General features: G+C 36.7%; 2 protein-coding genes and 1 long non-coding RNA gene across 4 annotated transcripts; all 3 read left to right on the forward strand.

Moving 5' to 3' along the window:
- Positions 1 to 10,028: 10,028 nt before the first annotated feature.
- On the forward strand, positions 10,029 to 12,401 carry LOC126700647 (hypothetical protein At1g04090-like). The gene is made up of 2 exons (XM_050398859.1): positions 10,029 to 10,215; positions 10,864 to 12,401. Exons 1-2 carry the CDS (start codon positions 10,029 to 10,031, stop codon positions 12,399 to 12,401), a joined length of 1,725 nt encoding a protein of 574 aa, XP_050254816.1.
- An 18,899-nt stretch (positions 12,402 to 31,300) lies between these two features.
- Positions 31,301 to 36,322, forward strand: LOC126698948 (benzyl alcohol O-benzoyltransferase-like). 2 transcript variants are annotated; one of them, XM_050396467.1, is made up of 3 exons: positions 31,301 to 31,674; positions 32,020 to 32,522; positions 35,277 to 36,322. In XM_050396467.1, exons 2-3 carry the CDS (start codon positions 32,067 to 32,069, stop codon positions 36,204 to 36,206), a joined length of 1,386 nt encoding a protein of 461 aa, XP_050252424.1. In that variant the 5' UTR covers positions 31,301 to 31,674; positions 32,020 to 32,066; the 3' UTR covers positions 36,207 to 36,322. The 2 variants fall into 2 exon arrangements, with proteins under 2 accessions (XP_050252424.1, XP_050252425.1); XM_050396468.1 differs by lacking the exon at positions 31,301 to 31,674 and adding an exon at positions 31,717 to 31,872.
- A 1,300-nt stretch (positions 36,323 to 37,622) lies between these two features.
- On the forward strand, positions 37,623 to 37,917 carry LOC126699716 (uncharacterized). The gene is made up of 2 exons (XR_007646870.1): positions 37,623 to 37,725; positions 37,887 to 37,917. It is a non-coding gene; the product is annotated as an uncharacterized LOC126699716 (long non-coding RNA).
- Positions 37,918 to 60,948: the final 23,031 nt, after the last annotated feature.

A 60,948-nucleotide genomic window follows, 5' to 3' on the forward strand; every position in this document is an offset into this window, starting at 1 on the left:
TTCCACGTCGACCTCCATCTCAAAGGCTATCAAAAGGATGTTGTCACCCGCCATACTAACCTCAAAATTGCGTTTTGTCCGCCAAATCGGTCTAAACGTCCTGGCTACTGCCTCAACGTTGACCATTCTCCTGGTGAAGAACTTTGCTGCAAGGACATGCTCTTGTAACTTCTTGTTCTTAGATAGATCACATTTCTTGCCTTCCGCTTCAGACAGAGATAGTTTCTTCCATCTCAGAACAAGATCCTCCATCCCTCGCCAGAGATGTCTTCCACTACTCTCCGAAGACAAAAAAACCCACCTAGTAATATAGATTACTAGAGGGGACCGCCACCCTTACAAAAAGGGACACCTATGCTACAGGGAGTAGAGAGGACACGACCTCCCACCTCACTGAGATTGGAATCGTGTTTTAAATTGCAAGTGTTTTTTTTTTTTGGGTAGTGAAACATAAAATGTTTTGCAGTTAAGTCTTATATACGGTGATAATATGTACGAAACCGTAAATTGTTTTATTTTATGGTATACTAGTCGCTAACTCGTGCGATGCACGGGATAGTTAATCTTGGAACACACTTGTAGTTTTTGATACTATCTCAATCCCTCAACAATCTTTACCCTTCTAGCAAAAACTATATATATATATATATATATATATATTTCTTATCCTCAAACCAAACCTATTTAGCGCATCTTCTTTTTACTTGCTCCAAAATTCCAAACAAACTCAACTAAACAGTTTGATGAATAAATATATTACAATCTATAATATAAGCCAATAAATAAACTTTGAAACCAATATGAACAAAATCCACGTCAAACAAAACCATTTCGATCATTAAGAATATGACTCACTAAAGTCATGAAAAACACAGGATTCATTACCAAAAAAAAAAAGAAAAAACATCTTTAGTCTTTATAGATTTTGCCTAAGTACCCAGATACGATGACACATACTCACACAAAAAGAGACATAAACACGGACAATTAAAGAAAAAATAAGAAAAACAAAAGAGATGTAAACACGGACAATTAAAGAAAAAATATAGGAAAAAAAAGTTAGGAATAGAAATATAAGATAAAGATGGGTTACCCTCAAAAAGAATAATCCATGGATATTCATTGAAATCTTCTAGATAATTTCTGATAATAGAAAAAATAAAACCCAAAAGTTATGATGTTAAAACTTCCAAAAGGCCAAAAAAAAAAAAATTTTAAAAAAATCAGAAGATTCAAAGCTTCAAAAGTATTGTAATAAAACAATATATATATATATAAATAATTACGCAATAGAGAAATACAATAGAAAGAAGGGAATCCATGATTATAGCTTTTCCACTTATGTATTGGACTCCTCTCCTTCTTTGATCAATGCATCAAGGTTAGGGTTATTTGATTTGTTCAATAAAAATTTGAAGATTTAATTAAAAGATTCAGGCCCAGCAATTAAATAAACAAAACAACAATTGACAAACTTATAAGAAAAAGCAACAAATCTATAATTTTTATTGAACAAATCAAATAACCCTAACCTTGATGCATTGACCGAAGAAGGAGAGGAGTCCAATACATAAGTGGAATATGTGAATTGTGAAGCATGAGCCGCCCTCAAACAAAATCTTGAAGAAAAATAAGTTTTAAGGAGAAAATTGTGTTGCGGCAAAAATAAGTTTTTGGGGTTTAGGTTTTCTACGCAAGCAATTCTTAAATAGGAGAGAGTAGAAGCGGTGGGAGAGTGTCCTTATTTGGCTAGAAGTCTAATTTTCATTGGAAAAGGAAAACAGTGGTGAGGTGGAAATTTTAATTTAATTTAAATATTGTGTTGACGTGGAAAATTGTGGGAGCTTCAAAAGTTTCGGTTTTATATATATATATAGATGAGCATATTAAACCAAGCTATGACCATTTATACTTTGATAATTACAAAATAGATGCATGACAATCAATTCGTTTAGGAATGTTTTATGTATGAGAATCAATAGTTATAGGAATGTTCCTCCCCAAAATGTAGACTAGTATCTTTCTCTTCTACACAATTTAAACTATCTTCTCAAAAAAAAAAAAATTAACTAAGTGCAAAATAAATAAATATAATTACCTAGTAGATCATAATTAATGAGCAATAGATCATAAATTATAAAAAAAATAAAAAATATATCATTAAAAAAAAAATCGTTTTCATGAGAAAAGTGTTTATACATGTACTTCATCTTTTGAACATGGATATGGAAGGAAATAGAAATAATACCATTACTAGATGCTCAAAAAAACAGTTGCATGTGTGCATTTGTTAGGGTCCACTGCAACTTGATCGATCAAAACAATGCAAATTTTTTGTGTGTTTATCAATTTCTTTTTAATCTATAAATGCTTTGGAATTTTTTTTTTTAATAAGAAAATGCTTTGGACTTACTTTGCTCTTTTTATTTATTTATATCTTATGGATTGTTCTTGTCACGGTGGGACTAATATTTTGATGGTGAATAATTATAAAAATGAGGGCTACTCAAATACCAATTCTCGTTTATAATGAGGGAGGAATATTCAGACCCCGATTTATATCTATATCTATATATATATATATATATATATATATATATATATAAAAGTTAAAGTGTAGGTTTTTTTTTTTTTTTTTTTTTTTTTTTTTTTTTTTTTTTTTTGTTACGCTTTTATTAAGCCACATCAACAGCCACATTATCCACACAAACATTTTTTTTTTTAACATTCTCTCACTTATTTTTAAATCATTTTTCTCTTATTAATTTTCTAACTTATTGCTGTATTTTCTCTAACTTTTCCCCTCTTTTTTACCTTTTCATCTTCTCACTACTATCTACCTTAATATCACTTTTCCTCTATCCCTTTATCCTCCTTTATTTTTGGTTTTTCTTATTCCCCTCATCTTATTATAAACTTACAATTCTCTTTCCCATTTTATTCATAATTTTCTCACACACAAAAGGTTATTTCTCTCTCTTTCTCTCTCTCAAATTATTTTTTCTTCATTTTTTGTGAACCTTTTTTTTTTCTTGCATCTCTACTTTAGGTTAATGAATTTTTTAATTATTTGGAACTATACTCTGGGTTGATGTGATTAAGTTTTGTCTTTTTAAGTTGTTATCTTTTTTATTCTCTTTAATTTCAGAGATGTTATCATGTTGCACTATAAATATAGTAAATATGAATATAAGAATACTATGTTATTTTATTACATAACATGACTTGGTAAATTTGGTGTTTATTACTATATTTTTTTATTTTTTTCTTCTCATATCATTTTCTCTAAATTGCTTATTGTTCTTGGTCACATTCTCTCTTAAAAAAGTGGTTATTCTCTCTCTCTCTCTCTCTTGATTTTTTTTTCTTGTAACTCTACTTTATATTGGTGAATCATTGTGATTTTTAAAACTCTATTTTGGGTTCATCCGTTTTCGTGTTGTATTTTTTAGTTCCCCATCATAAGTAGTCTCTTTCTTTCTATAATAAAATTCAATATAAGTTTGATATGAGTTTTGATTATCATGATAATCTCTTTTAAGAAAATGAATAATTTGAATAATTTATTTAAAGAAAAATTATACATACATATATATTTATTTTGCTTAAATTTATAATCAACCTAGCTCATGCAATTCATTTAAAAGTAATGACGTTAAAATAAACGAATAACTGCCCTAAAGATTACATTTGTATATTCATAACTTTTATGTTTAGAAATATTTTTACTTAAAATTAGTCATACCGAAGTGGACTAAAATGCTACGTTAATGTGGTTCAACAAAAGCGTACATTGCAACAATAAATATTATGCTTAAGATTTTAGATATTACGATTTGAGATTATATTTTTTAAATTAAATTTGGATTTAGAATTGTAAGGACTCAATTCGTAACGATCCCAAATTGATCTTGGGTCCGTACGATAAAGGCCCAAATAATAAAATTTGTAGAGCGTGGGTGTTCAAGAACTAGATTAACTTTTTTCAAAGTAAAACGATTCAACCTCACGTTTATATATGGATTAGCACTGATATCACAATTTGTTTTTCTTTGAAATAAGTACAGTTCTTTGGTTTCTAATCTTTTTTTTTCCTGAGTGTTCTTTGTGTCTTTCTTTTTGTTCCGATCCTCTTCTGCATGCTTTTCTTTCATGTTATATACTGCCCTCTTCATACCATCTTTACCACACACGTGTAGGTTGGGTTCAGGGGATCTCTTTCTGTTCCATCTAACACCTTCTGGAACCTTCTACTAGCAGCTGTAAGGCTGCTTCATCACTGTTCAGGCATCACCTTCACATTAATGCGGCCAGAGAGCTGGTTGAGAGGCAATTAATGCGGAGGTAGCTGTTGTTATAGATATTTGTTTGCCTTCTTTTTCTTACCCTTGGTCCCTTATCCCACCTTTAGTGGTGACGTAGCTCCGAAATACGTTTGTAACAAGATGGAGTTCTGATCGTCCTCGGACTCATATTGCCGAGAAGGATTTTGTCCTCGGATGAATACTGAACTCACCTTTCGTGATATTCACTCTTCCTTTCGTTTGGTTACCCCAACAATCTGATATGGGCCTTCTCGGACAGATTTGCATCCTCGGATGGGCCACAGGCCCAATTAACTTGACTTTAATAATTTTAGTGACTAAACGGCCCCCACAAGAATATATAGGTCTTTTCAACCCAAACATGTCTTTTCCCATTATGTAAGTGCACAAAAATAGATTGAGGACAAAAATGGACCGAAGTGGCCGAATGGACCGAACTGAACCAAATGGAACAAAGTCAACAAAATGGACAGAATAAGACTAAATGGACCAAATGAATAGGAACAAGGTGGACCGAATAGGACCAAATAGAACTAAAGTAGACCAAATAAGAATTAATGGACAGATTAGAACCAAAGTGGACATAATAGATCGAAGTCGAGTGAATAGGACCGAAGTGGATAGTATGGACTGAATAGAACCAACGTGGACAGAATGGACTAAATAGGACCAAATAAGACCAAATTGGACCGAAGAGAACAGAATGAACTGAATATAACCAATGTAGACTAAATAAGACTCTTGAATATTTATCATTTTTATGCTAAAATCTTTGTATTTTTTTTAACTCAAAACTAAAGAGTTTAGCTCAAATATAAAATAAAATTTCATACTTTTCAACCCAAAAATTAAGATAAAAAAAATGAACTTTCGAGCTAAACTTGAAAAGGCAACCTACATAAAGAATAAATTTAAGGCCCAATCAGTCTAAAATGGACTAACATAGACCAAAATTGACCGAGTGGACCAAATTGGACCGAATAGAAATTGTTTAATTTTAGGAGAAAAAAAATTATCCTTGACAAATTTTAGAGAGAAAAAATTATACAATATATTAAACTAAAATAATTATTTATTCCCACGCATCACGTGGGTTTGTGACTAGTCTATATATATTTAAAAGATGAAGTGTAACATTTATTGATACTACACTCAAGTTGAGCCACATCAGCGGCCACGTCATCAGTCCCATTAACTTTCTTTTTTTCTTTTTCTTTTCCTTCCCTTTGCAAATTAACATTTTCTCAATCACATTAAAAAAAACTTCATCTCTTAATTAACGTTGCCTAACTTTTCAACTTTCCATTTATTATTCTATCAAACCCAATCTGATAATAATTCAAACTTCCTTCAACTCTATGACTTTCCTTCTCCCCAATCAAGCAATTATGAAAACTGTTCAATTAGTACTCTATTAGAATTCCAATACATACATACATACATACGTACGTACATATATATATATATATATATATATATTGTACGTTTTTAGACCCCTTAACACAAGTTGTTTAACCTAAATATTTAGCCAAGTGATTACTTAGATAAATTATTCAGTTTTAGGTTAACACAATAAAATCATATCATGTAAATAATGCAGAAATATAAAGAACACAATGATATGATAACCCAGGAAAACCTAACCGGTAAAAAACCTAGGGAGCATTTAACCTAACTATCCTCAAGGTAAAAACAAATCTACTATGAAAGAATTGAAATTTGTACAATAAGACTTAGATCACTAACATCCTATTACTACATCGAATAAAAAACTTACTACTATGACCATGTGACCGCTCCGAGTCCACGGACTACTTCTTTCTTTGATACACTACAACCACAAGTTCTCCTACTTGTAACTTTGAGACTTCACTCAAAGGTTTCAGATCTTCTTTAAAGTTCTTTAAGTAGCAACTGAAGAGATCACAAAGTTCTTGACATCAATCTCGATCTTCATAACCCTAAGTGTGTGTATGAAGGTAAACACCTCTAGATCTCACAAAAGATTCAATACACAACTCTCAAAAGACTCCTAAAATGTAGCTAGAGTTTTTCCTTTTATATTTGGAGTAAAACACAAAACCCTACACGTCAAACAGGCTTGGGCTGAATTGGAAATTTTGCAGAAAAATAAATCTGCACGTGGTTTGATCGATCGAGTCTAATTTTCGATCATTCAAGCCTTACAGATTAAGTCCAATAATTTCTGCAATTACTCGATTCCAATTTTATAAGTTGATAGGCCAAGAATGTATTAACCCCTTGTGATGAATTAACCAATTAATTAGCCAAGTTAATTAATTAATTCAATTTGCATGCAATAAGCGTGGTAACACAAACAAATCATCAACTAAGTTAAAATGCAGCGGAAAATAAATTGACCCAGTGATTTATTTACAAATGGGGAAAACTTACATGCAAAAACCCCACCGAGTGATTTTAAGGTCACTACTCTCGAGAATTTAATATTATCACAACAAGCAGTTACAAGTAAAGGGATCCCGATACCTTATACCAACTTACAGTTGAACTCTTACCCCAATACCCAATTGGACTTGTTCTGTAGTGACAATTTCTCCTTTTAATGCACGGCTCCTAGTACGTGACTAACCAATTCGATACGCGGATCCTAGTATGTGGCTTACTCACCAACTTGAGAAAAATGTTGGCTACAAAGTTCTTCAGTTCATCAACACGATGAAGATTATGAAACTCCTTGGTTACAAAACCTTACAATGTACAAACACAGCAGCTTCTTGAATAGAAAGATGAATTGAGGCATATGTCTCCGGTTCACAATATGCTTGTGAAAAACTTTTGCATTGAGTTGCATCAGCTGTGATGGCCCTTAAAACAATCTTTATATATGTTTAGGGTTGTGAGAAAAGAAAGCCCAAAAATCTATTCACAGATTGCAGTGAAATCAGTCTTGAAAAACTGATTTTTATAAACCTCGATAGATGCCCTATCTATCGAGCAGCTGTCGAGCATTGGATTGAAACAACTTTTTAAACCTCGATAGATACTAGCTATTGAGCTTTAAAATCCAGTATTTCTTCACTTGTTTCTTGGACAGATTTGCATGACTTTAACACTTAAACTTAAAAACCTTGTTCCTTGACGTATTAAACACATCCTAGATTTACTCAATTACAAGTAAAGTGCATTTTGTCAAATGATTAGCCAATTCTATATTGACATATGTTCCTAACATTGATTCACATATGTCCTAACACAAATAAACATACTTTGAGCAAGTCTAAACCTAGACTCTATGTTTTGATCATGGTTTGCCAACATAATACAAATTGAAGTTCTAATACATTAGTTCCTAAAGTCTTAGAACATAACATATATCTAAAAATTGAAGTATAGCACTTATTGTTGCTATACTCCTGTTAAGCCACATCAGCGACCATACCATTGGTCCTACTAACTTTATTTCTTTTTCTTTTTCTTTTCCTTTCTTTTGAAAATTAACATTTTTCCAATCACATAAAAAAAAAAAAAAAAAAACAAAAAAAAAAACTCCATCTCTTAATTAATGTTTCTTAACTTTTCAACTTTCCATTTATCATTTCATCAAACCCAATCTGATAATAATTCAAACTTCCTTCAACTCTATGATTCTCCTTTTTCCCAACCAAGTAGTTATGAAAACCATTCAATTGCCACTCTATTAGAATTCCAAAAAAAAAAAAAAAAAAAAAAAAAACCCCTACAATTTTTTGTCTATATATATTTCAAATTGCTCTACGTCACTCCTGCAAATTTGGAAAGTTCCTCTAAAGTGAATTTTTTTTTTCTCCTCCATATTGTTAGTGATGTGCCATCGGAGATCTCAGGTGTCAACAACATTGATTCCCATAAACCAACCAAAAAAAAATCTCAAAGCCATGGTGAAGAATACATTAAAAGAATTGCAATGGGGTCTTACTATTATAGTTCAAGTGGTTGTTAATCATGGATGAGTTTTTTTCCACTGATGGGATACCTCTTATGTGCATTTGTGTGATGCATTCACCATTATGGTAAATAATTCTCTTTGTATATGCGCAGCATAAATTAGTTTTATTGTACGTACATATTAGTTGTGATGTGAATGTAGATGCATAACTTAGTACAAGATATGTTGCTTTTTTTTTTTTTTTTTTTTTTTTTTGTATTGTAACAAACTTAGATATTATTATGGGATACCTTTGTTGTAAGAGTTTTGCCAAAATTGTTGAATTTGATGTCAATGGAAAGAAAATTAAATCAAAGGACATGTATAAAACTATATAAGGTAGCAATAGACAACCAAAAAAAAAGACTAGGGTGAAAGATTATCCAAGTTTGGACAAAGCCTCAAAATCCACGAAAACCAATTGGTTGTGAGAAATTCCATTGAATTTGGATAAAATATGTAGAAGACCAATTGAATTGAATTGAGTTTTCTATCACAAGTCCTCTCTCACCTTCTTATTGTATTCTTGATATTCAAGAGGAGAAAATTCCAAAAAGAAAATCAAGTTGTTGAAAAAAATAGCACAATCCAAAATCAAAAACTAAAAACCCAAATTAGGAAAACATAACACACTAAACATAATTTAGAGGAATATGAACAACCTAAAAAATGGATATAAATATCAATCAAATACACCCAAAAATAATAGAATGATATATTTGTATTTGTAGAGATATTGAGATGAAAAATAATTTTAGAAATTGTTTAATTTTTGAGAAGTGCTATGTCTACAACGTTTTCACAACAAGTCATGGTTGTAAGTTGTTATCAGTTCTAATTTAAATCTATCACTAAAATTACTTTTTTGCCAATCAAGAACAACTTGCTACAAATGATTTGTTGTGAAATTATTGTCAACATAACATTTCTCTTAATTTTTTGATAGAGCGACTTATTTTCAACAAATTTAGGAGAATAAATTATACTTATTTCAAAATTACAAAGTAATTATCTATTCTCACGCATTGTATGGGTTTGTAACTAGTTTTTCTAATAAAAGAGAACAATTTGTCAACTATGTGTTTAGCATTTCTTTAGCTAAACAAAAAAAGAACAAAAGATATTTTTAAAAGGCTAAAAGTATTTAAAGGAAGATACCGTCGCCAAAAGTATTTAAAGGAAGATATTCTAAAAAGATACCGTCGCCAAAAGTATTTAAAGGAAGATATTCTAAAAAGATACCATCGCCCACATCCTCTGAAATATGGCTTACTATTTTTTCCCCTAAGTATTTTTGAACATCAACTCTATTTCGTTACATGCTAAGCGAGATATGGAAAGTTAAGAATAGTTTTCCAAGTCTTTTTTAAGATTGCAATCAAATATAGGAGAATGAAACAGTTTTTCAAATAAAAGAAAATGAAAATGACTCATTTTTTAATAAATCTTAAGCGGTAATGTTATGAAAATATATATAATGGACGTAGTAGCACTACCCTTTTTAAAAGGGTAAAATATAGATAAATGAAAAAAAAAATACTAAAAAAGATAAACGAATAAAAGGTACTAAAATAGGTAAACGAAAATAGGCGAAAGGGACTATAAAAGAAAAAGCCGCAGCAAAAGTGAAATTGGGGCAAGGTTTGGAATTTTTTATTAAAACCCATTCTTTCTTCCATGACACAGAAACCTAGTTGCTCAAAACAATAAAAAAGAAATTTTTTTTTTTTGGCTGAAACAACAAAAAAGAAGTTGAGATGGCCCTTTTATTCCCAATGAATTTAGCAAAATTTGCTTCTTTTATTATCACTTTATTTGTTATTTTGGTAGCAGGAGATTGTATTCGTGTTATTTGTAGAATTCCACCATGTCCTAAAACAAGTCCGCCCTTGCCTATTGAAACTATTTTCCAGCTACCCTCTTCATTACCAGTTTGGCCATCAGGTACCTCCCAATGTGATCTTTATTAGGTTATTGTTAATTTTCATTATTATTATAATATTGATTCTGTCAACCAATTTCGAAGTTTTTGGATTAAAATTAAAAACGTGAGTTAAACTCAAGATTTCATTACTAGTGTGTAATAAATTTTACTCTTTTTTTTGTTGGAACGCTATCTATTGTATATAAAAATACTTCATCCATCTCAGTTTGTTTGTTCTCTATTCCATTTTGAAATATCCCAAAATATTGCCCTGTTTCTAAAAATAAAAGTAATTAATTTACCAATGTTCCTATTATATCCCTACTTTATTTTCAAAACTATTTGAAAAGAAAACTAATAAATATTTAAATAAAATCAATCTAAGTGGAGCACCTTTTTAGTTGCCTCATTAAGAATAACTCTTTTAAAAAAAAAATTGATAAATTTATATAAGGGCAATTTTGTAAACTAAATATTTTTATAAGCCAAATAAGACCTTAAAAAGTTTGATTTTTTAAACATGACAAACAAATTGGGACGGAGGGAGTAATAATTAAGCGGTGGTCTCAAAATTTGTGGGAACAGTCAAAGATGTGTAATTTTTTATAAGTGTGGGAAATATGTGTAATTTTTTTATTAAATTGTTTTGGTGTCCTATGCTACTACAGGAACAGGATTTGCAACTTCATCTGTGAGTCTGGGAGATTTACAAGTGTCTGAAGCAACAGAGTTCGAGGTAGTATGGAGGACTCGTTCAGGTGGTCCAGACAACCTTGGAGCAACATTCTTTGAACCTTCAACAATTGATATAGCACAAGGATACGCTGTGCTAGGTTACTATAGCCAACCCAACAACAAGCGTTTCAATGGACGAAGTGTTGTAGCCTACGATGACCTAAATGGAAATATAAAGGCTCCGGTGGATTACATTTCTCTATGGAACAGCTTGTCATTCGAAATCGATCAAGATGGAATTGGTTTTATCTGGTTGCCAAAATGCCCAGATGGTTACAAAGCCTTAGGGCATGTTGTGACAAACTCAACTCAGAAGCCATCCCCAGATAAAATTAGGTGTGTTAAAGCTGAGCTCACCGAGCAATGTGAGCATTACAAGTGGATTTGGGGTGCTAAAGGTTTTAATGTTTATACTACAAGGCCTAGCAATAGAGGGACCCAAGCTATGGGAGTTCATTTGGGTTCATTTGTTGCCCAAGTTGGTGGGGTTATGTCTGATATAGCTTGCTTGAAGAATACCAAATCTGATTTATCTGCTATGCCTACTCTAGACCAACTTAAGCCATTAATTGATACCTACGCTCCATGGGTGTACTTTCATCCTGATGAAAAATACCTGCCTGCTACAGTGGAATTTTTTTTTGAGAATGGGGGACTATTATATAAGAAAGGGGACGAGGCAAATCCTGTTCCGATTATGCCTGACGGCTCAAACCTTCCTCAAGGTGGTTCAGATGATGGTGCCTATTGGTTGGATGTACCAGCTGACTCAGACGCCAGAGACAAGATTGAGAGAGGAGATTTAGCAAGTGCTAAGGTTTATGTGCATGTAAAGCCCATGTTTGGTGCTACATTCACTGACATAGTTATATGGATTTATTATCCATTTAATGGCCCTGCCACGATAAAGTTTAGAACTTTCAATATTAAATTCGATCACTTAGGTGAACATACTGGTGATTGGGAGCATGTGACCTTGAGAGTCAACAATTTCAATGGGGAGCTAAAGAGTATCTATTTCTCTGAACATAGTGGGGGTACATGGGTGGATGCTACAGATATCGAGTTTCAAGATCGTAACAAGGCTGCTGTGTATGCATCAAAGCATGGACATGCATTTTATTCAAAGCCTGGACTTGTTTTGGATGGGAGTGATGAAATTGGATTAAGGAATGATTGTGAAAAGGCTGATTTGTACTTGGATACTGGATTTAGTTATACACTGGTGTCAGCCGAGTATTTGGGTACAGCAGTAGTTGAGCCACCTTGGATCAACTATAGTAGAAAATGGGGTCCACGAGCTGCTATTTATATTCAGGATGAGTATGAGAAGATTATGAAAAGACTACCTAAGTTTCTTAGAGGTCCTTTCAGGAGAGTTTTCTACAAATTACCAATTAAAATAATGGAGGAGGAAGGACCCACATCGATCAAGGTCAAGAGCAGTTGGAATGGAGATGAAATTTTGTAGTCTATATTTGTTATGACTTTCATTTTTATTTTTTTCAACAGATTGCCAATAAATAAAATAATGGCAAGCGATGTAAGTCAGAGTAGTTTATGTATAAACATTTGTATATAAATGAGATGAAGCCTTTAAGAGAATATTCAAGTGTCAACATAGTATTGCATAATTTATCTTATATATCAATTATATAATAAAGTGTGAGACATCGCAAAACCAATTTTGAATGGAACGCGTGAAGAACACATGAGTATGCAAGCTGTTACAGGCCCTTAGCCTTCTTTTGCTTTTTTTTTTTTTTTTTTTTTTTGAGAAAACCTTCTTTTGCTTTCATTATGTGTGATGTATTAAATTGTTAATAAAGAATAAAAAAAAAAACCAAAGAGTTGGTTAATCATGTCTAACTCTTCTAATGGCAAAGATTGAATTTAGTCCTCCAGTGCACTAGACATGTTTATATAAATAAAACATTTAAAGCAAAGGTATGAGGTCATTGATAGGTATGTAAATTTGACGAAAAGTTTTTTTTTTTTTCCCCAATGAATTAATCTTTATTAACACAAAAAAAAAACCCCCTTAATGGATCAGAATATACCAAAAGCTAAAAGGGGAAAAAAAGAAGAAGAAAAATTATATGTCTACAACAATTTCACAATTAGGAGTAAAATTAGGATTTTATGAATGGGTGGGAGGGGGGGGGGGGGGGAATTATAACAAGTATAAAATAGAGTCATATAAGAAATGTGAAGATTTTGGGGAGCTAACCATATTTCTTTTGTAAATATTTGGTAAATTTAGGGATAAAAGTGTAATATTTGAAAAGTTTTTTTTTTTTTTTTTTGGGGGGGAGGAACTAACATCTTAACATATAATGCTGTATTTATTATGTTATTATTATTGATTAACATTCTCAAATTAATTTTACTTTCAAGTTTGTATTTTAATCTTGTCCCACCTCACCTAAAATCATGGCTCTGCTACTAGTTAAACATATATGGGGGAATATATATCTTAACTTCTTTTTGTAATCTTTATTAAAAAATTAACAATAATGTGTTTTACTTTAATTTTCATTTGTAATAATTAAAAAAAAAAAAATACTGGTCATATTGCGTTTTTCATTTAACAATCACATGCATTGTATTAGCGACTAATTTTGATATACGATGAAGTACGGACAAAATGGGCTTCTGCCCTTTTTGGGAAAATTAATTAGCCTTTTGCTCTTCTTCCTAAACTAAATAGGGAAATGTCCTTCTTTTGAAAATCGAGTTTTTCAAAATCGATTTAAGCTCTATAGTGACGTTTTCAAGGACTTATAGTGACGTTTATAAGGACCTATAGTGGCGTTTTGTAACTTAATATCCATGAAATCGAGTTATAGGTAATTTTATTGCCTATAACTCGATTTCATGGATATCAAGTTATAAAACGTCACTATAGATTCTTAAAACGTCACTATAGGTCCTTAAAAACGTCACTATAGGGCTCCAGAAATTTTTTTTTTTTTTTTTTAACTTGATTTTGAGAAACTTGATTTTCAAAAGAGGGGCATTTCCCTATTTAGTTTGGGTAAAAGGGCAAAAGGCTAATTAATTTGCCCAAAAAGGACAGAAGCCCATTTTGTCCCAATGAAGTACATATTATAGTGAATCCTATTAGGGTATATAGAGACTAGCACATCAGATTAGCAAAAAAAAAGAAACTAGCACATCAAGTGCTAGGTATATATAGATGAGCTTTATACTACAATTGGGCCTTTTAGGCCAATACATAAAATATTATAAACCCAAATTTATCTCTAACAAATGACATGCACACTTGTACTCTAATACTCAGTGTCAGTTCATTTGCAATAATTCTTCCATAAAAAATAATCTATACTCCTGTTCCATTTGTTCTCTCACTCCCCCACTCCCCCCCCCCCCCCCCCCCCAAAAACAAAAAATAGCGGGCAAAAAAGTGGTAAATAAAACTTATTTAAAAATGAGTATTTATGTCACTTCATTAATTTTTTAAGGCTAAAATAAATTTGCATGAAAATCATTTTTGGTCTCTCTATATTATTAAAAATGTTATATTTTATGCCTTTCCATACACTCTTGGTAATTATTATGTGTCTATAAGTATGTTTAGTTTGCACCCACGATGGATCCAGGATTTTAGTTCAAGTGCTAAGAAAGGTCAAAATAAAGAGGTTGAAAACAAATTAATTCAAAAAAATTTCATTAATATAAGTAAAATGTACTTAATTTATTAAAAGAAGTCACTTAAACATATAAAATATACTTGATATCATGAGTAAATGTTTATTCATAGAAGCATCAATGTTTATTTCTAACTATTCAAAAACCAAGTTATTAACCATTTTTTTAAAAGAATATAATATTGTAAAACAATAACAACAACAAATTCAGACTCCGTTTGGGAGCTAATGAAAGTTTCAGCTTATTTTAGTTTTTAATTTTATTTTGGTACTATTCATGGGTTCTGTTGTACTTTTTGGTATTATTTATGGGTCATATTGTGCTATTAAGCTAACTTTTAACTTTTTTTTCTACACTTTTAGTAAAAAAATTTCAATTTCAGCTAAATAAGTTGTTTCCAAACAAACCCTCAATTTGACACTAGAATGTTTTGATATCACCGGGCAAAAGAAGCACTCAGAATTGCATGACATGCACCCTACAATAAGGCGTCCTTCAAATTTAGGTAATCTTCACTTCTGTGATTGAATGACTAATGAATTGGACACATCTTAGAAAAGGCACAAAAATTTAGATGTTTTACCTTGCCAAGTTGTTTAAGTGTCTATGGGATGACCACAACATTATGATATCATGTAGCCCAACATTTCATATATTTTTTATAATATATCACAAAATTTACACAATTATTTACACGTAAACATACTATATATATAATGAGTGTATATTTTAATGCACATTCCATTATTACAATTAATAATTAAATACTTGATAGTTGATACATTTTAAATTGCACCCTTAAAATGTAGTTGCTAACAAATATCTAGAATATATATGAAATTTTGTGTTATGTATGTGAATCACATGTTATTTTGCATAATGTAACAAAACTACATCCTTTCCTCACAATGCAAATTTTCATGTGTTTATCAATTTCTTCTGAATCTATAAATGCTTTGGACTTATTTTGGCTCATTTTATTTATTGTTTATAACTTATGGATTGTATTTGTGATGGGACTAATTTTTGAAGGGTCATGCTAACCGGTGCTCTTAGGGCAATAGTTAACAATCCATTTTAGTAAAGTTTTTACGCCACTTTTATGGAAAATAGAAAAAGCTGTCAAAACATTTTTTTTTTTGCTTTTCTTATAAAAACTTTCTTTAAATGTATTATTAACCATTACCCTAAGAGCATTTGTTAGCATTTTCCATTTTTGAATGGTTGATAATTACAACAATGAGGGGAGAATATTCAAATACCAATTCTCCTTTATAAAGAGGGAGAAATATTCAAACCCCAATCCTCTTATTAAAGGAAAACAAGTTGTTAAATATGTGTTCAGCATTTATTTAGCTAAACGGAAAAAGAGCAAATGATATGCTATAAGGGTAAAAGTATTTAGGGGAAGATATTCTAAAAAGATACTTTAGCCAACCTCCTCTAAAATATAGGTTACTTTTTTAGAGGTTGTTTTTTCCTAAAATTTTATGAAAATCAATTCTATTTTGTCTCATGCTAACTTAAATGAGAAAAGTTAAGAATAGTTTTCTAACTCTTTGTTAAGGTGGCTATCAATTATAGAAAAATGTTGTAAAATCTTAAGTACATAACAATATTGTGAAAATATTGTGAACATAGTAGCACAAATAGTAAAATATAAATATACCAAAAAAAGTAGTAAATAAAAAGGTACTTAAAAAAGGTCAACAAAAATAGGCGAAGGGAAACTATAAAAGAAAGGCCCCAGCAAAAGTGAAATTGAGGAAAAGTTTGGGAGTTTTTTATTCAAACCCAATCTTTCTTTCATGACACAGAAACCTAGTAGTTGATCAAAAAAATAAAAAAGAAGTTGAGATGGCCCTCTTATTCCCAATGAATTTAGCAAAATTTGCTTCTTTTGTAATCACATTATTGGTTATTGTGGTAGCTGGAGATTTTATTCGTGTTATTTGTAGAATGTCACCATGTCCTAAAGCAAATCCACCCTTGCCCGTTGAAACTGTTTTCCAGTTACCCGCTCCATTACCAATTTGGCCATCTGGTATTTATCTCTCAATATGATCTTTAGTGTGCGTCTGGCATGAATTATTTTTGCTAATTTATTCTACTATTCAGCTTATTTTTACTACTATTCATAGGTCTCACTACACTTTTTGGTACTATTCATGAGTTTTATTGTACTATTTCAGCTAACTTTTATCTCTATCTACAATACTTTTAGTAAAAAGTTTTCAATTTCAGCAAAATAAGCAGATCCCAAACGGACACTTATTATATTATTGTTAATTTTCATCATCATCATTGTTATTATTATTATTATTATTATTACTATTATTATTATATTGATTCTGTTAACCATTTTCAAAATTTTGAGACTAAAATTTGATTGGTATTGTATATTCTTTAAGGCCGTGTTTATTACACACTAAAATTGTAAGTCTAACTCACTGTTTCAAAATTAAACTCACGACTTTAATGCGTTATTTAACACTTGCATGTAAACACACGCTAGTGTGTAATAAGTCTAACCCTATATTCCTTTTTTTGGAACCCTACATATTGTATATAACAACAATAGTAAGTATTAGTCTTAAAATTGTGAGAACGGTTAAAGATGTCAACGTTTTAGTAAGTGTGGGCAACATGTGTAATTTTTATTAATTTTTTTGGTGTTCTATGTTACAACAGGAACATGATTTGCAACTAGGTTTCTAAGTCTGGGAGAATTAATAATGTCAGAAGCAACAGATTTTGACGTGGTTTGGAGGACTCGCTCGGGTGGTCCAGATAACCTTGGAGCAACATTCTTTGAACCCTCAACAACTGATGATATAGCACAAGGATACAAGGTGCTAGGTTACTATAGCCAACCCAACAACAAGCCCTTCATTGGACAATCTATACTAGCCTTCGATAGGTACATACGTGGAAATATGAAGGCTCCAGTGGATTACAATTATGTGTGGAGCAGCATGTATTCATCAGATATTGATCAAGATGGGTTTGGCTATATCTAGTGGCCAAAATGCCCAGATGGTTACAAAGCCTTAGGGCTTGTTGTCACAAACGCAACTCAGAAGCCATCCCTAGATAAAATAAGTTGTGTTAAAGCTGAGCTCACTGATCAATGTGAGCATTTCAACTGGATTTGGGGTGCTGAAGGTATCAATGTTTATACTACAAGGCCTCAGCACTAAAGGGACCCAAGCTATGGGAGTTCATTTGGGTTCATTTGTAGCCCAAGTTGGTGGGGTTATGTCTGATATAGCTTGCTTGAAGAATACCAGTTCTGATTTATCTTCTATGCCTACTGTAGAACAAATTGAGCCAATAATTAAATCCTACTCTCCATGGGTGTACTTTCATTCTGATGAAAAATACCTGCCTGCTTCAGTGGAATGGTTTTTTGAGAATGGGGGACTATTATATAAGAGAGGGGACGAGGGAAATCCTGTTCCAATTTCTCCCAACGGCTCAAACCTTCCTCAAGGTGGTTCAGATGATGGTGCCTATTGGTTGAATGAACCAGATGACTTTGATGCCAGAAACAGGGTCGAGAGAGGAGATTTAGCAGTAGCTCGGGTTTATATGCATGTAAAGCCCATGTTTGGTGCTACATTCACTGACATAGCTATTTGGATCTATTATCCATTTAATGGCCCTGCCAAGATAAGTTTTGGACTTCTCAATTATCAACTTCCGCACATAGGTGAACATATTGGTGATTGGGAGCATGTGACCTTGAGAGTCAACAATTTCAATGGAGAGCTACAAAGTATCTATTTTTCTCAACATAAAGGTGGTACAAGGTTGGATGCTACTGATCTTGAGTTTCAAGAAGGTAACAAGGCTGCTGTGTATGCTGTAAAGGCACTTACACAAGTTGAGGTAAAGGCTCACGCCCAAGACAGCAAGGCTGATGACAGAGCTACTGAAGCAGAGGATAAAGCAGCTGGTAAACGACCTGTAGTATAGTTATAATAGGCTGAACTACAGGTAGCATAAGATTAGCTCAGGAAGGGTAAGTGGCTGTACACGTGTCAGTGATCTAGAATGGGTTGATTAGAATTTGTTATTCCGTTCCACATTATACGGATTCAGTTAGGGTATAAATATTTGGGCATTGTATCAGATCAGTATTGCAATAACAGAATTTCTCATTTTCCTTTGGAATCACTTCTCTTCTCTAAACTTCTTCTATTTTCTTCTGCATTTCCTATATTACTTTGCTGTGCTTTTCATGGTATCAGAGCCACCATTAATGGCTTCTGCTCCAAGCTCCAATTCTGCAACTACTCCTTCAACAACTTCTTCAACCGCTTCAGCCACAAGTTCTTTGGTAAATCCTTCGCTGCTTCTCTTATCAAGTATGTCGAGCATGATGACCGTAAAACTCGATTTCACCAATTATATCGTCTGGAAGCATCAGATCGGTGTGATTCTTGAAGCCTATGCGATGATCGGTTTTCTTGACGGTTCATGTGTAGCTCCTGATTCTTTCTTGAAGGATAGCTCTGGAAATTTTACTGGAGAATCTAATCCAGAGTATATCAGTTGGAGAAGCAGAGAGCAAGCACTTTTCACCTTTATCAATTCTACGTTATCTCCATCAGTTCTAGCTCTCACAGTGGGTCAGAGATCTGCGAAGGCAGTCTGGACTGTGCTTGAAAAGAGGTTTGCTTCTGTATCTCGTTCTCATGTTTTAAGCTTAAGGAATGAATTACTGAGCATTAAGAAAGGTCCTGAAAGCATGGATAATTTCTTTCAAAGAATCAAAGAAGCTAGGGATAGATTAAGTTCTGTTGCTGTGTTGGTTGATGAGGAAGAGCTTATACATTTGGTTTTAGAAGCTTTACCAAATGAATATAGTGCATTTTGTTCTGCTATAAGGACCCGTAATGATATAGTTACTATAGAAGAGTTGAATACATTGTTGAATGCAGAAGAGAGAGCCATTAAGAAGAAGTCTGAGACTAGGGATACACCTATGGCTATGTTTCTTCAGAGTGGTTTTAATCAGAATACCAATAGAGGAAGAGGTAGAAATGGAAATCAGAGGGGTCGTGGCAGAGGATTTAATAATTTTGGCCCTAATTTTGGGTTTAATCATGGTCAGTCCTCTGGTAATGCAAATGGTATTCTTCAACTTCCTACTTTCCAACACAAGAATGGTTCTGGTTTTCCCTCTTTTCAGTCTCAAGGCTCATCTCAGTCTTCAAGACCTACTTGTCAAATTTGTGGCAAGAATGGTCACACTGCCTTGGATTGTTACCATCGCATGAATTTTGCCTATCAAGGCAGACATGCTCCATCCAAATTGGCGTCTATGGCTGCTAGTGCTATGACAGCAACAGCTAACTCTGCTTCATCACATTCCTCAAGCTGGCTTACTGATACAGGGTGTTCTGATCATGTTACCCCTGACCTTTCTCAGCTCTCTCTGACATCACAAGCTACCAATGGTCAAGAATCTGTTACTGTTGGAAATGGGCAAGAATTGCCTGTGACTCATGTTGGAAATGGTAAGCTTCAAACCTCTTCTCATTGTTTTCGTTTAGACAATATTCTTAGGGTTCCTGATTTGGCTTCCAATCTTTTATCTGTTCATAAACTGTGTTTACAAAACAATGCCTTTTGTTATTTTGATGCCAACCAGTTCTTAATTGTGGATTTGGCTACGGGGAAGGTTCTTTATCAAGGCCTGAGTAAGGATGGTGTATATCCCATTCCTTTTCCTTCACACCTCTCTGCTGACTCAGCCTTTTCTTCATCCCTTGCTTTCAAGTCCTCTGTCCATGCTCCTGTTTCCAATGAGGCAATGTTGTGGCATAAAAGACTTGGTCACCCTTGCTCCAAGCTTCTTCATTCTGCTTTATCTTCTTTCAATAATAATGTTGCAATTTCTGTTCATAGTGACATTTGCTCTCAATGTAAGTCTTGTATAAATGCTAAGATGCACAAACTTCCTTTTCCAAAGCATGTTAAGTCTAGTTCTTGTCCTTTACAACTTGTACACAGTGATGTTTGGGGCCCTGCTCCTGTTCCGTCTATTCTTGGATATAAATACTATGTCATTTTTGTTGATGACTTTAGTAGATATACCTGGCTGTTTCTTCTTAAACAAAAGTCTGAGGTGTTTACTGTTTTCTTGCATTTTAAAACTCTTGTGGAGAATCAATTTGGGGTTAAAATCAAAACTCTTAGGACTGATGGTGGGGGTGAATATGTTAATAATTCTTTTAAATCCCTTTGCTTAGATCATGGCATTCACCATCAGCTTTCTTGTCCTTATACTCCTCAGCAAAATGGAGTTGCTGAAAGGAAGCATAGACACATAGTAGAAAGTGGTTTGTCCATGCTGTATCAGTCCAATCTTCCTTCCTCCTATTGGTGTTATGCCTTTAGCACTGCCATTTATCTGTTAAATAGACTTCCTTCCTCTATATTAGACTTTAAGTCTCCTTGGGAACTGTTATTTCACTCTCCTCCTTCTTTAACCAATCTCAAAACTTTTGGTTGTGCTTGCTTTCCACTTTTGACACCCTATACTGCCCATAAACTTCAGCCTAGGTCTTCTAAATGTATTTTCTTAGGGTATCCTCCATTATCCAAAGGGTATATTTGTTTTGATCCTAACACTCAAAAGGTCTATATCACTCCACATGTCCTTTTCCATGAGTCTGACTTTCCTATTCTCCCCACATCTCCATCTGATTCTTCTGTCCATATCTCTTCTGTCAAGCCTTCTTTGGACCTTTGGATATCTACACTTTTACCCGGTTCTTCTATTTCTCCCTTGTCTGCTGTTTCTGCCACTTTACCTACTGTCTTTTCACCTTTATCTGTGTCTAATGAGGGCTGTTCTGTTCCTACCAATGTTACTTCATCACCTTCTGATATTATGCCTTCCTCGGGTCCTATTGAGTCTTCCTCTTCTGATATTTCCACTTCTATGATGCCCTCTACATCAGCTGTCCCATCTGCTCCTCATTCCCTTCCCAATACTCATCCTATGCTTACCAGATCCAAACATGGCATATTCAAGCCCAAAGCTTATGCTGTTGTGAGAAATTATGTTCAAGAGGAACCTCCTACCTTTCATATTGCTTCTAGATTTCCACACTGGATTGAAGCTATGGATTCTGAATACAATTCCCTATTGAAGCAAAATACTTGGTCCTTAGTTCCTCTTCCTACTGATAAGAATGTGGTTCATTGTAAGTAGGTGTACAAAATTAAAAGGGGCAGTGATGGGTCCATTGCTAGGTATAAAGCAAGGTTGGTTGCTAAGGGATTCTTACAGCAATATGGCTTGGACTATGATGAAACCTTTAGTCCAGTTGTTAAGCCTGCAACTGTCAGGATTGTCTTAGCTTTGGCAGTTCAGAATCATTGGTCCTTGAAGCAGCTAGATGTTTCTAATGCCTTCCTGCATGGTGTGCTTCAAGAGGAGGTTTTCATGTCACAGCCTCAAGGTTATGTGGATCCTGTTCATCCTGACTATGTATGCAAGCTTCACAAAGCAATTTATGGTCTTAAACAGGCTCCTAGGGCCTGGTTTGATAGCTTTACCTCTGAGCTTTTTCATCTTGGTTTCCATTCCTCATCTGCAGACTCCAATTTGTTCATCTTGCATCATGATTCTTTTGTGGTCTACCTACTTCTATATGTGGATGATATTATTGTTACTGGGAATAGTCCTTCTTTTATTGATCATTTGGTTTCAAGGCTTGCCAAAGTTTTTGACTTGAAAGATCTAGGTCCTCTTACTTATTTTCTTGGTCTTCAAATTGAGCCTACTTCTCAAGGGTTGTTTGTGCATCAATCCAAGTATGCATTGGATTTACTGACCAAGTTTAAAATGTTGGACTGCAAGCCTTGTGTTACTCCCTGCTCTCCCACAGTTCATGTCAACTCTCAGTCCAGCCCTTTGCTTCATGATCCTACTGTTTTTAGAAGTATGGTTGGTGGGCTGCAATACTTGACCTTCACCAGGCCAGATTTGGCATTTTCTGTCCAGCAAGTGTGTCAATTTATGAGCAAGCCTACTCAGCATCATCTTGTGGCTGCCAAGAGGATTCTTAGGTATATCAAGGGTACTTTACATCATGGTATTCATTTTCAGCCTGGTCCTTTGGCCCTTTCAGCTTACTGTGATGCTGATTGGGCTGGTGATCCCCTTGATCGGAAGTCCATTACTGGTTTGGTGGTGTTTTTGGGTAACTCCCCTATCACTTGGTCTGCTAAGAAGCAGCTGACTGTGGCTAGGTCCTCTACTGAGGCCGAATACAGGGCTTTAGCTACTACTGCTGCTGAGTTGAGTTGGCTTAGGATGATTCTTAAGGATTTGGGTATCTTCTTGTCCCTTCCTCCTATGCTTTGGTGTGATAATGTCTCTGCTTTGGCCTTGGCATCCAATCCCATCTTTCATGCTCGTACCAAGCATATTGAAGTGGATTACCATTACATTCGTGAGAAAGTTCTTGCTAAGGAGTTGAAGCTTAATTTTATTTCTACTCTTGATCAGCTGGCTGATATTTTTACCAAGGCTCTTTCCTCTCCCCGGTTTCTTGATCTTGCTTCCAAACTGATGGGTGTTCCTCCCCTCAGTTTGAGGGGGGATGTAAAGGCACTTACACAAGTTGAGGTAAAGGCTCACGCCCAAGACAGCAAGGCTGATGACAGAGCTACTGAAGCAGAGGATAAAGCAGCTGGTAAACGACCTGTAGTATAGTTATAATAGGCTGAACTACAGGTAGCATAAGATTAGCTCAGGAAGGGTAAGTGGCTGTACACGTGTCAGTGATCTAGAATGGGTTGATTAGAATTTGTTATTCCGTTCCACATTATACGGATTCAGTTAGGGTATAAATATTTGGGCATTGTATCAGATCAGTATTGCAATAACAGAATTTCTCATTTTCCTTTGGAATCACTTCTCTTCTCTAAACTTCTTCTATTTTCTTCTGCATTTCCTATATTACTTTGCTGTGCTTTTCATATGCATCATTGCATGGACATGCATTTTATTCAAAGCCTGGACTTGTTTTGGACGGGCGTGATGGAATTGGACTGAGGAATGATTGTGAAAAGGCTGATTTGTACTTGGATACTGGAGCAAGTTATACATTGGTGGCAGCTGAGTTTTTGGGCTCAGCAGTTGTTGAGCCACCTTGGCTAAACTATAGTAGAAAATGGGGTCCAACAGTTAATCATATTCTTAAGGATGAGATTGATGAGATTTTGAAAGTAATACCTAAATTTCTTAGAGGTCGTTTCAGGAAATTTCTCTACAAAATACCAATAGAAATTCTGGAGGAGGAAGGCCCCTCATCGATCAAAACGAAAGTTAGTTGGGATGGAGATGAAATTTGATGGTTTATTTTTGTTATTGCTTTTATTTTTGGCAACAGTTGTGCCAAAAAAAAAAAGGCATACGATGTATTATGTAAGTTAGAGTTTATTTATAAACATTTGTCATTTAGAATATATATATTGTTTGTATCAGTGAGCAAACTGTTGTATTGATTTTCAAAAAAATTAAAAAAAAAAAAAAAAAATGTTGTATTAATTACTAGTTAATGACGGGCTTCCACCTGAGTTCAATTTTTTTTTTTTTTTTTGTCATTCTATATTTAATTTTTGTAATATGGTCTTTCTTCTCCCCAGTCAGTCTAGCTAGCCTAACTCAAACAGTAACTATCCAACCTAAAAACTTAACCAAAAAAAATAAAAATTCACAATGGTAATTGTATTTTAGCAAAAAAAATAACTATTTTACCATCAAAGAACAAAAAAATCATTTGTTATTGGAGAAACTAGAGTTAAATGTTTTGCAACTACAGTAAACTAATATAATTACCAGTTGAGTATAGCAAGTTGTTAAAAATAATATACAATGTTTTATTAAAATTATATCTCTTACTTCAATTAAAAAACTCAAATTCTTGCTCTTCCTTATTATTTTAATGAGTTTCTTATATTATTTTAAATAAAGTGATAAAAGAAATAGAACATTTGATATTGAGTGTATTGTAAAGTCAGATGGTAAAATAAATAAAGTAACTTTTGAGATACTAAAAGCTAAAATTTTTAGCACTACTACTGTGAATACTCTAACTTCAAAAAACAAAATTCTAGCCAGCTTAGTATTAAAAATATATATATATATATATATATATATTTTTTTTTTATCTTTGTTGGTAGATGGTTGCATCTTAATGTATTTAAAAATAACGATTTTGTATATTCATAATTTTTTAATACTATATGAATATCTATTTGAAGTTTTTTTTTTTTAAATACTCCGACCCTTACTAGCTTAAAAACCTAAATCTGTCCATGATCATAGTATTTAGTAATTTATCTTATATATCAATTACATAATAAAGTTTGTGAGATCGCAAAACCATTTACATGTGAAGAACACATGAGTGTGCAAGATGGTACAGGCCCTCAACCAGGGACAAACCCACAGGGGGGGGGGGGGGGGCAAGGGGGCCTGGGCCCCCCAGCTCAAAGAAAAAAAATTATAAAAAAAATTTGGACACCCTAGCCCAAAGAATATTTTTTTTAATGATTATATATATAATTCTTAGAGTTGTGCCTCACCCGTCCAAAAACTTAGACTCCCTCTCTTTTAATTAGTCTAGACCAACTAACAACTACCCAACTCAAAAACTTAATAAAAAGAAAATTTTAAATTAAAAAATAGAAAATCCCAGTCAACCCAGTTTTAGAGTACTAGCATTAGGTGTTCTAAATGTTAAATATTTAGTATTTAGAACTCCAAATACCAAAAACACTACTGTACAAGACATTTCAAATGCTATATTAAAGTAGCAAAATTAAGTTTTGGTTTGTGATTTTTTTTTTTTTTTTTTTTTTTTTTTTACAACAATTGATGCTCTTAAGAAACAATATTATTTTGTATTTTTTTTTTTTTTTTTTTTTTTTTTTTTTTTTGTCTTTGTTGGTAAATGATTGCATCTTAATGTATTAAAAAACAATGATTTTGTGTATTGATCTTGGTTGATAGTTTGTTAGTACCATATGGATACCTATTTAGATTTTTTTACTTCATATACTTCGGCCCCCCTAGGTTAAAATCCTAGATCCACCCCTGAGTACAATATCACTTAAACCTAACCTAGAGAGCCAAGTGCGTGTGATATTTCTAGTTAATGTGCGAGCCAAACTTATCCCCTCATTACCAATTGGGTATTATGGCAATGATATTGTATAGGGATGGCAATTTCGCCTCGCCCTGCTTAACCCGCCTCTCATTGCTTTGCCCCACACTGTTGTATAGGGATGGGGCAAGATTTTAGCCCCACACCATGGGGCGGGGCGGCGATAGGTTTAGACTTTTTAGACCCGCCCCGTCCCTCCCCGTCCTTGCCCCGCCCTGTGTTGCTAAGGGTTATAATTGTAAATTTTTCATACCCTAAAACCCTACTATTTAAACAAACATATCAATATTAGCTTATTTTATTTTACCTAATGTGGTTCTCTGCCTTTATTTTATTATATGTTATACTACGAGTTTTTTTTTTTTGGTGATTATCTTTTAAACGCGTAGATATATTATTCAATTTCTAAAAATTGATTTGATTTGATGGAATAAATTTAGTTATAATTTCAAGTATATATTTATTAATGAAATAGGTTTCATTAAAAAAATTGTACTAGTTGTAGGCCAAATTAACAAAAAGTAGAGTTTTACGAGGTAGGGCGGGACTTCGCGAGGCCCCAAGGGGCAGGGAGGGGGTTAGACCCTGCCCCTCCCCGTCCTTGCCCCGCCCTGTGTTGCTAAGGGTTATAATTGTAAATTTTTCATACCCTAAAACCCTACTATTTAAACAAACATATCAATATTAGCTTATTTTATTTTACCTAATGTGGTTCTCTACCTTTATTTTATTATATGTTATACTATGAGTTTTTTTTTTTGGTGATTATCTTTTAAACGCGTAGATATATTATTTAATTTCTAAAAATTGATTTGATTTGATGGAATAAATTTAGTTATAATTTCAAGTATATTTTTATTAATGAAATAGGTTTCATTAAAAAAATTGTACTAGTTGTAGGCCAAATTAACAAAAAGTAGAGTTTTACGAGGTAGGGCAGGATTTCGTGAGACCCCAAGGGGCAAGGAGGGGGTTAGAAAGTTTTCTCCATCATGCGGGGCAATGTGAAAATAGGACAAAACAAAACCATGCAAGATAGGAACAAAGACCCTGTCCTTCGGCCCTACCCCATTGCCATCCCTACTGTTGTATTCACAGTGGCTATAACAATGGCAAGGAAGCTTTGTGAGAACCCTTTGGGATATGCAATAGAATTGGGAAAAACTGCCAAAGCTAATGTGACTATGGAGTACGTACGGTCTTATATAGATTTTGTGGTGATTAAAGACAAACCTGATGTCAATAGGGTTCGGTGCTACTCACCAACAGATGTGGCACACGTGAGATTTGAAGAGGTTGACTTTGGCTGGGGTAAGGCTATTTATGGTGGGCTAGGCAATCTCTGGAATGGACCCAATCCTATGCCTGCAAGCTCTTACACATCATTTAGCAATGGTAAAGGGTAGAATGGCATTGTGGTGTCAATCTTGCTACCAAAAGTGACCCATGAAATATTCATGAGGGAGCTTGAGGGCACATTAAAAGGCCATGCAATTGGTGATTTGTCAACAACTCCTATTAAATCTTCCATGTAGTGCAGGATTGACATCCAATGTGCAATAAGTAGTATCATTAGGGGTTGAGATTAAAAGTTAACTTTTTCAATTTTTTTTTTCCCTTAGTCGATGAATAAAAAAAGGTTAAAAAGCACTCAGATTTAAGGTTGAGAAAAATATTTGGTTTTTCAACTTTTAATTCCAACCCTTAGATGGTATTACATATGGATCTCAATCCACGAATGCCTAGGGAATGTACAAGGCAATTGATTAAGATACACATATCTTTCACTTGCTAAACTATTATGTGTCTAAGTTTAAATTATTATTCGAGTAAATTGCAAATTACACTCCTAAAGTTTAGGGGTGTTTAAATTTTATACCTTGAAATTTAAGAATTTAAATTTTACTCCTTGGAGTTTGGGATTGTTTGGATTTTAAATCTTAATATTTTAGAATTTGGATTTTACCCTCTAAATTTTAGGGATATTTTGATTTTAATTTTTAAAGTTTATGGATGTTTGAATTTTACACCTAATATTTCATAATTTTGGGAATAAGATTTAAACACTCCCAAAATCTAGGAGGTATAATCCGAATTCTAAAATGTTAGGAGTGTAAAATCCAAACATCCCCAAATTTCAAAGGGTAAATTTCAAATTCTGAAATTTCAAGGTGTAAAATCCAAACACCCCTAAACTTTAGGAGTGTAATTTGCAATTTACCCTTATTATTTTGTTTGCATCCATGAATAAGGATCTGAGTGATTGATAATGTATTACATAATGTTATTATTTCTTAAATTAAATTATTTTCATTGCAACGATGTTGAATGTGAAGTAAAAATTTGGACGCTTTAGTCTTAAATGAAGGAGAAAATGGAAGAGAAATAGAATAGGTAGTTTTTGAAAGTATCATTGAGCTTTTTTCACAATGGAATTTTTAAGTATGGTTCTATGTATATTTCAGGGAGCTCAAATGATCTACTATAAACCCACAAAGTTCAGTCACTTTTATTTTAATTCCTAATATTAGAATTTAAACTTTACAGCTCCCGTGTTCACCATGGTTTTGAAACCTGGACCGAACTATACGGTCCGACCGGGTTAACCGAAAATTGTTCATTAACACGGTTCTTTAAACCCCAAGAACCGGCCTATGTGAGAAAGTCAGTGAACCGTTCCGACCGCGGTTGAACCTTCTAGGTTTGAAAATCATAAACGATTTTCACAGGTCAGATCGTTAGAGGTTTTTTTTAGATATTTACAGGTTTACAACCATTGTTGAAGGCTGAAGCTTCAACCATGTCAGATGCTATCAGATGAGATTACACCGCCATCTTTCTGTTCTTATTCTTGTCTCGCTTGCTCTCTTTCTCTCTCTGCATTTTTTATTTTTGTCAATGTTGTTTATGCATTTTTGGCCTCTAAAGTATTCAGTCTTCTTCTTCACTGCTTCTGAAGTCTTCTTTTTTGTTGCTGCTTGCTTTAGTGTCAACCACTAATATTTGCTTTGCTGTCAAGCACTTCCTTCTTGGGTTTTGTTCTTTATTTAACTTAAAAAAATTTTAAATGCATGGACATCTTCAAATCTTCTAGCTTTTGATTTTTTTTTTTTTAATCTTTAATTCATAATAAATGGTGAACAGTGACTATTCAAATGGGCTTGGGACAAAAAATGATCGGCAGTCAAATGGGCTCGGCCATGGGCAAACAAACTAATTTGTCTCTTAACTATTTTATTGGGTTTCATAAAATAAAAATTATTGGGTACAAAACTGTACTTTGTTGTGACTTAAAAATAATTTAGAAACTCAATAGCTATTTATGTTTTTTTAGAATTTAATAATTCTTATTTGTATTATGAAAGTTATGTTATAAAAAATACTATCTATATTTGTTTTGGATTATTTTAGTTAAATTTTCAATTTTTACTAATTTAATATATTTATTTATAATTTAAATAATTATTAAATTAATTATGATGTCATCATGGTTTGATCTCAGTTTAACTCCGGTCCAATCTTAAAAATCTTGAACCTCTTCCTTTTACGGTTCATTGAATAGTCCGGATTTCAAAATCATGGTATTCATCTCGTTTCTCGCTACTTACAACTGATCTCTATCTATGAAAAAAAAGGAGCACTTCAACTGGATATTTGACCACATCAAAGTTAATGATGGCCAAAAATCCAGTCCTCTTTATTTCTAAATATATATTTAATAATTTATTTATATTTTTATATATATCTAAAAGTTGAAACGCAATATTTATTGTTACTATGCTCCTATTGAGTCACATCAACGGCTATATTATTCACCTATTTTCAACATTTTCTCTCTTATTTTTAATTTTTTTCTTATTAATTTCCCAACTTATTATTATACTTTCTCTAACTTTTCCCCTCACTTTTACATTTTCATTTCCCCACTATTATCTACTTTAATATCACTTTTTTACTATCCCTTTATCTTCCTTTATTTTTTTGCTTTTTATTCCACTCCTCTTACTATAAATTTACAATTCTCTTTTCCATTCTATTCATTGTTTTTTTACGCACAAATATTTTTCTTTCTCTCATTTTTATTTTTATTTTTTGTGGATTTTTTTTAAATATTTTTCTTGCATCTCTATTTTAGGTTGATAAATTTTGGTGTTTTTGGAACTCTATTTTGGTTCCCACACTCACTCACTCTCTCTCATTGACCCAAACCAACAGCTGAGCCTCCTTTCTCTACCTCTCAATTTCTCCCTCCAAACCTAAAATCTGGTTCACTCTCTCTTCGATCTACTCTCTCAAAACCCAAATCTGGTTCACTAGAATTTAAATGTTTATCTTAATCTTACATGTCATCTAGCATGAAAGCTATATCAGTTTGTTAGATGAGTCTAAGGAAATTTTTTAGAAAGACAATGCCTTAAGATCCTATACAGTTTACTTAAAAGTGAGTTAGACATTAAAGTGATTTCTAAGTAAAGGTACACAAAATAAAGTTATTTGCTATCATGTCAAGAGAGAGAGGGCAATTGCTTGGTTATGCCTGTGCTAAAAAAGCAGTTTTATTTATAGATATAGATGTGAATAGAAGAGCTACCACCTAATTTGGAGGACGTATTCCAAAAAAAATATCAATTAATAAAAATTTTCTTACCTTCTCCTTAAATAAAAAATAAAAAATAAAAAAAGGGAAAAGAAAAGGAATCAAAGTTAAATGCCATATAAAAAAATTGATGTGCAAGGCAAGCAACTTATGCTAACTACATATAATATTTAGTATTATCACAAATATCTACTTCAATAAATAATAATAATAAGAGGGAAATTATTTGTTTACATTGTAAGTACAATGTCTACCAATAAAAGTCCATAATAAAATTTATAGTACACATGTGCCACCTAAAGTTTTTATTTTTTATTGGTAGAAAGTTTTTAATTTTTCATTAATACAAGGGTCATGCTAACGAGTGCCTTTAGGACATTGATTAATAATTCATTTTAGAAAAATTTTAACACCACTTTTATGACAAATAAAAAAAATTGTCAAAATATTAATTATTTTTTTCTTATAAAATATTTTTTTAAATAAATTATTAATCAATACTCTAAAAATATTCCTTAACCTTTCTTATTCTTGTTGAAGGTTATTACATTATAAAATTGGACATTAGATCACGTCACCAAATAAATTTATTGGGTAACTTGGGAGCATTGTTCCCTCCTCCCACTTGTGGGGCCAACTTCTTGTGTAAGAGCAGGAAGCAATTCTACGGAACTACACGGTAATTACTCCATCGCTAGTAGACGAGGCCTAATAATATATAGTGAATGCTAACCTTACTGCTTCGAATGACGTGTCTTTTTGTCTTGAGGTTGATTATTAATGCTTGGCAACTTAATTGGTGGATGCTTTAAAAAATTTTATAAAAAAAAATTTAAAAAAAAATGAAAAGAAGATAAGACTATATTAGTACGACTGTTTCTCATCCATTCGCCAGGCGCATGAGAGGTGCCTCTTGCTGGTGGATCCCGCATGAGAGGCACCTCTCATGCGGCCTGGTGCATGAGAGATTTAATTCTCAATTGAAGTGTACCTACTGAGTGCGCGACTTAGCAAAATAATGGATGAGTGAGGGTGAGAACTGAGGAGAGAAGAAGAGATGAAAATTTCTAAAAGCAATCCCGTGGTATGTATTATTTCGACTCAGTCACCCTTTACCAAATACCACAGCAAGTACCCATTTACTGTAACTCAGAAAAACAAAAACAAAAAAAAAACAAAACACTTGCTCAGACTGCAGCTGGCAAGGGAGCAATTGCTCAGACAAGAGTGAGATGGTAGATCTGACAGTACTTTTGGATTATTGAGGGGGAATATTTCAGGTAATCATTTTTTTTTTTTTTTTTTGAGTTTTGGAGAGAGAGAGAGAAAGAGCATGATCTATGTTTTTAGAGTTTGTAGGAGCTAGTCCAAAATTGAAAATTCACGAGTATGCTCTTAAGTCTAAACATTTGAAAGAGAGTTAGACAGAGAACATGTGTACTAAGAGAAAGATTTTCATGCATTGGTGAAAATTTGAGGTTTAATTAATATTCTTACAAGATAATTTAATAGTCCAAATTTTTTTTCAAAATATTTTCTTGGTTAATACTTGATTTATTTTTTTCAAAGTTTTTATTGAACAACTGACTGAAACTTCACTGCCTTCATACACATTGCACTTGCAGTTTCACCTATCCCATTTGACCACACAATATTTTGTGGCAAACTGGTAATGTCAATTATTGCTCCTTCACCCACCTCTCTGGCCTTCACAGTGAGAAGGTGTGAACCAGAGCTGGTTGCTCCGACCAAGCCAACTCCCCATGAGTTTAAACAGCTCTCTGATTTGGATGACCAAGAATGTTTTCGGTTTCAAATTCAGTTGATACAATTCTATAGGTGTGATCCATCTATGCATGGGAAAGACCCTGTGAAAATCATCAGAGAGGCACTAGCACAAGCACTTGTGTTTTACTACCCATATGCAGGGAGGCTTAGGAAAGGACCTGGTCGAAAGCTTATCTTAGAATGTACTGGTGAGGGTGTTATCTTCATTGAGGCTGATGCTGATGTTACACTTGAACAGTTCGGTGACATAATTCATCCTCCAATCCCATGTATGGACCAACTCCTCTATGATGTTCCAGGCTCAGGAGAAATCCTTGACTGCCCATTATTGCTCATTCAGGTACTCATATCTCTCTCTCTGTCTCTCAAATTTTCATTTCACATCTTATTATCACTGGTTCACACAATTAATAAATAGAGTCACTTGTGCATTTTCAGTTTTTCACCAATGTGGGAATCTATAAATGATTAAAAATTAACCACAAACCCCAAGACTATAAGATGCTTTCGTTTCACAAGATTTCCCATATAGATTGGTGATGAAGACAGATGATGTCTCTGTTCTTTATACCCTGTATATACCTACAAATTACCATCAAGAAAATTATAGATCGTTAACTATATTTTTTATAAAAGCGTTAAAAATTAAAGTTTTGTGTATTTTAAAATTATATACAAAATATGAACTTTTAAATAGAAGAGTAAATCATATGCAATTGAGAATATTGAATAGAACAAAATTTTTAAAATTTTAATTGTGCAAAATTTATAACAAAGAGTTATATTAGGCAAAGTTATTAATTTCGTTACATTTTAGTAAACGGGTGGAATATTTTGTACCAATTATTGAATCAATACACTACATCTCCTTATTCAGCCTAAATTCCGATGTATTTCGTAGGTTCCAGTTATCCGACCAAAACAACAATCAATTTTTAGTTTAGGTGAAGATTGAACTTCAAATCTCTTATCAGGAGTGAACGCTATAAATTGAAACTCTCTTAAAAAAAAAAAAAAAAAATTCCAATGGATTTCAATGTTCTGGCCATTTCGACCAATATTTAAACTACGGGCAGAACACTTTACCCTTTGTTTTGTGTTTTTCTCTTCTCCCTCTCTTTCTCCGCTTGTCAGATTTCTTTTCTTAATTTTTTACTCTTCTCATTGTCTCCCCGCGTTTAAATTTAATCAATCATTTTAATTTCTTTTCTTTTTTCACTCTCTCAGTCACATCACTCTCATATGTGTGTACATTTCTCTCCTCTCTCCCGTAATCTTTTTTTATATGACTTATTTTGTTGAAATTGAAAATTGAAAACTGAAAACATTGTAGCAAATAAGTGAAAAAACGTGGATGATTATTTTGGTGATACAGGTACTGTAGCTTAGCTGAAAGTACTGTAGCAAATAAATTCCAAAGTTTTACTCTAAATTTTTTTTTTCTTTCCTTCTTCTATTCACCCCTCACCGTACCCTAGCTAACGCCTGTGCCTTCGGAGAGTTCCACGCCCACCAGAGAAATCCACAAGGAAGACCTACATCGGTCCGACACCGACGAAGAGCCGAGGAAGACAACCCAGCCTGACACCGGCGAAGATTGGGTTCCTTCGGTGGTGGTGGTGGTGGATGGGTTGATCGATTCTAGGTTGTTTTAATGGGTTTGATTTGCGTTTGCTTGGTGGATGGGTTGATTAGTTCCGTTTGCTGGGTTTGATCGTTTGATGGGTTTGATTTTTTTTCACATGGGTTTGATTCATACGGTTTTGGTTTCACCATTTTGATCTTCTCAGTTGATGGGTTTATTGGGTTTCAAGAAGATGAATCATGGGTTGATCGGCAGTGGGTAGATCCATTTGATCAGTTGCTCCGGTTGATGGCTTGATCCGTTTAATGGCTATTGATTTTTTTTTTCACATGGGTTTGATTCATATGGTTTTGGTTTCACTGTTTTGATCTTCTGTTTTGATGGGTTTGTTGTCCTTCATCATGTTCTGGGTTTGATTGGTGAAGAACATGAAGAATGGGTTTGCTAGGCTTGTGCAATTCATCATGTTCTAGGTTCATCATGTTCATCATGTTTTGTGCTTGGGCAATGAATCACCGTTTTAATCAGATCAGCTGTGCTTGTGCAATGAATTTTGCTGGCTTATGTTCATTGCGTTTGGGTTTTGATGAAACGGTGTGTCTTGTATTTTCATTCCTGTGTTTCAGCTCATTCCTACGTTTCTCATCTCAGCATTTATTTTGGCTACTATGTAGCGTGGGTCCCAACAAATATTAAACGCAAATGTGAAACGCAGAGAGAAACGTGGATCCAAACAAATACTTAATCTCCCCAGCACATTCTCATCTCTCTCTCTCTCTCTCTCTATCTCTCTCTCTCTCTCTCTCTCTCTCTCTCTCTCAACAAAAAGTCTACACTTAATTCATTTTTTGCCTCCCCTTTCTTTCACTTATTATGTGAATATTTATTTTATTTTTAAAAAATATTTTGAGCATGTAATATATAGAATATATTATTATTTGATTTTAAATTAATATGATATAATTGTTTTTATCTATAATGAAGGAAAAAAACTGATATCATTAAAAAAAAAAAAAAAAAAAAAAAAAAAAAAAAAAAAAAAGTAACCTAAAACACTATGCTTGAATACATAGTATTGAAATATTTCATTCCAAACCAAAATGGTCATCAAAACAGAATTGACAAATTGATAGCTTTGGTATATATCTAGCATAGCTTAAACATAGCTGAAGTAGAAAGAATGTCAATCCAGTGGGGTTGGCCAAGTGGTTGGGCACTTGGTCTCAAAGTGGCTGTCTTGGGTTTGACTAGGAGCTCCTTAATTCAAGTCCAAGCACCACTACTTTGAAAAAAACTACTTGGGCCAGCGATTTACCCCGCTATGAGCCCACTCGTCGTGAATAGTGATTAATCTCTGATTGAAAGATTTGAGGAAATACTGTGGAAAACCAAAAAAAAATAAAAAGTAGAAAGAATGTCAAATGATTGAAGTAAATAGCTACCCAACAAAAAAGACACAAAGGAATAACCAATATGCTTAAGTTAATGGTATTTTTTGCTAATTAACAGGTGACAAGATTGAGGTGTGGGGGTTTTATCTTTGCCTATCGCTTGAACCACATCATGAGTGATGCGATTGGCATAGCCCAATTCATAGGTGCCGTGGGTGAAATGGCTCGAGGTGAATGTGCCCCTTCCATTCCCCAAGTTTGGCAAAGAGATCTTCTCAATGCAAGGAATCCACCAAGGGTGACATGCACACATCACCAATTCGATGAACTTCCAGATACAAAAGACTATCCTCTCGAAGACATGGTCCCTTGTTCTCTCTTCTTCGGCTTGATCGAAGTAAATGCAATTCGTAAACATCTCCCTAGTCACTTGAAAAAATGCTCCACATTCGATATAATAACTGCGTGCATTTGGCGATGCAGTACAAGAGCACTTAGACCAGACCTAGAGACCCAAGTGCGTGTAATGTTTGCAGTCAATGTGCGTGGCAAACTTAGCCCCCCATTACCAACTGGGTATTATGGCAATGCCATTTTAGCAGCAGTAGCTACAACAACAGCAAGGAAGCTTTGTGAGAACCCTTTGGGATATGCATTAGAATTGGTGAAAATGGCAAAAGCTAATGTGACTATGGAGTATGTGCATTCTTATACAGATTTGGTGGTGATTAAAGACAAACTTGATCTCAATAGAGTTCAATGCTACTTACCAACAAATTCGACACGTGTGGGATTTGAAGAGGTGGACTTTGGGTGGGGTAAGCCTGCCTATGGTGGGCCAGCCAATCTCTGGACTGGACCCAATCCTAAGTTAGCAAGCTCTTACACATCTTTTAGCAATGGTAAAGGGAAGAAAGGAATTGTGGTGTCAATCCTACTGCCAAATGTGGCTCACGAAATATTCAAGAAGGAGCTTGAAGAGTACACGTTGAAGGGCCATGCAATTGATGGTCAATATCTATCAACTCCTATTAAATCTTCCATGTAGTGCAATTATAAAACAAATTATCAATGTAAGATTAATTAAAAAATTAACTTTCAACGAATCAGGAAAAAAAAAAAAAAGATTCTGATTCAAAATTTGAGAGACAGTTGGTTTGTTAACTTTTAAGGAAGTGTCGTAGAACAACAAAGAGGTAAAAATTTGTGACTCCAAAATTTTTTTGATTCTCAAAAAAAAAAAACAAAAAAAAAGGGTAATATCTCTATAACAAAGTTTCTTTTCAAACTAGTTTGGAAAGAAACTTACAAACTCATCATATATCTTTATATTGAGTGTGAATTTTGAAAATCTAACAGTTAGATTGCATATCTTTATTACATTCTTAATGCTTACAAAATTTCTAAAAGATTAAAGATCAATTGCTATGTTATCAAATAAATGTTATAATTTCAAGTTTTTGTGATCTAAAATTATATATAAAAAACAAGTTAATTGATTAAAGAGTAAATAACATCCAATTTGAATGAAATTTGATCTGTATGTTAAGAATATAAGAAACATGAAATACAACGGTTAGATTTTCAAAATTCACAACAATATATATATATATATATATATATATATGAAAAGTTTAAAGAGTTTGAAGAGAAACTTTGTTCACATCTCTATCCCCTGTTGCTATGACTAAAGCTTTTGTTAATAGGATTTTATTAATATGTGCTCTAAAGGCACACATTAATTTCCATTTTTGAAAAAAAATTTCTCAAGAATTGAAAAAGTAATGACAACTTTTTCAATTCCCGAAAAAATATTTCCAAAAATATAAAACTTAATGTGTACCCTAAGGGCACACATTAACCAGACCCTTATTAATATATCTATGTGTTGGACAAAGCAATGAACTGACACACATTACTACTTTAAGACCAGTGTCACCAATGCATGAGAGTACCACCGAGATGAACCAAAAAACCCCAAAACTACTATATTAAATTATGGACTTGTTTGGTACGTATGTTTAAATAATAGTTTTTAGTTTTTTTTGAATTATGTGTGAGTGAAAATATATATAAAAATATGTGTAATCTATATATATATATAAAACCGAAGTTTTTGCTGGCACCACAATTTTCCACGTCAGCACAATATTTACACAATATTTAAAAAATAAAAAATAAATAAAAATTATAACTCCTCAAAACCCTAGCAACCTTACCCCTCTCTCAAGTTAAGAAATATAAAGCCACAATTTTCCACGTCAGCATAATATTTAAAAAATAATAAATAAATAAAAATTATAACTCCTCAAAACCCTAGCAACCTTATCCCTCTCTCAAGTTAAGAAATATAAAACCACGGTTTCTACAAACTCTCTCTCTCCAGACGTAGAAAGCCTTAAAACATTCAAGATCTACAAAGTTCAGTTTTGTTTATATATTAATTAATACATAAACAGAACAATCAGTTTGCAAGCTCTTTATGCAAGGCCTGGATAAGAAGGGACGCCCCATCGTGGTTTGCTTTGGTGGCAGGCATAAGCAGAACAATCTAGAGGAGTTCAAGCGTATGTTATTTTGACTTCAATAACTATTATTATATATTTCTTGAGTTTTCTATTCTCTAGCAAATTGAATTTGTGCAATCTCCCTGCTGCAAATTGAGTTTTCTATTATTATATAACTATTATTATATATTATTAAATGGAGATGTCTTTACTTTTTGCAGGTTTTGTGGTCTACAGCTTAGACAAAATATGTTCTAGGTACCTTCCTCTCCCCGTCTCTATTATTTTATCATTGGAGAGGGAATACCATTGTCTTTGAAGAATCATTATATTTTTTATGTTTTTTTTTTTTTTTTTTTTTAAATTTGTTTTATGTAAGGTTAGTTTGTTTACATCAGTTCTTTATCTCAAAGATAAGAGTTTTATTTCTACCGCAAGAACTATTTAGGTATGTATTCCTTGCAAGCACACATGAACTTAAATTGTCTTTTAATATATGCATGCTTTATTATTTTCTAATAGTTTTCCCGTGCATCGCACGGGTTAGCGACTAGTGTTATTTAAAAACTGAAAACATATGTTTAAATATATGTACCAAACATGCCATATAGCTTCATAAATTATTGTTCGTCTATACGAAAAATAGAAAATAATATATAAAATTGATACGGTTGATAAAATGGCCTACACATGTTATTTATTGTCTCCCCCTCAATTATTAATGACATTATCTACTCATCTCCTTGGATTACTTAATAAAAGAAAAAAGAAAAAAAGAAAAATCACCCATATTCTACCATTTATAAATTATTTATGTTTAGGCTGGTGAGAACATTTAATTAAAAATAAAAACTCTGATATGACTTATCCACGTCTGTGTAGAAAATCTTTTAGAAGATAAGAAGATATCCGAACAGAGCAAAACAATACAGGAAACGATGAACTCAGGAGAAAAAATTAATAAACAAATGGTCTACATTCTCTTCCACTAATTCATAAAGTAGATATAAGATTCCCCCAATGAAATTATAGGCTTAAAAGTTTCTCAAAAAAAAAAAAAAAAAATTATAGGCTTAAAACTTTAAATAAATATGCCTCTTTTTTTTTTTTTTTGTGGATTGAAAAAAATACACAATGAAATATCAATTATGCACGTGATAATCGAAAAATGCCTATTTGTTAATGTCGATGTCAAGAACTTTATAACTCAATTAACTAGCAATTTTTTATGTTCGGTTTCTAACAAAGACATTTAAAGTTCAAATCCTATCTTTTTAATTTAACTATTGATTTATAAAAAATAAAAAAAAAAATAAAAAAAAATAAAAAAAAAAATTTAAAATATATCCACTTATCTTCACTAATTATAGTAAAGGAAAGGTAACCCACCACTTTGGCGCTTTGTTAGACCCTAGTGCACGCTCGCTAGTAACGCAACAAAACATAAAGATTCGATTGGACCTCGCAATCTATTGATAAACGAAAAAAAAAAAAACAGTAATATCGTATAATCTTGAATACACATACAAGTTATTTGATGGTATCTAACTAATAAATTATAAGCACCAAATTTGAGTTTCTTTTTCTGTTTGAAATTGAGCATAATGTTTTCCTTTTTGACAACGATTTTTTTTTTTTTTTAGTTAAAAACAATATTTTTTTACAGCAAATATAAGAATGATTTCACGTTGTGAAAAAAAGAAATTATGCTAGATAATTTGTTCTATTAGTGATAACTGAAATTTCAAATAACTAATTGTCAAATCTTGATCTTGATTGGTAGGTGGAGAGACTAGAATCGAGACCAATAACCAAGGACCGAGCTCAAATAGGGACTGGTCCAAAGTCATGAGGTCAGATATTAAGACATTTACTAAGATAGTCAAATTGGCTAACAAAAAGTGATTCATGCATTACCATAAAAAAAAAACCCTAAAGTGTTGGATACGCTAGAAACTATTTTGCAATAATGACATATTCACTCACTTAGGCCTAACGATTGATGGGCTTGGGGGAATTTGATTTGATAGGGGTGAAATCAATAGAGAAAACAGGGGACATTCATGAACGCTAGTTCAGTAAAAATAAAGGCTTAACCTCAAAAAGTATGGTATATGCAATTTCTGATTGAACTATCTCATAGTTTTCAGGTCATAAGTCTATTTGGTTAGGCGTTTTGAGACTTTAATTAAAGAGTATATTTAAATTCCAAAATTATGATTTGTAATTACAAATCTTCATGACTTTTTTTTTACAAACACTTATTTTAAACTCAAAACATAATTTTCTAATTTATCTATACAATGAACTTAGCATTTATGCTTTCTTGACGGTCCTGCGAAGAAAGAACCTCATGGGACCACGAAGTGGAACATGATGTTCCTCGTATGCTCATGGGACCACTAATGCATCACATTTAAGATAAAATTCAAATCAACAGCCACATTAGCTAAAAATTCACTTAAATATAATATAATAAAATATTCTAAATAAAATTACTCAATCTTTCTTTTCATTAATTTCCCTCCACTTTCTTAGCAACCAAATAGTGAGAAAGAAGTTCAAGATCAAATCATTACACATTCTCACAATAACTATAGCATAGAGTCAAAAATCAGATGCCACTACTCAAAGTTGTCCCACACTCAGAAAACAATGGAAATATAATAGATTTTCCTATTTTTTACACAATTTCCCTGCACTTTCCTCGCAACCAAATTAACAATGAGAAATCAATTCAATATCACATCATTTTACACAATCTCATTTTACCTTGGGGGCAAAAATAGCCAAATACCGCGTTTTGGCAAAATTTGCAGCAAACTAGCATTGTTTTGGAAATATTTAACAATCTACTACTTTTTTAATACTTGAGTTCCACAAAATCAATTTCTAAATAATACTCGAGTCTAATGAACTCGAGTTCCTTGTGAATTGCCAGCGTGGTACTACTGACCTGAAATTTGTGTAATTAAAAAAAATAATGCGATACTCGATATTACTGAAATCAAGTACTTCTTTATAGTACTCGAGCTTCATACAGTCGAGTTCTTTTCTATCTCTCTGTCTCACGTAGAGGCACTCTTTCTTCTTCTTCTTCTTCTTTTATTTTTTATTTTTTATTTTTATTTTTATTTTTATCTCCCATAGGAACTCACTCTTGCAAGTCGAAGAAACTTGTCAAGTCAAAGAAAATGACAAGCATTTATGGCCAAAGAAAAGAAGCATGAATTTGGTTTGCACGTCAGGTGTTGTTCCTAACTATCTTCTTTGACAATTCATGAAGAACATTTAATGCAAGCTCTTGCATTTCTTCACGCATGAAACTTCTTGAATATCATGCATCTTCCCGACATGGGCGTGCAAGTCATTTAATAGTTTGTTGGCTAATGTCAAAGCCACTAAGTTTGACTATTCAATCCATTCCCCCCCCCCCTCCCACCCCCCCAAAAAAAAAAAAAAAAAAAGAAAAAGATACTTGACTGAACTAAGCTCTAGTACGATAAAAAGATACTCGATTTCAGTAATATCGAGTACCACATTTTTTTTTAATTACACAAATTCCACGTCAGCAGTGTCACGTCAATAGTGTCACGCTAGTGACTCACTAGGAACTTGAGTATTATTTAGAACTTGATTTTGTGGAACTTGAGTACTAAAAAAGTGATAGATTGCTAAATATTTCCAAAACAGTGCTAGTTTGCTACAAATTTTGCCAAAACATGGTATTTGGCTATTTTCACCTACCTTAAGTCTATTTGGAATTCACTTGTTTTGCTGAAACTATAAACTTTTTCCTAAAAGTACTGTAAATAAAGGTAAAAGTTAACTAAAATAGTACAATAAAAACCATGAATAATGCCAAAAATGCAGTGGGCCCATAAATAGTAGCAAAAATAAGTTAAATAGTAAAATAAATTAGTGCTAAAGCCAAAAGCACACTAAGAAAACATGGTCTTCAACTCAAATTTTGTACACACTCAATTGACAAAATCACAAAACAATGGAAACATGGATTCCAGATATTTATTTGCTCCTATCTTTTTATCCTCTTTGTTGACAGCCAATCAATAGAAAGTAATTCACGATTAGACCAAAATAAATAAAATAAAAAAAGCTCAAAATTTTCGCAAACATAATAACCAAAATTGACTTCTTTTTTAATATAAAAATTTCCAATCCAAAGAAACAGGAGTTAAAGAAAAAAAAAATCAAAAGATCACTTGACTAGTAGTTGATTAGTTGCTTTCTTGGTTGCAGATAGGGACAAATTATAACCTGAACACAAGTTGGATTAAAGTTACATAAAGAACAACTTGAACCAAATGTTGGGTAAATCACATTTAATGTAACTTTAAAATTGTTACACCATTTAACAGGTTTTTTTTTTATTAGTTGTGAATTTTGACAAACTCGGAGTTGAATTAAATTTTCTTCTTAATTGCTCTATACTTACAAAATTTTAATATGATCAAATATCAATAACTATTTTATCTATAAAATGCTTTTTTTTTAATGTTTTTATATTTCAAAATTTTGTATAAAAGATGATTATGAATTGATAGTTGTGGGCCAGAAAATTCATGGCCCAGACCCGCTCTACATCAAGGCCCAGGGCCTGATCTGAGGAGACCTATTGTCAAGGATGAGTTTAATGCACGGATAGGATAAGTGAAAAGGCTGTCAATACTGTAGTAGAGAACTCTGTGCCTGACAAGCCCCTATTCTTGACCTTGCTATTTAAACCTTTACGTCTACTCCCAACCACTGGAGGTATGGGCTGATAGGACAAGTCCTCTGCCCCGAAGGTAAAGCTTACACGTGGACCCTAAAGAGAGGAAGGAATACGAGTATAAAAGGAAATGAAAGAGAAGAGGAAAAGAGGGAAGAAGGGGAAGAACCTGATGCTCCTCGGACTAAGTCCGAGGAGTCCAACCCCTCAGGCAACGACGCTGTAGGGCTTGGATGTTCAGGCCGAACCCTTTTCTACATGAGCCCCCTTAAAATCAGGACCGGACCATCGCCCCGTGATCAAAGGCAAGCCTTTTAAGCCCATTCTCTACAAATCGTATTGTGAGGGATCTTTTGTGTACGAGCCCAACGTTATTCCAGGGCCGTTAAATAATCGTGTCCCTACAACTGGCGCCGTCTGTGGGAAGGCTTGCGCGTTGGCGCAGGTTGCGTTTGAGTCAACTCTCTAGCAAGCAGAGATTCGCGGGTTTTCCCTCATCTCCGGCGACATGCAGTTGTTGTTCCGACATAAACTGCTGCCAGGGGCTACGCCCTGCAGCACCAACGGCGCGGGCAGCTCTAGGAGCTTCCGGCCTCAAGCCAACTCTCCCCGCCATGGTTAAGGGGTTGACCTTCGAAAAAGCAACTATAAGTTTTGGACAGAACCAAGGCCTTGCATGGTCCTCGGACTCAAGCCTATGGGGAAACCAAGTACACAAAGAAAAAACTATAAGTTTTGGACAGAACCAAGGCCTTGCATGGTCATCGGACTCAAGCCTATGGGGAAACCAAGTACACAAAGAAAAAACTATAAGTTTTGGACAGAACCAAGGCCTTGCATGGTCCTCGGACTCAAGCCTATGGGGAAACCAAGTACACAAAGAAAAAACTATAAGTTTTGGACAGAACCAAGGCCTTGCATGGTCCTCGGACTCAAGCCTATGGGGAAACCAAGTACACAAAGAAAAACTATAAGTTTTGGACAGAACCAAGGCCTTGCATGGTCCTCGGACTCAAGCCTATGGGGAAACCAAGTACACAAAGAAAAAACTATAAGTTTTGGACAGAACCAAGGCCTTGCATGGTCCTCGGACTCAAGCCTATGGGGAAACCAAGTACACAAAGAAAAAACTATAAGTTTTGGACAGAACCAAGGCCTTGCATGGTCCTCGGACTCAAGCCTATGGGGAAACCAACGACTTAAAAGAAAAACTACATGGACCTTAGAATCTATCTGAGGAGAACTCTCCATTAACAATTGGGTTAATTCCTAAACTGCCTGGACTCTCAAGTCTGCTCTCGGATCCTCAGTACCAAAGGGATTGGTGTAATATAGAGCAATATGTTACCAAAAACACAATCGGAGTCCCTTACTGCTCGGTCACCCCCTCGGACGAATTATTTAGAGTTTATCGTTCTCGGATGGTCTCCTCGCGCTTATTACAGAATATGTGGCCGTTATCTCGGTTAGTTTCCTAAGTTTAATTTACTGTGAATTATCGTTATTATGCCTGGTAATGTTGGTAAATTCAAATTAGTTGGATTATGTTTCAAGGTCTCCTGCTCTAAGTATCTTTGAAGAAAAACACACATGGAGCACACCCATTCACAAAGTATTGTTGCAAAAAAGAAAAATATTCAAAACAAATAAATAAATTTCCCTTTTATTAAAACAAAGAAATAGTACAGTGTACAATGAGAAGCTAGAATCAGCTGATACTGAAGCTAACTACATAATTGAAAAGAAAGATACAAGAGAGGAAGATAAAGCCGAGGAGGTAGTACAGAGGAGAGGTTGGCTACTGCTTCAAGACTCTGTTCTTCCTCAACACTTTTACATGCCCATAACTCAGGCAGTAAAAGAACCCAACGTGGGGCCTGCACCGTTGAAGAAAAGGTGCAGAGAGCGCCCAGCTTCAGGCTAGCGCAGCTGAAGAAAAGGTGCAGGGAACCCAACTTGAGGCCCACACCGTTGAAGAGAAGGTGCCGGGAACCGGAAGTTGAGGAGCCTACACCAAAATTTGCCTGCTACAAGGCAGACGGCGCTGATGGCGGAAAATCTTCCTTCTGACACACCAAAAATCTGGCGTGGCCAGAACTTACTTCGGATTTTGACTAAAAGAGGGGAGGGTACTGTCCCTCCCATGTCTAAGCGGGAAGACACCTTAAATCTGTGCCTCCCCTACCCAGGCCACATCACTTTACGTCTTGGAAGGGTCCGGTGCCTCTGTGGCAGGTGAAGTTCCTCCACCTCCACCCAAGCTTCAGGCATATGGCGCAAAGGGAAGATGACACCGGAGGAGGGAACTGAGAATGGACAAAGGGTTATGATTCTGAAGAGAGCAGAAGGGTTTATATGCCAGGAGAGCAACCACCTGTCCTACTTATATAGAGGGTAAGGAGGTGTCGAGTAATTTGATTTGAGCAAATTCCCAAGACGCGTTGCAGACAAGGCAGCTCTGGCTCAATTTCCCACGCCATCCACAACCGTAGGATCTCAAGATCCTCGGGAAGGCGCGCTTCGATTGTTGAAACTTCAGAGTACTCGTGAACGAAGGGATAACTCTTGACTTGGCACGCCTCCCATGTGAATGTAAAAATAAAAGCATGAGTGGAGTGCAGAACTTGAACGAGCCGTGATGTGGGCCCAAAGTCACCAAAACCCTCCTCCCCAACTAAAAGTCGGGCAGCAGGATTTTGAGGGGCTATTGTGGGCCAGAAAATTCATGGCCCAGGCCCGCTCTACATCAAGGCCCAGGGCCTGATCTGAGGAGACCTATTGTCAAGGATGAGTTTAATGCACGGATAGGATAAGTGAAAAGGCTGCCAATACTGTAGTAGAGAACTCTGTGCCTGACAAGCCCCTATTCTTGACCATGCTATTTAAACCTTTACATTTACTCCCAACCACTGGAGGTATGGGCTGATAGGACAAGTCCTCTGCCCCGAAGGTAAAGCTTACACGTGGACCCTAAAGAGAGGAAGGAATACGAGTATAAAAGGAAACGAAAGCCAAGAGGAAAAGAGGGAAGAAGGGGAAGAACCTAATGCTCCTCGGACTAAGTCCGAGGAGTCCAACCCCTCAGGCAACGACGCTGTAGGACTTGGATGTTCAGGCCGAACCCTTTTCTACATGAGCCCCCCTAAAATCAGGACCGGACCATCGCCCCGTGATCAAAGGCAAGCCTTTTAAACCCATTCTCTACAAATCGTATTGTGAGGGATCTTTTGTGTACGAGCCCAACGTTATTCCAGGGCCGTTAAATAATCGTGTCCCTACAATAGTATATAACGGGAGGTGTAACATTATTATTCATGATCTAATCCATACATACATACATATATATATATATATATATATAGGCAAAACTTCAATTAGAATTTAAAATTAGTATTTAATTTTACATCATATCTATAAATTTATATGGGAACCACACTATAATTATCCACTTAAGTTTGTGTCGTGTGCTTGAAGTCAATTTCGTACTGTACCGACAGGTACGGCTAGTATTTACAGTGCCGACACTTTGGCCAGTACAAAAACTCTACTATTTCGTTCCAACTAAAATACCGGTTGTATCGGCCATACCAGAGTAAATACCGGATTTTGGCCAGTAATTTGATACCGGGCCGAAACCCAAGCCTCTAAGAGCATTCCTGTTAAAGATGCTAAAAGGGGTATATGCTAAATTTTAGCATCAAAACACCAAAAAGCAACTCCATCAAAGCTTTCAAATGGTAAAATTTTGGCATACTGCTACAATGAGCTTGTATTAATACAAGCTCACTGTAGCCTAAATTGTTAAAAAAAAAAAGTTTTTTATTCTCATGTTGGTTGAGGGGCTTGGCTGGTGGTTTGTGTGTAGTTGTTTTATTATTATTTTAATGAGTAGTTTATATTATTTAAATGAAATTGTAAAAAATATAGAAATTTTGATATTTAATTTATTTTAAAGTGGGATGGTATAATAATAATAATAATAATAATAATAATAATAATAATAAATAAAAAGATTTTACTAATGTGTGCTCTAAGAGCACATAATAGTAAACCAATTTTAGAAAAAATTTATCGGAAATTGAAAAAGTTTTGACAATTTTTTCAATTCCTTATAAAATTTTTCTAAAAATAAATTTGTTAATATATGAGCTTAGAGTACACATTAATCAGACCCTAACAATGTAAGAAGTGGTTGAGGCTTATTGAAATCTTTGAAAAATTTGCTCACTAGTCATTGCGCAGATCGACCAAATTTGCTCGGTTCTCAGTTTCATTTCTGTCGCATCCTCATCTGCTCCTCCTTTTACTTCTTTCTTCTTTTGTTTTTCTATTTCACTTTTTGCTCTTGCCCCCACTTTTCCTTGTTTTTGCCGCCGTGAATATCTATGCACATTTTGGAACTTGTGGTCTGATGTGGCTTGTGGAGTTTGCTCTACGTACAATATTAGTACAATTCTAATCTTTAACTCAAAAAAAAGTAGTTTACATGACTGTGTATATATATATATATATATATATATATATATATATATATATATATACACACTAATTGTATACTTATTATTGATATTATAAGAGCATTTGCAGCAGTGGAGCTAAAAAGTTATAATGCTATTTTAGCTCCACTGATATAGCAAAAGAGGCTTCCAGCAGTGGAGCCAAACCCAAAAAATTTGGCTGATTTGCTACAGTGCACATCTATAAATAGATGTGTACTGTAGCACTCATCTATAAAAAAAAAAAAAAAATTTAATTCAACACCGGATTAAAATAATAAAAACACACTTTACTTTTTTCATTCTCTCATCCTCTCTCCGTGCACTCTGTTTTTCATTCTCTCTCCGTGCACTCTGTTCTCTCAAGCTCTCATCTCCCAGCCAACTCCACACCATCGTCGTCGCCGTCTCAGCCGAGCCTACGCCGTCGCCGTCTCAGCCCACGCCGTCGCCATCTCAGCCCACGCCGTCGCCGTCGCTCCTTACCGCCATTCTTCCTTTGTTCAACCTCACGAAATACCTGTCCTCCTTCACCAGCCTCTCGTTCACGTCCTCGCCTCCGGCGAACGACACCAAAGGGCACCGCAGGAACACAAACTGGCTAAACGGCGTCGGACTGGTGAAGAAAATCCACTCCCCGACATCGGAATCGCCTCGATGTCTCAGCCAATCCTTGGAGTGGCGGTGGAGAGCGAAACCGCTGGCGAAACCGAGCGCCGGAGCGATGAATCCAAGGAATTGATGGAAGGGAACCGAGAAACTAAGGATTGGAAGAGGTCTTCGAACTCGAACTGGGAACAACAGAGGAGCGAACTACCGTCGTTTGCTTGAGCCTTGATTTGGGTTTTTTTTTTTTTTTTTTTTTTTTTTTTTTTTATCTGCTGTGGACTGCTGCTGGTGGTGGTGGTGATGATGATGGTACCACGGTTGAGGATGTTTGTGCTAAGTGGTGGTGGTGGAGGAGAATGTTTGTGCTGTGTGGTGGTGGTGATATATTATTTTATTATTGTAAAAATATTATTATTTTATTGGAGTAGAAATATTATTTTATTGTGATGAATATATTATTTTATTGTGTTGAAAGCTAAAATAGATCCACTGCTGTAGCATGTGTGCAGGTAAAATAGATAAAGTAACTTTTGGTGGAGCTAAATTACTAAAAATTTAGCTCCACTGCTGTGGATGCTCTAATTATTATATAATTAGCTATAATTTCAAAATGATATATCGATACTGACGATTTTGAAATATATCACTCTTTTGGCTAAATCGGTACAGTCTCTAGTACAAAATTGACTCTCTTGGTCATGTGTCTATTGAAGTTTTTTTTATTTTTATGTCAAGTGAATTAATGAATACAAATTACTAAGAATCTAATATTAATGAATTATAATTTTTTTTAAACTAATCACATATTCTCAATAAAAATTATCACACAACAAAGATCACTACATATTTTATTTTATTAAAAATTATAAAAAAAATTAATCATAAGTAGTATTAAATTTGGGTAAGAATTTTAATATGTAACTAATTGCGTTTACTTTTTAAAAAAAATCATTTGACTAATTATTTATATTTTTATGATAAAAATTGTGTTTAATTTTACATGTATCCACATGTATGCATGTGTTACATGCTTTTTTTTTTAATAATTTGAGTCATTTGACTAATCATTTATATTTTTATAGTAAAAAATGTATTTAATTTTAAATACATCTATGAATTTGTAGGAATTACATATTAGTATTGTAAGAACCAAGTATGAGACTTCTGGGCCTTAAATTACTTGGGCTCACAATTTATTTGTAGTGGCTTTGAGGATTTCCTACTTTGGGTCGTTCTCGGCAGAGAGACTCAAAGCAACACTCAGTTTATTCTTTCTCACTTGACTGTTTTCTCTCAGTTTTTTCTGAACCCCTTCTTCTCCCAAATTTCTTCTATTTATAACCAAGGTTAGTGGAGAGATTATGATTACAGCCATCGTTAGTGCTACTGAAGGCCCAATATTATCTGGTTAAAGTGGATGTTTAGGTGAGAGGGCGGTGCAGCATTTATGGCCTTGGAACTTAGTTCCAACTTGATCGATTATGTTCGGCAACTCAGTTTCCCGTGTATATCATGGTTTTCCCGGACACGGCTCATATGCTTGCTTGGGAAAGTTTAACCGATCACCTCTTGGAATCCAAAACCCAAAACTTGTTTTTACAGTAAGGTAATTTCAAGGACGTAGGGTAACTGGACCTTTCTGCTGGGCCTGCGCCCAAGGCTGGTATGGGCCTGGGCCTAGGGCCTGTATAGGCCTGGGCTCAAGGCCAGCATGGGCTTTGGGATCTTGGTGCCGTACATTAGCCCCCCCTTGATTCATTCCCGGTCACCGAGAAGAATCAAGGAGCTCATTAGGCCTTTTGACCTCGGGAATCTCATAGCCTGGGATTTGTGACTGCGGCTTCTCATTAATGTTCATCTCAAAAGACGCGTCGTTCCGCGGCGCCGGGTACAGTTGCCATTATTGCCTGACGGTTCGTGAACCGAAGTGGCGCGCGAATCGGTTACGTTTGGCATTAGCTGGGCCGCTCATAAATCGTGCCCATTTATTGCTTCCTTAAACGTTTCTTCTCCCCCCCTTTCTTTTTGACTCTATAAATAGTCTCCCCTTGAACATCATTTCATTTTTCTTTTGCCTCTGATTTTTTGCACTTACTCTCTGCCGACCAAATCTTTGTGCGCTTACTCGCTTGCCCAGTGTTCTTTTCCTCCTTAGAACCCAAAGTAAGTTTTTCTTCCTCTTCCTGTTCCTTCAACTTTATTTCTTCAAGTTCCTTTTTGTAGTTTTTAGGCGTCATAGATGGGTTACTCTTACCTTCTAGAATCCTCGGCTGCTTTGGCCACCTTTAGGAGTAAATTTAATGTTCTCGATGACGTGGATGTGGCTTACTGCCATGAGAGTGATATTGAACTCCACCGAGGGCGGGGTACAGCCTTCTTCCCTTTGATGTCAATTTTAGAAGGCGGGGTCAGGTTCCCCGTGGATCCCCTTTTGATAAACACACTCACATATTAAGGGCTGTGTCCTGACCAGCTTCCCCCCAACTTTTACCAGGTAGTTAGCTGCGTCAGTAAGTTGAACCATACCTTTAACTTACAGTTAAACCACCATGACATTAACTAAATGTATAGCCTCTGTGGGAACAAAACCACCAACTATTACCTAAAGACAAGAGATACTCGGGTACGGCTGATATCATGCCTACCTGATTCGAACAGGAACTCCGCCGAGGAGTTCGTTAGGGTGCGCGGCAATTGGTTTGCCGAGGACGTCCCTTGCCCCCTTTCACGGCGTGAAGTGGGTTCGTACCATCCCCTTGATATAATTGCTTTCCTCCACTTCTCCTTTTCTTCTTATTGAAGTAAATTTTTATTGTGGGATACTAATGCGACACTTGCTCTTTTGCAGACGGCAAAGTGTTTGTTCCGGACATCAGAGCCGTCCACGCCAAGGATTTGAATTTCATCCTCCGCTCCGAGATATACGTGCATTGGGATGGACAGCTCCGAGCCTCGCACTTGATCCTCGGATTAGAGCCAGTTTACTCTACCTGGCAGCCCTTCAAGTAGGCACTATTAGTTGATAGCCCCCTGCTATCATATATAGACGTCTGGTACGTAAACTTTTTGCCGCCGAAACTTACAACCGGGGAGGCAAGGGAATTTGGTCGGCGGTTCACTTGCTTGGACGAGCTAGCTCCTTTGCGAGACGAGTCCGCGGAACGGGTATCTCGGCGCCTCAGAGAGATAGCCCACGAAGCCATACAGCAAGAAGACCAAGTCCAAGAGCAGCCCAATCCCGAGAATCCACCCACTGAGCCTCAGCAACAAGTGATAGAAGCGGCTGCCTTGCTAGCTAAAGCTATCCAACCTGGTGGAAGGATGGTGTCAAGGAAGGTCATGACCATAGACCGGTTCGTGCCCGGTGCCCGGCAGCCCAATCAGCCCCCACCTACTCAGGGTCGGGGTCAAGTGCCTCAACCTCCACCCTCTTCCCAGGCAGGGCGGGCCAAAAAGAAGCAAAAAGTCACCGATCAACCCTCCACCGGTCTGGGAGATGCTGCCGTGCAGACCCCTCCCCAGCCAGCGGGGGGGATTGTTATCCACGAGCCGCAAACCCAGGTTGGAGCGGGAATTGCGTCCTCCTCCCAGGTGGCCCTAGCGTGGAAACCCAAATTCCTATTGGACGACAAGCCTTTGCCTTCTACCGCCTGCGTGCGAATGTGGGAGAAGGGTGAAGGTGGCCGGATTGCCCAGACACTGGCCGAGGGTCTTCTTCTCCCCGACGACGTGCACGCCTTCGAGGATGGGTCCGAGGAGTCTGTGGGGCGCCGGTTGGAGTGGCACGCCATCGCGGTAATTCTTTAGTCTATCTACCCCTTCATACAGATTTACTTCTGCTTCTTTTCTAACCTTTGTGCTTGCTAGGCTGCTCAACTGGCTCACATTGTGGCTGCCCGGGCACGGGATCTTGTCGAGGAAAATGAGCGCGAGAGGGGAGCGCGGGAGTCGGCAGCCAAAATGGCAAAGGAAAAGCTCAAAGCTGCTGAGTCTGCTGAGAAAAAGGCTGCTGCCGCGGAGAAGAACCGGGCATTGGCCGAAAAGAGGTGTGCGGAGCTCCTGGCCAAGCAGAATGAGACGAAGGTCAAGTTAGCTGAAGCCATCAGCCTCAATACTGCCAACGCCGAGGAGTTAAGCGACCTAAGGGCAGCCTTGGCGGCCGCGGAGCAAAAGTGGTACAACGAGGGCTTCGCTGATGCCGAAAATTCTGCAGAGCCGGTAGTGGCTCGGGCTTGGAATCTGGGTTTTGAGGCCGAGTGGTTCGCTGCTCTCCAAGCAATGGGAGCTCCCGAAGATTCACATCTGAGAGACCCCGGCCAAATTCCCTTTCCGAGCCCTATCCCAGCTGTCCAGGAAGCCCCGGTTGCTATTGACGAGGAGGAAACGGCCAGCATGAGGGAGCTGGTTGAACAAATTGACGCTTACGCCGAGCCTGAGGAAATGGAAGCCACCAGCATCCCGACTGTGCAGGAGCTCCTCGGTGAAGACCCGCCTTTCCCCCTGACCGACCAGCAGGAAGTGACCCCGCCGACCCAACCTCCCAGCTGATTTTACTTTTATTATTATCATATTTCTAATTTGGTGGTTTATTTGCCTACGTCACCGAGATGTGGTGACCGAACAATTGCCTTTGTTTGTTTAATTGGTAAACCGTTTTCCTTTTCTGTTTCAATCTGTTGAATGAATTTATATCTATTTGTATGCTTTGCTTGGATCATGCCAGCGTTTTGGCCGTTTAATGGAATGATACCCCCAAAAACCTGTTGTGCGGTGCTTTGGGGAATCCGAGAGCGCTAATGGACTTAGCATTTGTAAAGGGTTAGGGTTTCAACCTGCTTGGTGATTTTAGCTTAACTGAGAACCTAGTTTTCGTCCTTAGAGCATTATTTGTAAGGTCTCCACATGCTCGGCGATTTTGATCGAGCCGAGGGTCAGGTTTCTGTCCTTAGAGATTTGTTTGTAGGGTTTCCACCTGCTCGACGATTTTGATCGAGCCGAGGGTCAGGTTTCTGTCTTTAGAGATTTATTTGTTAGGTTTCCACCTGCTCGGCGATTTTGATCCTGCCGTGGGTCAGGTTTCTGTCCTAAGAGATTTATTTGTAAGGTTTCCACCTGCTCGGCGATTTTGATCGAGCCGAGGGTCAGGTTTCTGTCCTTAGAGATTTATTTGTAAGGTTTCCACCTGCTCGGCGATTTTGATCGAGCCGAGGGTCAGGTTTCTGTCCTTAGAGATTTATTTGTTAGGTTTCCACCTGCTCGGCGATTTTGATCGTGCCGAGGGTCAGGTTTCTATCCTAAGAGATTTATTTGTAAGGTTTCCACCTGCTCGACGATTTTGATCGAGCCGAGGGTCAGGTTTCTGTCCTTAGAGATTTATTTGTAAGGTTTCCAGTTTCCACCTGCTCGGCGATTTTGATCGAGCCGAGGGTCAGGTTTCTGTCCTTAGAGATTTATTCGTAAGGTTTCCACCTGCTCGACGATTTTGATCGAGCCAAGGGTCAGGTTTCTGTCCTTAGAGATTTATTCGTAAGGTTTCCACCTGCTCGGCGATTTTGATCGAGCCGAGGATCAGGTTTCTGTCCTTAGAGATTTATTTGCAATTCTCTTGGTGTGCAGTCACGGAGCCAAAAAACAGCATATACAAATAAGTTCATCGTAATCTTAATTTTAACGAAATACAAGTTCTGGCTTACACGGATGATCATGTGTAGAATTTCTTTAAGTTGTTGGCGTTCCATGGCCGGGGAAGCGGCCTCTCGTCGAGGTCTTCCAAGTAGTAGGCCCCTGCACCCGCGATGGCCGTGACTCTGTATGGTCCCTCCCAGGTTTGAGCAAGCTTCCCTGCAGCTATGTCTCGCATGTTTCCCACAACCTTTCTTAGCACTAGTTCCCCGGCACTGAATTCCCTCCCCTTTACATTCCGGTTGTATCTTTGGGCCAGCTTCTGCTGATACTCGACGAGCCGTATGGTCGCTGCCTCCCGACATTCTTCCAGCCAATCCAAATGCTCCATCATCAGGTCGGCGTTCTGGACGGGGTCAAACCCGGCGACCCGTGCACTACATATGCTCACCTCGGTTGGTATCACTGCCTCCGCTCCGTATGTCAGAGAAAACGGGGTTTCCCCCGTGGATCTCCTAGGGGTCGTGCGGTAAGCCCACAATACACTAGGTAGCTCCTCTGCCCATCTTCCTTTCGCCCCGTCCAACCTTCTCTTGAGCCCGTTCAAAATAGTCTTGTTTACTGCTTCAGCTTGGCCGTTGCTTTGTGGGTAACTATGTTTTTCCACACAAACTTTTTCACGTCAGTATCCAGGATATTCGCCAAGGCTTCAGCTTCAGCCCACTTTGTGAAGTAATCTACAGCCACCAATACAAAACGACGGTTCCCTGTTGCTCGGGGGAATGGTCCGAGGATGTCAAGCCCCTACTATGCGAACGACCACGGGCTGCTGACAGGATTTAGACGTCCTGTAGGCTGATGGATCATAGGGGCGTGCTTTTGACACTGTTTGCAGCTCCGAACATATTCAGCGGCATCCTTCTGCATCTGTGGCCACCAAAACCCCTGGGTCATCGCTCTGTGTGCCAAAGACCGTCCCCCAACATGTCCGCCACACACTCCCTCATGCAGCTCGGTCAGAAGCTCTTTGACTTTTTCGGGATGTAGGCACAAGAGGTAAGGGCCTGCGAAAGACCTTCGGTACAATTTTCGGTCCGAAGACAGCCAGTACCGAGGAGCCACCCGGCGAATCTTGTTGGCCTCGTCTTCATCCTCTGGAACTTTATCCTTGGCAAGGAAATCTATGATCGGGTTCATCCAACATGGACCAGCCACTGCTACCTGCGCAACCTCTACTCCGACTTGGTCGGGAACACTCTTCACACAGATACTTGGCTCCCTTATAAGTTCTATTGTGACTAGCCGTGGCGTGTCCTCGGTTGTCAATGAGGCTAACGTGGCAAGGGAGTCAGCGTGCTTGTTTTGTGACCGAGCTACCTGGGATATCTTTACCGTTCTGAATTGACCGGTAATCTGCTTTGCCGTACTTAGATAAGCTTTCATTCGAGAGTCCCGGGCCTCGAAGTCCCCTGTGATCTGATAAACTACCAGCCGAGAGTCCGAGTAAATTTCCACATCCTTTGCGCCCAGATGCAGTATGGCCCTCAAACCGGACAGTAGGGCCTCATACTCGGCTTCATTGTTTGAGACTTTGAATCCCAATCTGAAGGAGTGTTCCAGTCGTATGCCCTCAGGGGTGACTATGACAATACCAGCCCCGGCCCCCATAGCATTCGATGCGTCGTCCACAAATACCCTCCATGGGCGAATTTCTGCACTACAGATTACCTTGCCGTCGTTCTTGGGTGTGAATTCTGCGATGAAATCAGCGAGGACCTGTCCCTTCACCGAGCTTCTAGGACGGTATCTTATGTCAAACGATCCTAACCGAGTCCCCCATTTGGCAATTCGGCCTGTGAAGTCAGATCTCTTTAACAGTGACTGCAATGGATACTCGGTGAGGACGTACACCGTGTGAGCCTGGAAGTAATATGGCAACTTCCTCGTGGCGTGCACCAGGGCTAAAACTAACTTCTCCAGCGGCAGGTACCTTGTCTCGGCATCTACTAAGGTTTTGCTTACGTAATACACTGGCATTTGTACTCCCTGGTCCCTTAGCAACACAGCACTTACGGCATGTTCGGTGACTGAGAGGTACATAAACAAATCCTCCCCAGGCTCCGAGGCTGTCAACCTCGGTGCCTTTGCCAAGTATTCCTTCAGCTCTCGAAAGGCCTCATCACATCCCTCGTCCCATCGAAACCCCTTCCACTTCTTCAGAAGTTGATAAAACGGTCGGCAGCGATCGGCAAACTTGGAGATGAATCAGTTCAGGGCAGCCAACATTCTAGTGAGCACTTGCACCTCTTTAGGATTGCTTGGTGATTTGAGGTAGTTCACGGCCTCTATTTGGTCGGGGTTAGCCTCTATTCCCCGAGTAGAGATCAGATATCCCAGGAACTTACCAGCCCCCACTCCGAAAGTGCACTTCTCGGCATTCAGGCGCAATTTGTGCCGCCATAGTATCTCGAATACTCCCCGGAGGTCTTCGATATGCTGTGACTCAATCCTGCTTTTCACCACCATGTTGTCAATATAAACTTCAACCGTGCATCCAATTTTTTCTCGGAACATTCTCGTCATCATTCGCTGATACGTGGCTCCGGCGTTCTTCAATCCAAACGGCATGACCTCGTAGTGATAGTTTGCATTCGGGAAATAAATGCTGTCTTTTCTCTGTCCTCGGGCGCCAAGGCAATCTGGTGGTAGCCTTGGAAGGCATTTAGGAAGCTCATTCTCGGGTGCCCATACGTGGCATCTACTAGCTGATCAATCTTGGGCATTGGGAATGGGTCCTTGGGACATGCCCTGTTCAAGTCTGTGAAGTCCACACAAACTCTCCATTTGCCGTTCTTCTTCTTCACTACGACAGTGTTTGCTAGCCACCTCGGGAAGAATATTTCTTTTATGACTTCGGCCTCCTTCAGCCGCTGGACCTCCAGGTTTACTGCATCGACGTGTTCTTTTGACGCTCTTCTCGGTTTCCGCTTCTTCGGGGGGAATAATGGGTCCACGTTGAGTTTGTGGACAATGAACTCGGGATCTACGCCAGGCACTTCATATGGGTTCCACGCGAAAACATCTACGTTCTGCAAAAGGAACAACAACATCTCTACCCTTTCCCGGTCATTCATGCTTGTACCTATCTGGAAATATCTGTCAGTATCTGGAAGAATTCTAACCTTCAACACCTCCTCGGCAACGTCCGCCCCTGTTTCCCCTTGGGGTTTCTGTAATTGCTATGAAGTCTCTTTCTCGGCATGCTCGGCTTGACCGAGCTGTTCTTTTTCCCATCTGACCGCGGCGACAAGGCTCTGCCTTGCCACTTGTTGGTTCCCCCTTACCTCGGCAACTCCATACTCAGTAGGAAATTTTACTTTCACATGAAGGGTGGACGGAACAGCCTTCATGGCGTGAATCCACGGCCTCCCCAGGATTGCGGTGTACGGTGAGAATGATCGGATTACTATGAAGGTAACTATAACTCCCTTGCCTTCCATGTCCACCGGGAAAGAGATTTGTCCCTCGGGAATTACGACTCTCCCGTCAAATGAGACCAGCGGCATGTCATACTTCGCCAAATCCTGGGTCCTCAACACGAGCCCTTCGAAGAGGTTCGGGTACATGACGTCAGCCCCACTCCCTTAATCAATCATTACCCTCTTCACCAGGAATCCGCCTATCCGGGCTGTCACCACCAAAGCATCGTCGTGAGGTTGGACCGTTCCTTCCAAATCGACTTCTCCGAACGAGATGGCTAGTCGTCTTACTTTCATTCTCTTCTCGGATGAGTCTTCCCCCGTGCAAGCCACTGTCAATACCCTTTTTGCTGCTGCTGTTCCTCTTGGTGCGGCATGGATAACTTCGATTACCCCCAGTGGAGGTGGGAGGGGGTTCCTTTTCTGTTGGATGCCCTGTCCGGCTTCTCGGTCATTGGAGTCTACTACAAACTCTTTCAGGTACCCTGTCTTTACTAGATGTCCGAGATGATCTTTTAATACCCGACATTGCTCGGTGGTGTGTCCTTTGTCTCTGTGATAGGTGCAGTATAGGTTTTGGTTCCTCCGAGATGGGTCCCCCCCCCCCATTTTGTTTGGCCACCTGTAGAATGACTCGTTCTTGATCCGCTCCAAGATTTTGTGCACAGGCTCTTTAAACGCCACATTAACCCCTTCGATTTGCACCTCTGGTTCCTGCATTCTGAAATCTTTTTTTGGTTTCGTCGGCAAAACGCTTTGCCGAGATCTCCCCACTAATGGAGCTTTCCCCCTGCTTTGCAGCCGGTCATCCTCCAGGCGTTTGTACTCCTCTATGTGTCTCATCAGTTGCCTCATATCCTTGGGGGGTCTCCTTGTCAGCGACTCCCGTAATTCAGAATCTTCGGGGAGCCCCATCCTGAAGGTGCTTGCCGCAATTTTCTCGTTTCCTCCACCAATCTCGTTATAGAGTTCCCAGTATCGGCTAGCATAACTCCGAAGGGTTTCCCCGACCCTCATTTTCATGGAAAGTAGTGCGTCGACCGGCTGTTGCACCCGGCTGCAGGTCACGAACCTACTGCCGAACTCTTGAATCAGCTCGGCGAAGCTGTGTATAGAACCTTTCCGTAACCCATTGAACCATCTCAGTGCAGTAGAGCCGAGACTAGAGGGGAATACCTTACACATCAATGCATCATTGTGTGCATGCAAAGACATCATGTGGATGTAATGACTAACATGCTCCACGGGGTCTGTCCTCCCCTCATACGAATTGAATGGCGGTTGTGTGAATCTGCTCGGCATAGGGGCCCGTTCAATTTCATCGGAGAACGGAGACCGGGCCGCCATCCGCAAGGCTCGGCTCATGGCGTCCATGGCGGCATTGTGGTGCTGTCGTTCCTCCGGCGATTCTGATCCTTGGTCATCGTAACCATGCGACCGTGAGCGGTTCCGCCGATGACGTGGTTCCCGTGGTTGCCGGTGTGACTCTTGAGAGCGTGACCGGTCTCGGGATCGTTGCGTACCAGATCGGCTAGAGCCCTCCTCGCCCCGATTTCTCCTTTGCTGGGGGTCGCGATTCCTTTCATGGCGCCGACCCCTTGCTTCCAGCTCTAAATCCATTACCAGTCTGCGCAACCGCTCCAGCTCTCGGTCTCTATTATCATATTGCTGATGCGCCGAGACGCCCGAGACCGTCCGGTGTGTCTGGGCCGACCCTTCCCCCAATCCGGACCTTTCCTCTCCTCTTGGGTGCTCCCTATCTTCCCGTCGTTTCTGCCTTCTCTCCCTCCACATTGATCCCCGAGAAGATCCTATGGAACTACTCGGTGCACGCCCTCCTGAACGCTCCTCAGACATTCCCCTCGTTTGAGTCTCAGTCGAACTACAGCTTCGTAGGAGAGCCCCATGGTGGGCGCCAATTGTAAGAACCAAGTATGAGACTTCTGGGCCTTAAATTACTTGGGCTCATAATTTATTTGTAGTGGGTTTGAGGATTTCCTACTTTGGGTCGTTCTCGGCAGAGAGACTCAAAGCAACACTCAGTTTATTCTTTCTCACTTGACTGTTTTCTCTCAGTTTTTTCTGAACCCCTTCTTCTCCCAAATTTCTTTTATTTATAGCCAAGGTTAGTGGGAAGATTATGATTACAGTCACCGTTAGTGCTACTGAAGGTCCAATATTATCTGGTTAAAGTGGATGTTTAGGTGAGAGGGCGGTGCAGCATTTATGGCCTTGGAACTTGGTTCCAACTTGATCGATTATGTTTGGCAACTCAGTTTCCCGTGTATATCATGGTTTTCCCGGACACGGCTCATATGCTTGCTCGGGAAAGTTTAACCGATCACCTCTTGGAATCCAAAACCCAAAACTTGTTTTTACAGTAAGGCAATTTCAAGAAGGACGTAGGGTAATTGGACCTTTCCGCTGGGCCTGCGCCCAAGGCTGGTATGGGCCTGGGCTCAAGGCCAGCATGGGCTTTGGGATTTTGGTGCCGTACAAGTATGTATATAGCAAATTTTTTTTTTAGTAAAAGAATGGATTTAAGTTATGCATATTGCAATTTTACAAGAATTACACTTTTTTTTTTTTAATTATTGATTTCTGCTTAAATCTAATGGCAGAAAAACACTTAGGGATCATGTCATCAACATGATTAATTAATGATTTTAAAAGAGCATTATCAATTTAACACTCAAGAAAGACCCCTGAATTCTATTAATGTTAAAGAATTAGGTATTACTTGGACGGCGCATGAAATAATGTTAATAGAATTAAGTATTACTTGGAGGGCGGCATCCTAGCTAGTATTTAATAAGATTTTATGGAGTTCACAGCTTCCGAGGCCAGTGCCCAGTCACACTGGAAATTGGTCCAGTGCAGTACTTTTTGGCTACCAAACATATTTCTGTCATTTACTAACTTTTTGGCTACCAAACATTTTTCTGTCATTTACTAACCTAATCTGTAATTAAAGGAAATAGCTTGCGTCGGTGAAAGACATCACTGGGCACGTTGGATTCAGACACGTGTCCAAAAAGTACAGTGCAGTACTTTTTGGCTACCAAACATTTTTCTGTCGTTTACTAACCTAATTTATAATTAAAGGGAAGGGCATGTGTCTTGTGAAAGGTATCACCGGACATGTTGGATTGCGGATAATTTAGACACGTGTCTGTAGTTCAATGTGTCCGGTTATAACTTTCACTTGACACAAAAGATTATGCTCCGAACATTACTTATAAGATTTTATGGAAAATGTTAATAACTACCCTTAGAATATTGGCTAAGAATTTATTTAAAGAAAATTTTTATAAAAAAAATTATTGTTTTCACAGTTTTTTTTATTTCTCATAAAAATAATGTCAAAATTTTTCTAAAATTGATTATTAACTTGTGCTTAAGCACTCATTAGTATGACCTATATCTTATATATAAAAGCGGCTATGCCGCTAGAGTGATTTGGTATTGTGCATTCAATGTTAAAACACTGTTCATCTACAGTGCAATTTTGGTGAGTCCCTCTATTTTGTCCATTTGTGGAGTACCAAACGATGCGATTTGGCTGAATATAAAATCATTGTAGCTACGGTGATTTTGGTTTTGTGAGCCACTGCACTGTAGCTACAGTGCCTAAAATTTTTTTTTTTCTTCCTCCAATAATCGGTTTGTTTTTTTTTTCTTTTAAATATTTATGTAACTTGATATATATATATATATATATATATATTGTTATACTGACACAATAAATTTCACAATTATTGATGTGTCAATTTCTTACCAGTCGAAATAAAATAATAAAATATTAGAGTGTGACCAACTATAACTAAAAATAAATGCTTTCAGAAAATGTTGTCACTGTAGCTACAGTGCCTAAAGTTTTTTTTTTTTCTTCCTCCAGTATTCGGTTTGTGTTTTTTTTTTCTTTTAAATATTTATGTAAATTGGTATATATAATGTTATACTGACACAATAAATTTCATAATATTTTCACAATTATTGACGTGTCAATTTCTTACAAGTCGAAATAAAATAATAAAATATGAAAATGTGACCAACCACAACTAAAATAAATGTTTTGAGAAAATGTTACAACACTTATTGTTATCGCAATATTTTCATAATTATTGAGATCTCAGTTTCTTATAGATCAAATAAAAAAAATGCTAAGTCCACAACATTTTAACATTAATTTCTATAGTGCCTAAAGGTTTTTTTTTTTTTTTTAGTGAGGTGCACTTTTTTTTTTCCTTCAAGTATGCCAGTTGGTTTGAGCTTTGTTTTTGTTTTTGTTTTTTTTTTTAAGATCTTTATATGTTTACTTTGTACTTGCAATGCAAGTTTACAT

This window comes from Quercus robur, chromosome 9, assembly GCF_932294415.1.
Source record: "Quercus robur chromosome 9, dhQueRobu3.1, whole genome shotgun sequence".
Taxonomy (NCBI): domain Eukaryota; kingdom Viridiplantae; phylum Streptophyta; class Magnoliopsida; order Fagales; family Fagaceae; genus Quercus; species Quercus robur.

Bases quoted from the DNA above. Each gene is read 5' to 3' on its own strand.
- LOC126700647 (XM_050398859.1), top strand. From the start codon at position 10,029: ATGGCCCTTTTATTCCCAATGAATTTAGCAAAATTTGCTTCTTTTATT. The intron at 10,216-10,863 runs GTACCTCCCAAT...ATGCTACTACAG, and splicing joins ATTACCAGTTTGGCCATCAG to GAACAGGATTTGCAACTTCA.
- LOC126698948 (XM_050396467.1), top strand. From the start codon at position 32,067: ATGTCAATTATTGCTCCTTCACCCACCTCTCTGGCCTTCACAGTGAGA. The intron at 32,523-35,276 runs GTACTCATATCT...GCTAATTAACAG, and splicing joins GCCCATTATTGCTCATTCAG to GTGACAAGATTGAGGTGTGG.